The sequence below is a fragment of the Schistosoma haematobium genome (assembly GCF_000699445.3).
Source record: "Schistosoma haematobium chromosome Unknown HiC_scaffold_330, whole genome shotgun sequence".
Classification (NCBI taxonomy): Eukaryota; Metazoa; Platyhelminthes; class Trematoda; order Strigeidida; family Schistosomatidae; genus Schistosoma; species Schistosoma haematobium.
The window spans coordinates 1-55,706 of record NW_026137084.1 but is presented as its reverse complement, the minus strand read 5'-3'; the positions used below and the strand labels follow the sequence as shown (position 1 = coordinate 55,706).

The window sequence follows — 55,706 nt, the reverse complement described above, 5'->3', positions numbered from 1 at the left end:
TCAAACCCCAATCAGTGGACAGAATTCCTACCATTAGTTATGTTGGGAATACGAACATCTGTCAAAACTGACGCACAGTGTTCAGCTGCGGAACTGGTTTTCGGAACAACTCTGAGACTACCAGGTGAATTTATTAACCCCAATACTAACAGTCAAAAACTTAATTTAGGAAACTACGTAGATCAACTACGGGACCATATGTCCAAACTTAAGCCAATTAATACTCGCGAACAATCGCGTGCCGTATATGTACCTAAAGACCTAAGCAATTGCACGCACGTCTGGATAAGATGTGACAAAATAAAAGCACCACTTAGCCCTCCATTTGAAGGTCCTTTCAAAGTCGTCTCAAGAAAATCTAAATATTTCGTGATAGAAAAACATGGAAACATCGACACAGTAAGTATTGATAGGCTAAAGCCGGCTTATCTAGATCATGAACCACCATACGTGTTGTTAGATCGTTTAACTGACAAATCCATTACGGAATCGAAATGCAAAAACGATAAATCTTTACAAATGACTAAAACGGTTCGCTGGGCACATCCGATTAGCCAATCAAGGATGTTGACAGTTTCAGCTACAGGATAAAATCTAACCACGTAGCTAATCAGACCCTGCATCTACTTAAAAATAACTTTTCTCCTCATTCCGCCTCACCTACAACTCCCCAGACCTTTTGCCTTTGATATATAAGTGTTATGTTAATTTTTTTTTAAATACTGGACACATAAGCTAGGTATTCCGAAACGATGGCTGCGGATTTTAATCAAACTCATACAACTAACACTGGCAAATACAACGAATTCAAAAAGCAACTCAGGCGAGTTTTATAATTTCTTTTTCTGGTTAATTAACTATGTTGGCTGTACTTCTTATATATCTATATACATTTTTCATGTAGACTGGCTATACATATATACCATATGAACTAATTCTAAAAGTTTTCGGTCGAAGATGTGTTCAGTAGCTTGATACGCTTAATACTACTATTAATAAGTGGTTTTCTAGACAAAACATTTTGGATTAAACCATGGTCAAATACTTATTAAAGTTCTCATCATTTTTTTCCATGTTTAGGAAACTTACATAATGACTTAACCAGTTTTCCTACAGCATGCTTTTTAGTGTGATCATATAACCCATCATTATTGGCAATATTCAAATTTTTTTTTTTAAATTTCTGACATTTAAGAATCAATAACCGTGAAGATATAGTACAGTGCGTTACTGTAAGGTTACTATGTTAGCCGCATTGATTCCACATACCTAATTTTAAACACAACTTATAAGGGAACTGTTAAGTAATCACAACATTGAACTAATATGAATATCACAGCTATGCTAACGTTAAACCAATTATTATTAGTGGTCCATACAAAATCCTGGAACTTAACACTAGCATTATAAAAAAAACATGTTATGTCAATAACTTATATATATATATACCTTTTTTTTCTCGTTGGTTTAATTATAACGTAAACTGGAAATCTACCACACTTGTAGTTTTTTTTTCTATAGCATTATTATTAATAAAAACAAAGAACTTGTACTATTCTAATACGGCACTTTGACATATCAATCCGTCCTCCTGTTATCTTTCTCTCATATCTGAGCAACATATGGCCAACAAACATCGTATTGAAGGGGGTTTTGGTGAACGAAAACGCTAGCCCCACACGCACTCGAACCTCTGCCCTCCTGGATGCTAGACCGTGTGCCTAGCCATTAGACCACATCAAACCACGGGCGAATGACTGCAATCTTTCCTTTTACCGATTAATCATATATAATACTAATGAGTAATAGGACTTACACATTTCTAAGGTGCAGACAAATTCGTTACTTGGATGAATTGACGAAATATTGCTTCAATATATCATACATACTTAGATCAAACCAGAAAAGAGTATTTGACACAATTGTACTTAATCCTCATAATCTACACAATTTTTTCTCCTCCTTAACCGTATATTCTTTTCCGTTTTGTGGAGTACAACTATGCACCCTTGGTTACGTACCTGGTTATAAAAGGCGGTCGTCGTAGGCCCAAGGTCATACATTTGATCGGGTTTGACAATGAGTCCAACTTCTAGCAAGTTTACACTTTTACATATATGCATTATAAAAAAGTATTTTTTTTGTGTTCATACCTTTTCGTACATAAGATGGCTACACTATGTCTATTTTCTTCCAGAATACCAATCCTTTCTGGAGGCCAATCACTTACATGGAACCGAACAATTATAAATTATATTTTTGTATTTCCATTTTGTATCTTATTATTTTTATGCAGGCAGTGGAGCAGTTCTTCAGGTGTGATTGGTTTTCACCATTACCTTTGAAGTAGATTCTTCTTTACTTTTTACTTGAGGGCGACTAAAGAGGCAGGTGAGTAAACACCTGATAGCCGGTCTGAGCATGGAAAAATCGTACCTCACCAACATGGTGTTGGGTAGCCCGCTCGCGGCACTTCCTCAGATATTCTTATTCCACATTCTCACACTCTTTCTCTTGAAAGCACGCAGTAAACCGTCAGCGATAGTTGTAGAATAGATCACATGCTACAAAATAAGATGACAAGCTAGTAAATGAGGAGACATCCATGGACTATCGTTGACAGCGTTAGTCGTCACTGATTGTAAGTCAAATAGTGAGCGAGTTGATAATTTTCCCTTGGGATGAGAAATAGAACTAAGGTGTTTTCGATAGATAGGTTAATCGAACCGACGTTCCTACGGAAGTCGATTCTAGGGGGAAGCTAATGTAACAGCTCAGGTTGGTTGGTTAAGAGTTGACCCCAAACAACCAAGCTTATGCCAAAACAGTATTGTTCAAGTATTCATTTACTTCCTTATTTTTTATAAGCGTTATATTCCCTATTATCTTGAATGTTGAGAGCCTTTGTTTGTCTGAACAGATAATCCCACGCTCCACTGTGACTGCGCGAAGATCGAAATAAAGACATATTCACTACTTCTCTGGTTTCTTCTATCAATAGCACGAGGGTTACCTTAAGGCACGAAAGAGTCACTCACAGGACTCTGTCACATTAAAAACTAATCGTAAGATACCAGTAGTTAATATACAGGATCTATCGTCACGGCCGAAGGCTGTTAACACAATTTCAAAGGAAGCTAAACCCCTTCCTAGTTTAATTATTTGGAATCTAGAGGAGTCGAAAGATAACGATCCTGCTAGAAGACATACACATGACCTGCAGTTAGTGGAGTCTGTGGTAAGAAATGTGCTACCTGAAGAGGGTACATATTACAAAAGTAATACGACTTGGTAAATGGGTTGGAGGCGAGACCCAACCAAGAAGAATCCTGAAGCTGGTTCTCGGGAGTTTCGAAGAAAGAGACATATTATTGAAAAGCGCACTAAAAACTCGTGCCTCAAATATCCGTATTCGACCAGATTGGCCGCTTGAGGATCGAATCAAGTGGAAGAATGCTCTTACGGAGTTGAGGACTCGCAAATTAAATGGCGAAAATAACCTTACCATTAAGGGTTTTCGGGTAGTCAGGTCTTGGAAGCCAATGCTTCCGAGGCCTGTATGGGTAGAACGATTGATTTCCAAAACACCTTAAGTGTGTGCTACACGAACGCTCGTAGTCTTAGAAATAAAACGTCCGAGCTAAGTCTGATGGTGGAAGAATTATGTCCCGATATAATCGTTGTTACAGAAACTTGGTTCACAGTGAATATAGACTGTTCTCCGTTCATTGCAGGCTATATCTGTATTAGAAGTGACAGAGTTTCAAGTCGCAAAGGGGAGGTATAATATTATACGTTAGGGATCACTTTCGTATACAATCAATAATATCGGAGGCTCGTATCAGTGGCACATGTGAGGTTGCGTGTTGTAAGATTAGATCTAGAAGTGGTTTCATGACTATAGGAGGAATATACCGTAGGCCGTTTTGTCTTGCTGACGACTTCATCCTAAGACACATCTGTTCTTGGAGTATGGCAGAATGTTGTCTCATCATTGGAGGCTTCAACGCACCGTATATCAACTGGATAGAGCTTACAGCTCCAGGTAGTGGTTTCGATAGCGACCTTTTATCTACCGTTATTCAGTGTGCACTTGTACAATGTATCACAAAACCGACACATATTGATTTCAATCATGATCCGTCACTGCTGGACCTCGCCCTCACCCACCACTGTGAGGATGTCTTTGATATTCGGCACCTTCCCCCACTAGTGAACAGTGATGACGTTGTAATTCACTTTAAGTTTAGGACACCTGGTATACAATTCGTATCTGCTCCACCCCGTCCCAATATCTGGCGAGCCAATATTCTGGCAATCAGAAACTGTGCTATCTCGACTGATCGGTCGGTCGACGCGGATGGATTGATCGAAGATGAATGAAATAAGTTTAAGGCTACATTCGAGTCCCGTAACGTCGCCGTTTATCCCATGATCAGCACGTAAGCTAGCACACTGCCCTCCATGGATTAATAGGGAAACCCGTAAGCTGTTAAAGCGTAGGAAACATTTCTGGGACTTATTCTTGTTGACAGGTCATGAACCATTTAAGCGTTTGTACAAAAATTCCGTAATATCTGTAAGAAAACCATAGCCAAATCCCGTACCACTTACGAACGACAGTTACTATATGATAACCGTACTTGTCCGAAACGATTGGTTTCGTATGTTAAACGGCGGACGAAACGTAGTGCTGGTATTCCCCGTTACTGTTACACGAAAATTCAGAATTACTAGCTGAATCAGATCGAGCAAAAGCTGAGACTTTTTCAAACTATTTTAGCGAAGTCTTCTCTACGTTTATTGTAACAAATACTTGTCCCACTCACACCGAGATACCAACCATGGAATCTGTACAGGTGACTGACGAAACTGTCCTTCCGTTGATAACTAACCTCAAACCTGGTAAGGCACCGGGCCCTGATGGGTTACATCCACGGTTGCTGTCATCTCTTGCGGACATTATTTCAAAACCGCTTGCGACACTCTTCAACATGTCCCTTTCACTCGCTCAACTCCCTAAAGATTGGAAGGACGCTATAGTCAGCCCTATATTTAAGGACGGTCAGAGACATATAGTATCTAACTACCGGCCTGTTAGTCTAACTAGCATAGTCGTTAAGTTACTTGAAAAGTTAATTCGGGTTAGGTTGCTAAGTTACATAGATTCACACGATCTGTTAGCTCCTGAGCAACACGGATTTCGTAACAAGCGTTCATGCTTGACAAACTTGCTTATTGCGAGGGAGGATTGAACAGCAGCCCTAGATAACGGTCTGTCGGTCGATGTAATATTCATAGATTTTAGCAAAGCATTTGACAAGGTTCCACACGTAGGTCTCATGCAGAAGCTCACGAGCTTCGGAATAATAGGTACTGTACATGAGTGGATAGGAAATTTCTTATGTGACCGCAGACAGAGAGCGAGGGTCAACGGAACGCTATCCGATTGGAAACCGGTCAAAAGTGGTGTACCCCAAGGCACCATTTTAGGCCCCCTGCTCTTCCTTCTCTACGTTAATGAGTTACTGCTGTTACTTAGGTCGTCGACATTATTGTTTGAGGATGATGTAAAAATCTGGAGAACGATAAAAAGTGCGGCTGATCATGTGGATCTTCATGCTGACTTAGACGATTTAGTTAGATGAGCTCGAGAGTGGGGCTTAGAAATCAATTCTAGGAAGAATGTGCTAATGCACATCGGTCACGGTAATAATTACCGTTACACTATTGAAAGTAAACCTCTTCCATGCGTTCAAGAGCATAAAGACTTAGGAGTAGTATTAAGTCATGATTTAAAAACAACTACGCATTGCAAAACAGACGCTGTCAAAGGTTTTCGTCAGTTATGGTCACTTCGCCGAGCGTTCAAGTCTTTTGACGAGGAAACGTTTCGAATTTTATATCCCACCTATGTAAAACCACACTTAGAGTACTGTACTAAAGCAGCTAGCCCGTGTCTGGTAAAATATACCAACTCCCTTGAGCGTGTCCAGCGTGTGGGAACGAAATTAGTGAAGGGTCTTTCTAGACTCCCTTACGATGAGCGTTTAAAACGCCTAAATCTTTTCCCCTTGTCGTATCGTAGGACACGAGGTAACCTTATACTGGCATTTCGTATCTTTAATTATGATTTGGGTGTTAATATGTCTTATCTTTTTGCTCCCTGCAGCACTAATAATCTCCGAGGTCATAGCAAGAAGGTTCATAAACCACGATCTAATAAACTTAAAGTGGGGTCCCGTTTTTCTCATCGAGTAGTCAATGATTGGAACGCCTTACCCGAACAAGTGGTATCAGCCCCATCAGTGAATACTTTCAAGGAAAAGCTGGACCTTCACTGGAAAGCAGTGGGTCAGGATTAATACAGGTTCATCAACCTATTATCCTTATTACTGAAGACTGAAGACTGATCATGAATATTGAAGGGAGTGTTTCGTTCTCTGTCATTTTTGCTGGCTGATGGGAAAAATGAAAAGTTTTCTATGATGGAAACGCCATTCCATCATGGCAGTGTAGTGCACTCAGCAACGACGGAAGAAAAATACAACATAGAGAATGTCATTCATACAGTCTAAATTATTCGAAAATATCTAGAACCGACAAGCTAAATAAGCGAATAAAATACCGATACTGCTGAATACGATTTATTTTATTTTATTTGAACACACAAAAATTGGTACAAGAGTGCGCCAAATATATATGCGTTACACAAAACAATTAGAATTTAAAGAGAAGGAAAAAGAAAAAAAGGTAAGGAGGGTAAAAAAGAGAACAATAGTGGAGAGATTGATGTAAGGTAGTGTAATAATAATAGTGGTAATAATGGGGGAACGGAAAGGTACAATCAGAAGAAATCTTTCAGGTAAAGGAGACAGAACCACTTTTTATGAAGAAAGTAAAAGAAGGTTACAGCAGGATCGCCACTGGCTTCTATTCTGAGCCATATTTGATAACGTCTCTAGCCACTGTGTAGCACCATCTCTCGGACCCCAACCAGGGAGTCGTGAAGGACCAACACAAGCCAGTCCTTTGCAGCTTTCTTTCATGCCACGACACCATGTCATATACTGACCACACCTCCGCCTCTTCTAACCAGCCCAGAGTCGGCAAATAATGCACGACGTGCAATTCTCTGGGACGACATTCGTAGAACATGTCCAAGCCACCAAAGTCGATGTTTCAAGATGGTGACACCAATTGAATTATCATCTCTGTGCCAGAACACACGATGCCGAACCTCTGCATTACTGACATGATGTTGCCACTGAATGTCAGCAATCCTTCGGAGACAGCGATGATCAAACACAGAGAGTCGTCTAACATCCTCAACTCGGAGAGGCCAGGTTTCACAAGCATGGAGCGAAACTGCTCTCACCGACGCGTTGTAGATCCGATCTTTTACAGCCAGACTAACATCACGAAGGCGTCAAAGATGGCCCAGATTGGCATAAGCCGCTCTGGCTTTCACTATACGTGCATTGATATCATCACTCACACCCCCACCAGCACTTATGCAGCTACCCAGATACACGAACTTCTCAACTACTTCTATCTGCTCACCATCCAGGGTGAGTACAGGATTAGGATCCTGACAGTCTTGTAGAAGTACTTTGCACTTCGAAGGTGCAAAGCACATGCCGTACCTACGGACATTGATTACCAACTGATTAAGTGCGGATTGTATGGCTTGGGCATTATCGCACAGTAAGACAATATCATCTGCATACTCAAGGTCGAGTAGTCTTTCTCCAGGCAACGGATTCACACAGCCATTACTTACATTCATCAGAGCTGTTTCCAGAATGTCATCGATGGCAAAGTTGAAGAGGAATGGTGAGATTGGGCAACCCCGTCTAACCCCACTGCTCGAATGGAACAATGGAGAGAGGTGGTTGTATGCCCTCACTCTGCATGAGGCGTTTTTATATAGGGCTTTTAAGATGTTAATAGACTTCTCAGACACACCCTTCTTCAATAGACCATCCCAGAGAATAGTCCTGTCCAACAAATTGAAGGCAGCCCTGATGTCAAGAAACACTACGATTCTTGGCCTTTGATAAGTATGACAGTGTTCTAACGTTTGGTGGAGGGTGAAGATATGATCAATACATCCTCGACCAGAACGAAAACCAGCCTGCTCCTCGCGAGTCAATCTTTCTCGGGTTTTGAACAACCTACGAAGTATGACGGAAGCCAATAGCTTGGACGCAATCGGAAGTAGACTTATCCCCCGATAGTTGTTACAGGAACGACGTGAACCCTTTTTAAAGATAGGAACAACTATCGACTCATTCCTTTATGTTAGTACACTCTACGATACACTTAGGTAACTCGTAAACGTGAAATTTACTCCCAGCCGTGTGACGAGTGTTGTTACATACACTAGTCAACATTATTATTATTATTATTATTATTATTATTATTCACAAACATCTTATGGGTACATAAGTGTTCCGAAGAAACCATTTCGGGTTTCTTCAAAAAATGCAATAGTACACTATTTTCAATAATGTCAGCATTATACTTGCCATTTAAAAAAATTGGAGCAATAATAGTAGAATATTAATAATAATAAATCGGGTCTGTGTAATTGAGAAGAATATTGAATTGAGTTTAAAGAAGGAAATGGAGAAAATAAGGGAATAGAAATAAAGGAGACGTGAAATACGCAAACAGTTTAATTGGCGTGTTTATGAACATAAAACAAGAACAAACAACTATGTATATACCGTCAAATTAGTAACAAAAAATAATTAGGAAAAAACAACTTATTATTGTAGTAAGATATGACGCTAGAATAAATGTTTGTGCAGTTATAGTTTAGAGTGATGCTATGAAAGTTACAATTAAATGAAAGGATAATAAAATATCAATATGTATGAGTCATATATGCATAGTGAAGATAAAACGGGTCTGAGAATTTAATTTAAGTGTAACACAAGTTATTGTTTTAATTACAAACTTCGTAATCTTAAGAATAATATTTATTTAGGGGAAAGAAGAGAGAAAAGAAGTGGACACTTAGTGAAAAGTTTTGATCCATGATAAGAATAATAATTGTGTAATGAATATCAACCTCACAAGGAAACCATCAATTGAAAAAATAAAATACAAATCCGTTAAAGCACTCGGATGAATACATTTAGATTTATGTAATAGTATACAGAGTGAAACCGGGTATTAGTATAAATATTTGTGCAATAATAATTAAGATTGATGTTATGAAATTCAAAATTGATTTTAAAGGACAATCTGGAGTTAAATATGTTTAGAAGGATAAGAAGATACAAAAAGAATATCTAATGTGTCGGGGAACTAATAATGATATTAATAACGGTAATAATGATAAACATGAACATAAGCAGACTTCATATATTAAGATAAAGAGAAATAAAACAAGATAGATGTGAAAAGATTTAAAGGTTTTATTTTGCTTTTCAAGCAATCAAATGGATGATGGACCTTGTTTGTATAAATCATTATTGAATACATTGATATTCAATAGGTGACATAATCCACTTTCGGAAAGAAAATCTTCAAGCAGACTTCTGAACCGGGTTGTAGTTTCACTGCAACGGAGGTTCACTGGCAGTCTGTTCCACATGGTTGAGTAGCGAATAAGGAAAAAATTCTGACGTAAGTTTGTGTGGGTTCTTGGAATCGCTAGAATATTCTCCTTATTGCGTAGATTGTGGGATGATATCGTAAGGTATGAAGGGGTGGATGCCGAGGAGTAGGAAATACCGTTAATAAGCCGGTAGATAAAGGCAAGATTTAATTTGATACGTCTGATCCAAAGAGGTTCTAAGTTGAGTTGTTGACATCTTTGGTAATAGTCTTTGTTATCGGAATACCCCAGAACAGCTTTGGTGAACTTTCTTTGAACACCTTCAATTCTAATCAGGTCATTATGTCTACAATTACTGTAAACTAAAATACCATATTCGAGAATGGGTAAGATACATTTTCTGTATGGTAACAATCTCGATTAGATATTATTGAAGCTTATCATTATCAATCCGATGAGCTTTCTAGCTTTGGATACTTGAGATATAATGTGTTCAGAAAAGTTCAGACTATTGCTATATCTTAAACCCAGGTCGTGAACAGTGTTGAGAGGTTTGAGTGTATGTGTCTGTACAGTCAGATTTAAGTTAAGACAGCGACCAATGTGAATAAATCCACTTTTGTCAACATTAAGTGGCATATTCCACGAAATAGTCCATTCGTACAACTTTTTATTTCCTCTTGGATTACCGCTGAAATATAGCTTTCTTTCGTGGGAGAAGAGAATTAATAAACTACTTTCAGGTCATCAGCAAAAAGGAAAGGCTTACCATACTGAAAGAGGGAACACACATCATTGATAAAAAGGAGAAAGAGTAATGGACCAACCACACTTCCTTGTATAACCCCACTGGTTACATCCACAGGTTTAGAGTAGCAAGATCCAAAGCGAACGATTTGGCTACGTTCTTCTAAAAAAGCTTTGAGCCAAGATAAAAGGGGATTCTGTATGCCAAATGAAGAGAGTTTTAAAAGAAGAAGTTTGTGTGAGACACTGTCGAAAGCCTTACTGAAATCGAAGTAAAGAACTATCACTGACTGACCAACATCTCTTCTCTGGGTAATTTGATCAAAAAACTCCAGGTGTGATGTGAAACATGAGCGTTTAGTCATAAACCCGTGTTGGGATGGGCTGATCAGACTAGCCGAAAGTAAAAATGGTAGTAGCTGTTTGTGGATGATTTTTTCCATGGTTCTTGAGGGCACGATGTCAAATTAATTGGCCTATAGTTAATAATATCACTACGTGGTCGTGTTTTGAATCTAGGGGTGATAAGGGATGTTTTCCATACAGATGGATAGGTCCCATATTCCATAGATAGATTGAAAAGCTTCAAACAAAATAGTGGAAATTCTCTACTTCCATATTTCACAAATGATGAAGGTATCCCGTCAGGTCCACCATCATAAGACTTTTTCAGGGCAGCTATGGCCTGCTTGATGTTGGAGGGTGTAAAATCAATTTTCGACAGATGTCTGGATGTCAGCATTGGAAATGTAATGATGTAGTTTTCAGTCCCAGTTTTGTAGCACTGCGAGAAGTGCTTGCTGAATTGTTCGCATATAGTATTCGGGTCGTTAACAATGCTTCCGTTAACTATGAAGAATTTAGTCGTACCAAGGGAATTTGACTTTACACGGGATTTAAAAAGTCGAAGTATTGATAGTTCTGGGCTTTTACTACGTAGAGCTTTATTTTCTATATTCATGAAATACTTACGTTTAGATGAAGCATTTCTGTCGATTAATTTAATTATACTTTGAAGTGCATATACATCATTCTGCTCATAGTAGCGGTATTTTAATTTCCTCAGCTTTCTTTTAAAAGTATTTTGGCCCCTATTAGCATTATAAGCCACACGGCCAATAACTGGAGCAGTGCGGTCAAGACAATATATCAGGTTGTGGTATAGATTGGAAAGCGCAATGTCAACATTATTTGCGGTAAAATAAGTTTCCCATGGTAAACATTGAATGAGAGTTTCAGTCCGTTTCCATGTTTGTTGATCAAAATGTCTGCTCTGGTACGTCATTGAAGCTTTAGAGTTCAATTGTATGGCGTTTAAAGAGTGAATAATACTCAATACAATTCTATGGTCACTCATAAAAAACTCATGACTGGTATGCACTGAGATAGAGTCTATGTCGATTGAGTAGAAAACGTAGCTGATCAGTTGCATGCAACCCATATATACTGGTGAAGAAAAATAACACTTGTACTGCTAAAAAAACCCAAAATAAATAGTTATGTGGGTCTTCGACACTGATGCTGACCTCATTAGTTTTACTGGGCACATCTAGCTGAAGGCACTCGGTCACGCGTCTACGCCACATCACAAGTGTGTAGGCCGTACTACTCATCCCTTGTAACTGCTGGTCAGCTTAGACCAGACGCTTTTCGACTTATCGATAGCTCCCCAAATATATATTTGAACTCCTTCATTTCTGACTTCTGATTTACCGGGTTCGTATACTTCAATTTTAAGGGTATAACATGTAAAGGCGATGCCAAACTACGAATACCTGTGGCATCTTTACATTATTTATTGTGTCAAAAGTTTATATAAGCAGTTGTAGTTTGTTCAGATACACCTAAAAGGCTGGTATGTAAAAAACAGAGAGTTTACACAAAGGCAACCATATCTTGCATACTTTGCTCATGAAAAGAGAGAGTTCCAGAACATTACGTGCCACAATTAGGTATACTAACAGTTAACGCAGCAACTAGTTTTCCTAACGAATACGAAATACTGGGAAACATACAAACCTGAAGAAGAAATTCCAGGAAGATAATTTTGTGGCTGGAAATCATGTAATGTTTTTGATATAAATGAAAGTGCATGGAATGGTGTAATAATTAGAACATGCGGTGATCCGTATAAACGAGTAATGATCACACACGTTCCGATTTCATAGTTATGCTTATTGAAATTAAGAGCGTTTTGCGAATACTCAAACAAGTCAACATCAAATGCAACGAATATATGAGGTTGAAGATGGCACAGGTATTCAGTGTTTGTCAACGCTTTTACCAGTAACACCTTCTAATGTAACTCGTACCCACCAAGATAAATCAAAAGACAGAATCGAGGAGATCAGAAGTTGTATTTGACGATTGCCACTATATCGGAATTGTCTGATCTAGTCTGGCTAGCGATTGCAGTAGATGTTGAGCACGGCGTTTCTACACGTGATCTGGTGCGGATGCATGACCGAGCGCCTTCAGCTAGGTGAGTCCACTAAAACTAATCTGGTCAGCATCCAGTGTCGAAAACTTACAGAGCTATTTATTTTGGGGATTTATTTACCGGTACAAGGTAAAAATTTATTGCTCTCGTTAGTATAATCATGTACGCGCCCCGCGATATATCTCGTTTTCCTCTTCTACTATTTAATTCCTCTTTCAAGTGTCAGTTCATCTTATATTTGTTTACAGAACACTAAATGTACTGAAAATGAACATTTGACATTGAAACAGAGTGTTTATGCTCACTTCAGTCAAAAGTCTCGCCTACAATAGAACGTGAGTTCTAATATTCCAAATATTTTATAAGTAACTGCTATGTGGATAAAATATTTAAAACAATTCTTAAGGTCACTGGTATTTTTCGAATTGGTTGTCACGGACGCGGTAACAGGTTCGACGTTTTCACAAATAAAGAGTGGTTTGTTATTAACAAGTCGTATTCAGTGCATTTTTCCTCAGTTTTTCCTCAATTCAAAATTGATGTCAAACAACGAAAACATACCTCGAATAGATCTAGAAAACTTTGAAGATCCCCAGTTTACAGACTCTAAGTATGTCCTAACCAGTCCGAGATCACTAGAAGCTTGTTCACGTTTAAAGATACTCGTAATTTAAGTCATTATATTTGATATTTTTTAGCCTGTGGATCTTTTGCACAAAAGTAGAGCTGAGTTCCTTGAACGTTTTAAAAAACTTCCACCAAGCAAAATTGAGGAATTGTACATAAGAAGTGAAGAAAAGAGAAGAGGTATTCCTATTATATGTTTTATTTTGTTTAGATAAGCTTGTGAAAGCTAGAATAGAGAGGTGGAAGTTAGTACATGCTGACTGTCCAAATGATCGTGACAACCCTCCGTTTGGCGAAACTCATATTATGGGTGGTGAGTCTTAAGTACTTAATCAAATAACTGCGGAAGTTTAGATGAAAATGAAATTTCACACAGTGGAAGGTGAGACGATTCATGGTATACATAGTTGTGTATTGTTCTTTAATGCTTAAGTTTCCTATAACGATTGAAATCGATTCCTGTCCACGCTAAGAGAATACATTGTCTATGACTGAGTAATTTTAAGAAGCATCAAAAGAACCTCAAACCTTTGGTTTTCAAAGAGGAAAAAATTGAAATACCTGGATGCACTACACAACGGATGTTTTCTTGTAACTTTCAAAACAATAACCTAAAAATCTTCATGCTGTAACTCGGGAACTAAAACTTTCATTTTATTCTCTACAACTCCTATTGGAAAATAGTTTATGGTTTTGAGATATATTAGAAATTGGGATGTAAGTTGTGCTATCACATGCGTTAGGATTTTACCGGTCAAAGTAATGGAATTCTCCTTAGTTAATGGTAGCTTACATGATTTCTAATGTTTAAAAAATATTTCTCAGTAATTTTACTGAGGCAGACAATTTTTGACTTTATATTTGGGTCTAGTTTTCGTTTAGAAGAGGCTCCTGAGAGAAGACTGTCCCGAAATAGTCTGCTATAGCCTCTATCTTTTCCTGATCATACTCTATCTGTTGAGGTCCACGTCCTTCCTTAATTAGGTTAGAAATCCTATGCTGCGTCCTTATTCCGTAGAATTTTATGTACGAGAATTGTCTCTTAGGCTGCTTGGTTACAGGTTAGGCCAACTGTTTTTCATATTTTTACTGAGCTCCCTGGATTGTAATTTTACACTTATTTTGTACCGACCTGTAGTGCTCCATCGTACTTGCTGTGCCAAGACTGGTGGAGATGTTCCAACATTTTTTCTTTTGTTTTAGTAAACGTCGAATATCCAGGGATAGCCATACTTCTTCTTTGGGACTATCCAGTGTATAAATGGTTGAGTAACTTGATCGTATAACTGCCGGAAATGAGTCCATGTTTGTTCTACTGTTGCCCCTGAGTTAACTATCCAGTTTTCAGCCGAGGCTGAAGAGTTGATCACCTTGGTGTCTGTCTTTCATATGTTAGGACGGGTTGGTAAAACTGCTTGACAGACCATCTCGGTCACGAACTTGTGTAAGATGGCCGCATGGTCGCTCCTCCCCAAAGGTAGGAGAAGAGTTATTTGACTGATCATCACCGTGTGTGAAGATTAAGTTCAAGAGAGATGAAGAGTTTTGTAGGTCATATCTCGTGGGATCTCTAATGCTCTGGAATATAGCTAGGAGGGTTGTGGTTTCTAACAATTTACGCCCAAATGATACTGTTGATGACCATACTCTTATGTTTCCGCAATTTATAAACTGTGCATTAAAGTCACCTACTATAAGGCTCTCACCCCTGTTACACAAGGATTTAAGTTTGCTTAGGAGGAAGTCATCCACTACACATTCTGGACTGCGGTATACTACAACTAGTTCAACACCATGCCGTTTACATTTTATCCTACAGCGCACCAGTTTACATGTACCTGAGTCGTATGCCACTGCCTTGATACCTCGAATGGCTAAGGTACTTTTCGTGTCCAGAATAACCCCACCATCCCTACAGTTTAGTCCATCAATCCTACTACCATACACTTCTGACGTTAACCATGCCTCTGAGATGGGAATGACATCACGGTATTCTGTATTCATCATAGTTTTGAGCTCTGCAATTACAATATGTAGGCTGAGAGCATTTGTGTAGCACACCTTTAATTCTGTGAAGAGCTTTACGTTGCCGCCCATAGTGGTTTTGGGGTTGTTTTGTTCCAGAATATTACCATATGAAAACGCTTATGCATAAGGTTTTTTCACCGTTTCACTTACTTATTTGCGCTGGCCGCCAGCCAGCACTCTCTAACTCACTCTGTTCTGGGCCTTCCTTTCCCGTTCTATCCGATTTTTCTCCATTATTCTCATGTCCCTCTACGTCTCTCGGCGTAATGTGTTCTTTGGTCTTCCTCTTTTCCTTTGGCCTTGAGGATTCTATGTCAGGGCTTGTCTTAAGACGCAGTTGAGTGCTTTCCTCAATGTGCGTTCTATCCACTTCCAGCACCGCCTCCTGATTTCTTCCTCCACTGGAATCTGGCTTGTTCTCTCTCACACTAGGTTGTTGCTGATAATGTCTGGCCAACGGATCCGAAGTATTTTGCATAAAAAACTGTTAATAAACGCTTGTGTCTTCTGGATGATGGCTTTCGTAGTTCTCCGGGTTTCCGCCCAACACAGTAGAAATACCTTGACTGGTCGTTCTGGTTTACGATAATTTCCAGTGATTTTCATTGTTGTGTTATACAATTGTCTAATGTTTCCTTCTTTTACAGCCTTTTTCACTGTCATTTCTAAGTCCTCCACATATTTACGTTTGTGAGTTCTGATGCTCCTCTTCTTTTGCTTGTTTACTCCTGTGTATCCAGCTTGTGCCTTGGCTTTTTCTGCTCTTGTTCGGTTGGTATTGATTGCTGTCTTCTTGTTCCTCCTCTGTTGAATCTTATCCAGTGTATCAACAATGATGCATTCCTTATGATGGTGATTATTGTGGCCCAGAACCTCATGACATGTCGAAGTTATTGCCCCTTTTATCCCTTTCTAGTTGTTTTCCATAGTAGTTCTCTCTCCATTAAGTAGATGATGAAAGGCCTGGAATCTATTGCTGAGGGTTATCTTGGATTTGTTTAGTTGGTCAGTATCCCGAATAACAGTCATATTAAACTGTCGTGATGTTGTTCGCCCCGTTGTCCAGTACTTCTTAAGTATCAGCTTCATCTTGGCGACCAGCAGATGATGATCTAATGCTATGTCAGCCCCTCTGTTGGCTCTCACATCCTCCACTGTCCTCCTGAACTTTATATTGATGTAGGTATGGTTGATTTGGTTCTGTGTAATGTGACCCGGTAAGTTCATGTGGTTTTGTGTATGCGTTTGTGTGGGAATATAGCGCTGTTTATAACCAGTTTATTAAAGGCACATTTTCGTCCCCTTCTCTAGTCCATGTCGTCCCACCATGTCTTAATATCCGGTGTTGTATATCCCGACTTTGGCATTTAGGTCTACCATCAGTATGGTCAAGTATTTTGTTGGCACTTCTCGACGATTGACTACAACCTATCATAGAATTGATCTTTAGCGTCTTCATTGTTGTTGTTGTTAGGCGCACAACATTGGATGACGCCCATTTTATTGTCCTCTTTCTTTGTTTTGAACGAAGCTTTGATGATTCTCGGCCCATGAAATTCCCATCCTATAAGTGCATTTTGTGCTTGTTTTGATAGCATCAGTGCAACTCCTTGTGTGTGTGGATCATCTTCATTTTCATGGACGGAGTATAACAGCAGCTTTCCTGAAGCTAGTCGTTATTGTCCAACCTGCTTCCACTGTGTTTCTGTAGCAATTTGAATGTTTCTTCCGGTCTCCGACACTGTACGAGCATTCCATGTACCTAAATTAATGGTTGCTCTGATTGTCAGAAAGGGCATCAGCCTCGTAACTTCCGAAGGAACTCGGCTTTCACCATGTGGTATCATAACTCTTCTAAATGAAGACTTTCTAACTCCAAGGGCAGAGTTTAAACTGTTTGAGTTATTTTTTTCTGGTTAGCGTTTATATAGCGAGTTAATTTTCTGCGGGATAGGGTTGCTAGCCGCATGCCCAACCCTCCTCATTTATCCGGGCTCGTGACCGGCAACGCAGAGAGGCTCCAGGTGGAGTTCTCCGTTCCGGTGGCGCTCATTTATTTTTACCTTTGCCGATCGTCTCTTAATATGACCAACCAGGCTCCAATCCTCACGGACATATATTCCGGGTCCAGTCAGTTCTCATCAATTTTTCAGCATTGAGTTTCACCCCTCAGCAGAAGCAAAGGTAACTTTTAAGAGGCGGCTTTTCTGGGTACTTACAGAATCCAATTTTTGTCTTATTCTGTATAGCTCATGGATGTTAACTCCTGCTACTGTTTCTGGAAGTAGTTTGCTTATTAAGGACTTAATGTAGCTGAGGCCGTGTTTACATCTAGCCTTTGGCTGCTTAAGAAAATGACTGACCTGTCAGCGAAGTTCGTGCTAGCAAGTTGTGGAGTTTCATTCCTTAAAATCTGCCCATCCCTGCAGTCCGATTCAGAGTCAGACGCGAATGTCTCGCTCTGAATCCTTCCGTTTTCTTTTCTGGGTGTAACTATAGGCCAATCTTCATCGACTGAGATGGTTGGACCGCGTGTTACCTATGTCTGAACACCGTTTACGACGACGCGCAATGCTAACAGGTGTTGGAGACGGTTGGAAAAAATTGGGGTGGCCAAACAAAAACGTGGCATCAATCTGTAATGTCACTAACTTCTAGTCATAGCCATGTTGGTAGATGCAGACTACTTGGTTGGGGTCCACGTGACTATCGCGACCATTGGTTAAAGACTCTCGGTGATATGGCTCCGAATCAATCACAATGGCGTCGGTATGTACACACTTTGTCTTTACTTAAACCGTAAGATTAAACTTGCTTCTTATCTTTCTTTCTACCAACTATTTCTTTCTTCCTGTACTATATTCTTATACACAATCTTTCTTTTACACATTACTGCTATTGAAGTGACTACTTCTATGAATTTAGTGTTAATGTTTCGTGCTAACTAGGTATGGCAACTTAGAACGATGTATATATGTGACGGACCCTACGTTGTAGCTGACCGACTGACATCATCTACACCACTTAGGCTTTACTCCTCCATAGTCTGTTTTGCGTTGATATGTGAATCCGGAGCTGAAACCGTCGACTCACATATCTTAGGGCTCCCTATAATTTGTTTCTTCTCAGCATGATTTTCCATTTTTCTTGTAACCATTCCCACATCTGTGTTTTTGTTATCCTCTGCGTTATTAGTGTCCACCTTGACGGTTTCATTCAGGTTCATAGCCGGACTCATGATAACGCTCACTGCTCCCTCGAAAACTGTTCATCTGCTGCTGGCTGTTTATCTGAGGGAATCTTTCTAGGTATGTTTAGCAGCTCGATCGCCTCAAGAACTAGCAGAGATTTTGTAGAGCAACATGCTCTGCACAACCAACGTGATGGTGACTAGATTCACCTTTATTTACAGCCAATGTGAGTCCGGTGCACACGTTATGATATCACGCGTCACAGTTGTCACATTGCATTCCATCCTCGACCGGTAAAAAGCATGCAGGTCTACCACAATGATGTTTTACTTGCACCACTAAAACTTTAGTGATCTCACAGAGAGAACAAGAAAAGGAAATCTCCTAAGGCGCAAAGAAAATAAACAAACAGGAAACCTGATCTCTAGAATAAGTGTTTTTAAGGTCTCAAAGGTGATAGACACTGAACGCAAAAAGATGAGACTAATATTTTACTGTAACTGAAAAATCCGACTAGAATAAATACAAAAAACCTTTTCACCTTGGGTTACAATCAATACTAAAAGGTTTATTCAACGAAGAAAAATACTACTATTCCTTCTGTTTCGCGCTCGCAAAAAATTACACAACTTTAGCGAATCGTATTAACTCAGAGTCCAAACGTTTCACAAAAGCTGCTGTTTGATGGTTCACTAGTGATCAAAGCCTCCATATTAAAAGAATTCTGTGAATTTAAAATAGTCTAGAGAGAAGCTACTCATTCTAAATAAGCTATAACTTCGGAGAAACAAACAAAAATTAGATGTAGGCAGAGTGGAGTTATATTGTATGGTTATAATAGATTAAAACACAACATGAAACATTTACTTGTACTGTAAATGTATTAATTATTCATCATACATTACTGCTATTTATCTACCTACAGTCAAAAGGCACAAACATTTCATAACTGTCATTATAGAAGCGTGAATTATTCTGGTTGTATAGTGTACTATTAGTTAGAGCGGATTGGATTATAGCTCTCAAATGTGGTTCTATTCTACTCGATATTTGAACGAGTTTGAATGTTTAGATGTTTATAACTGATTCATACAGTAATGCTAAATTTGAAAATTTGTTTTGTGTTGTTTAGTTCAAGCAGATCTTTTTAATGGCTAGGATAAAATGATTCATATGTTTTTATCTATCACTTTTGTCTAGTCGAATTCAATCTTTAAATAAAAATAACGAAATTTAATTGCACTTCATATTAATTAAAAAGAGCCCATAAATTTGTGACCAGTTAGCTTCAATTGTAAGAAATTGCCACTGGATTGACTAATACCTCATTTAATCTGTGGCGAAAACACCAAGAGGTAGTTTCTGGAAACTTTTATTTCCAAGCATTACTGCATAAGGATTATTTACTTGAGATGTATGCTTTTCTTAGCGATTAACAATAATATTCTTTAGAATTTCAGGTTTGATACGTAGAACTTCGTATTTGGTATTTAACCTTCATCTGACTCCAAGTGACGCGAGTGTGTTGTTGATTAAGAGATTTCTATTTCAACTGATTCCCCTCTAATGGATTGATCCGTTGAAATGGTTTGATAACACATTCCGAAAACTCATCTTAAATGAGTGATTTTATTATCAATGAAAGATTAACCAGAGGAAAACTGTATGGATATGAAATGAAAGTTACTGAAGGGAAACATTCAAAAGCTAAATTGGAAGCTAATGTTTTTAATTTCTGTAGTGAGTAAAATTACAAAGCCCTGTCTTATTTCGAGAATCTTAACAAACACAAATACCTCGTTATTAATTTCAAGATTTTAGATAAGTAATATTCAGTCTTCAGTCTTCAGTAATAAGGATAATAGGTTGATGAACCTGTGTTAATCCTGACCCACTGCTTTCCAGTGAAGGTCCAGCTTTTCCTTGAAAGTATTCACTGATGGGGCTGATACCACTTGTTCGGGTAAGGCGTTCCAATCATTGACTACTCGATGAGAAAACGGGACCCCACTTTAAGTTTATTAGATCGTGGTTTATGAACCTTCTTGCTATGACCTCGGAGATTATTAGTGCTGCAGGGAGCAAAAAGATAAGACATATTAACACCCAAATCATAATTAAAGATACGAAATGCCAGTATAAGGTTACCTCGTGTCCTACGATACGACAAGGGGAAAAGATTTAGGCGTTTTAAACGCTCATCGTAAGGGAGTCTAGAAAGACCCTTCACTAATTTCGTTCCCACACGCTGGACACGCTCAAGGGAGTTAGTATCCTTCACCATATTGATCGGTACAAAGTAGTACTTATCCACAACAATATAACATGAAATAAAATGCATCATGAGGTAGAATTACTTTAGATTAGTTACTACATTAGGACTTGAACATCTGAATTTGAACGATTTGAGTGGTAATTTGATCTTAATTTATGAAAGGATAAATATCTGTTACTAATAATATGCTGATAAATAACTACTGCTCATCTTGAACAATTAAGAAATAAGCAAACTAGTATAGAATTTTTCTGTAAAAGTAAACAGTGAGTGGCAGATACATTGCCTTTATAGACTGTAAGAGTCTCAACATATTGTAACCGTGAAATTGGGAACCTATCATATTCATGTATTTATTTCTATTAAGCATTTTGTCACTTTCGAAGCTACAAGGAAACACATATATTTATTATTTATCCTATCATAAATTTTCAGTTATACTATTATTATTTCAGTATTTCGTTAGATCATTTCGAACTATCTGGAGTTCAATTTTATTTTATTCCATCGATAACATCATTATTTTAAATCGTTTGATATACATCTTAATTATTTCTTTCATCTGTGTTGGTACGATGTTACATTTCTATCTCATACAAATTTGTTCAATTGTCTGTGAATAAATTTAAATATTCAACATATATCTTGGTCAATTATTGTTATTTAAGTTACTTTGAATTATTTACAATATATGTCTGATTATCAAAATATATTCAGACAGAATATTAAAAGGTGATTTGTCGTTTTCTTTGATTTATTGGACTTAATTTTCTTATTTTCAGAAATTCAACTTCTCATTCATCTCCTGGAACTTTTCAAAATTTGGTCAACCTTGAACCAAGTTTATCTAAAAAGTATTCATATCTAATTGAGAAACTACAACCTACGGTAGGTAATGCCATACTAATCAATATTCTATAACGGTTTTTAATAAAAAAAAATAGTTGAGTTGAACATTTATTTAAACAAGCACATACTATGGTTTTGCAAATCACGTAAAACTATATTACTTTAAAATTACAAAATATTTCCCTTAATAGAAATACATTATTTTAAACTAAAAAGTCATGTATTTCTGAAAATGTATTCAGTCAGAATAATATCTAGTTTTAACCGAAATATTCTTACGGTCAATATATCATTGATTGCTTAATGTTTGTCAAGGTAACTTAATAGTTGAATTCATGAATCGATTTAAAACCAAGCCACCATGGAAAACCTGGAAACAGTGGACGACCATTTCATTTTATTGTGGGACTCCTCAGCAGTGCGCATCCACGATCCCGCTCGCGGGATTTGAACCTAGGACCTTCAGTCTCGCGCACGAAAGCTTAATGTCTAGACCACTAAGCTGCCATCCATTGGTGCTAATGTCTAACTTCAACCAATCCACGAAATTGCTCCGCCGTCCAGGTATTGAGGTATTGAGTTTCTCTATGTACATAGTTAAGATTTCATCCTAATTGGAATACTTACTTGAAGCTATAAACAATTTACTTATTGAACTATAAAATTATTGAAGACCAAAGGTCATTGTCCAGTTATATGATTTTACACTGGACGTTCACTACATCATACATTTTGGAGTGATCGTTGCTAAAAAAATATATAACCATCGAATAATTGTTTCCTAAAATCCAAGAAATTTAACAAAAATGGATGAATTTCATGATTACAGAATCTTAATTTTCAGGAAATATTTAATGTCACTTTTCCATCAATTATAATAATCTATACTCAGTCAGTCAGTCAGTAACAATGTAGAGCTTCATACGTATGTACATCAGTTCGAGTTGCTATACCACATTAGCACAGAGATGCAGTTGTCAATTCAAATCCCATAGTGGTAAAGGTGGTAAGAGTATGAGCAGTAATCAGGAAGATTAAGGTTTGAAGATGTTATTCAGGGAGTATAATCCAATGAAATAAATTTGGAAAGAGAAAAAATGGGGACATGAAGAATTCAGAAGATTAGAATTTTGGAGAACACAAAGAGTAGATGCAACTGCCCCATTGCAAACGATTTTGAGCCATTTCATTCAAGGTCTCCAACCATCGGTTGCTATCATCTTGTAGTACAATAATCTATATTCACTCAACTTGATATCAATTAATTGTTCCCCACTTTTGTAACTTGTATATTCATTCTTATCTACATATTCGATTTTATATTGTTATTTGTTTTTCCCAGGAAATTAAACAAATTGAATTAATGCAAAGAAAATATCAGCAGAATAAAATTGATTGTCTATCATCAAGTGGCTCATTATCAAGAAGTCTACAAAACTTGGTTCTTGTTGGTCAGGCAAGTGTTAATTGTTATTTTAATTAGTTTTAACATTATTATTATAAATTCGAATATTTTATTTGGTAAATAGTTCTGCCTAATGGAATTCATCTGTTACATTTTTCTTGTTTTATGGAAACATTTTGTAATACCATTATTATGTCGTTTTTTTTATAAAATTTAACAACTTTTATTCAGATGATTATGAATTCATGCTATTCTGCTAGAATTTTTGTTCATCATTTTTCAAAATGATAAAGGGAACTATGTGTATGTAACCACTTTTGCATTTTAAAAAAGCGTACTCCATCCAATAGGTAAATGAACTAAGATCACAAAGACTTTATCTAAAAAGATTCAGGGGACACTGAGCTTATCTCTTCTAAAGTGCTACTCCTCTGTAGAAATACAGTTGTTCTATCTCCACTTTTATTGTTAAAAATATTCATGTAACCCCTTAAGATGTTAGGCTTTTCGAGTCTTTCTTCGTTTCAAGGTTGTCCGCTTCAGTACTGTACTAGTGTTTCTCTTTATGATTAGTTTGCGTTTTGAAAGCAAAACAAACGAGTGGGTGATTAAGTAAAGTAATTAAACATGAGGATCAAATTACGGCCTACAAACTTGTGGACATTAAAAGCTAATAATCGTAGTAGCTCAGTTCCCATATCTACCAACACAGAGTATAAGAGTACAGCTGTTGTTGATTAGTAACTAAATAAAGACAGATCAACAAATTCAGAGTGACTTCAAGGGGTAAAAGTTTGAGTTCAATACACTTGATAGTTTTTTAAGCTTATACAATAACTCAAAGTCTTAGAAGCTCAGTTTGTGATGAGAGATACGGCGTAAATCTAATTTTTCCTGTTTCTCAATGTAACTAATTCTTGGCTGTAATATAAACTTAGTCATTACTGTCATAATTCTATCACCAATAAACGTCCATTAAACATACTCATTGATATATTCATATGAACTCAAAGTTTCATTTGAACTTCTGGTAATTTGACGGATTTCTTTTTCAGAATTTTAAATGATAAAAAAATATAGAGTACTTGTGAGCAGTTGTTTAACATCTTGTTCCTTTTCTTCTCAGAAATCTTTGAGTAATTGTTACCATTTGACTATTTTTTTAAACCTGAATTTTGTATCCTTAGTACATATTTTTAATTAACCTGAAGCTTTCTACTTAAAGTAATCGCAAAGCTAAACTGAATACTTTGCAGTGATAGTAATGGATAAGACAAATTGATCAGCCTCGAAAAAATTAATCAGAAGAATTCATTCTAATAATTCAAGAATCAATGAATTATTAGCGAATCCTTCAGGTCATAATATACCACCAACAACTCAAGCATTTCTGAATAAGATACAATAACTATCTAATATTTTCATAACCTACTATTGATTTTAATTTTTAATGAAACCTTCCATTTTTAAAATTTACACTACGAACAAAATATAAATGATTGATAAATATTCAGTCAATAATTATATTTGTTACTATATCAACTAACCTTTAAAAAATTGAATGGTTGTTACGTTGTTTAATGTTTTAGGCATCTAGACCACAATCGGCTATTTGCCGAAAATCTCAACATGATAAAATGAGCTCCAATTATTTGAAAAGTACGGAGCAGCGTTTAACAGTAAGTCTTATATGTCCTTTTAAACTTATAGAAATTTATTAAGTAAATTACTTTTCAAGATGTATTGCATTTAAACTTAGTATGTTCTTTGATTGCATCGTGAAATAATAATATTCATAAATGAATTAACTAGAAGGATTATTTGTTTATTTATTTATTATTTATTATAAATATCTTTATTCAATATTATACTTTGGTACAATATAGAATTCTCAGCACAGGGTATTTCAACAAGTTACTTACGCAAAAAAATACAGTAACAAATACAAAAAAGGTTTACAAAAATAAACAACCGAAAAACTGTACAACTTTACAAATTAGCGACATGTTAAGAATGCAGGTTATTGGCTAGGTTAACTCTAACAACCTGTTCGTCACAGAGTATATTTGCTAGGTAAGGTATTATAGAACTTTTATACTTTTGCTTGCATGCATGGATTTTTATGTAATTACGTCTCATTCTACCAGAAGATATACAAGGAGAAAGATAAAAGTGAAGGAGATGGTTAGTATCTGATAAAATAACACCTGGCAGGAGTTTGCATGACTTTAGATGTCTATCCACAACCATATTAATTATAACCTCGAAAGATTCACCACACACCTTGAAAACTGCCTTCAGCACTCTCCGCAATACAGCAAAGTCTTTTCTCAAAAGCCCGGGAAAGAATAATGGAGAACAGTAAAGAATAATAGGTAATATGCAAGGATTGACAAATTGTAAGAGTAAATGACGAGTAATCCCAAGAGCATGCAATCTCTTTATGTAGTAATTCAGACGGAAAACCTTCGATAACAATAAAACTTGAGAAGACCAAGAGAGATTAAAAAAGGTAACACCAAGATAATTGACCTTCGACACTGTGTTTATCAAACAGATTTCAATCGCACAAGCATTATGGAATCCCAATATGGTGTTTAGATTCCGTTCATGTCTCATGCTAAAGTTAACAGATTGACATTTAGACGGATTAAGTATGAGACCATTAACAACAGACCACCATTCAATACGATACAAAGTCTCATTCATTTCTACGGAATGTAAAGAGGTAGAAATCGGCATACATACAGTGAAATCGTCCACATATTTCACAAAAGTGTTTTTGTGGAAGATGGCAGATTATTTAGAAAAGAGACAAAAAGTGGTGAAAGAACAGCTCCTTGTGGTACACCTTCATGAGACAGTAGAGACTCTGAACACTTTCCTCCAAACACAGTGTACTGTTTCTTCCAGAGAGGTAGGAACATAGCCAGTCGGTTATCCAGCTGTCAGTGTTGACGCTGATTAACTTGTTAAGTAAACGTTGTCTTGGTATAGAGTCAAAAACTGAAGTATAGTCCAGAAAAGCACATCGAACATACTTCTTACCCTTTTCTAAGTTGAACACTATATTGTGATGCAGAACAGCAACAGCATCTAAGGTGCTTCTTTTGCATCTGTAAGCAAACTGCTACGGATCAATATGCTTTTTTATCGCAGGCTGAAGTGGAAGTATTAATAATTTTTCGACTGTTTTGAGGAAGTGTGAAGCTATTGCAATAAGTCTAAATTTCACATTCTTATCACCAGATAATTTCTTGGATACAGGGATTATCTTCATCTTTCACCACATTTTCGGTATGATATTAGATGAGAAGGATCTGTTAAAGATAGTCATGAATGGATAACATAAGACGTCAGCACATTTTTTGATTGCTACTGTCTACTATGAATTCAATAATAAATTATTGTCATCTTTCCTTGGCCTTTTGTGTAAACCTTTATTCTTTTACTTTTGAGTTCAACTGTTATTCCTTCTTCTAGTTTCGATTTTAAAATTTATTCTATTTTCACAGATTGAAATCATGAGTCAGTTGAAGCTACTCCTGGAGTTCTGGTGGGAAGCCGTTACCAGTGGAGTTCAACCAGGTCTGTTGTGAGAAATCAGCTCACTGAAGACAATGGTATATGGTGGCGCAACTTCGTGGATTGGTTGAAGTTAGACATTAACACCGTTGGATGCCGGCTCAGTGGTCTAATGGTTAAGTGCTCGCGCGCGGAACCAGTAGGTCCTGGGTCCGAGTCCTGTGGGGTGCGGGATCGTGGATGCGCACTGCTGAGGAGTCCCATACCAGGACGAAACGGTCGTTCAGTGCTTTCAGGTTTTCCATGGTGGTCTAGTTTCAACTGACTTATGATTTCAATCTGTGAAATTTCTAAAATCTCCACAAACCCCTTCTGATAATTATTCTATTTTGACAATCAAGTTATTATTTTCAGATAAATGTTATGTATTGAAACCTATCCAATTAAAGAAATAACAACTTTTTCGTCCAATAATACCTATTACCCATTGGTTTTCAATTATTCTTTAACCTACATCAAACAGACATTTAAAAAATATGTATATATTGGCATGTTGTTGCATAACTCTGAGAATAAATTGATATTACAAAATGTGTACTATTGTATTTGAACCTATTGATCTAAATATCGTGTACTCTGCATAAAAACCTAATGATCCTAAATTCTTTTTTAAAAATCTTTCACGAGGTAACGAACATGCTCTACTGTGAACTGTTATACTAGAATAAAATAGCTATTCAATACACCTTAATTTTTAATAATTCTCTTATATTTATATGTAACAAGAACTTTCAATAAATTAATTTCATTTCTTTTTTTTTTACAAATAGATTTTATTTGTTTTTTTTATTCGATTTTCCTGATGATGTTTATGGTTTTTACAATAGTGGCAAGTGTTTTCAACTGAAATTCCGTTTTATTTATTGTGATAAAGCTTGTAAACCTTTTTTTCAATCAATCTTACTTTCAATATAGTGAAAATTTCCATTTTGACATTTGGTAAATAAAGAAGGAACTAATCGAGCGAAGAGATTTCTTTTCAATTAGTTTTTCATCATGGCTCTACAATAATATATACATTTATATAAAATATACAATTTATTTATTTATTTAAACACATAAACATTGGTACAAGGAGGCACCAAATAGATATGTGCCACATAGATCATTTGAATTGTGTGAGGGCTGGTATACTACCCGGGTGCCCAGACCGAAGCAGGTGGTTATCTTAGGGGCCACTCCCGAGCCTTTGACCTAAAGGTCTAACCCACAAGGCAGTGGAGCATCATGAGGAGATGCAGTCCCATGGTAGCCGGTGACCAACGATTGGTTCATACGCCATTTGTCCCCTCAGGGTACTGGAGCCCATGTGCACCATTGGTTTGGAATCAAGATTTTCCTGCTCCCTGGGTGGGCACAACCCGGTTAAAGCGCCGGAAATTCGCTTTTCGTCCTCTCAATCTCATAAACAACACCCTCTCCACAAGAATGCAGTGAGTAGGACTTCCCTGGCAGAGGCTGTATACGCGTGGCCGTGTGAGGGTATTTCGAGAGGGAGGGAGGGCCCACCTCACTCTTGGCCATACCAGAGCATTTGAGGGCGAGATTTACGTAACGTATCCACTCGATGAGTATTATTTCATTATATATATTAGTGTACAGCCATGATGAAAAACTAATTGAAAAGAAAAATCTCACATTCATTTTGAATTATATAATGGAAGAGAAAATATTTTTGTAAAACTCAAAAAGTATAGTTCCTATTGAACATAGTACTCGATCAATATTGGATACAATCATTTAGTTGGTTTAGTAATGAAAATATCCTCTGTTGTATTATTTGTAAATATAAATTTATTGTCTCAGTAAAAGGTGTTTATTAATTGATGAATATATATTTAAATTATTTATTGTATGTTATATGTTAAATATTCCCTGTTTTCGAAGTATATATTTATTGGTATATTTATTCTTAGCGTAGGGCATCACATTCATCACTTGATAAAGAAAGACAGTTTTGGAAACGGAAACAAACTCAAGAACGAATGCAAAAGTATGATGTTATTTTAAAAAAAAATCGATTTCGAATGTGCAAATTTTTCTAGTCTTTCGGTAGTTAACTGTATCATCTGTTTAAGTGGTTTTTTATTATGGAGATTTTACATGAAACCAAGGAATACTGGTTGTTTAGGTTGCCCTATTTAGAAACTTGTTAATAATATACAGCAAAATACAAGAAATCACTGATGAATATGGATTTAGACTGCTCTTTATCACAAATTATCAAAAGTTTAAAATGTCAACTCTATGCTTTCACGTTGCTGCGTTTTATCTCTGTTGAACTCTTGGCTATAATAGGAATCTAGAAGTACAGTGAAACACTTGTCCAACATTCCTCCGTTCACTAGCTATTATCAACTTGTGAGAAATGTATTTTTTAATAATGATATCTGGTAAAGGGTAAATATTAAAGTTTAGAAAATAATTTGAAGAAAAACGTGGTAGTCTTGCCGTAATAGCTCATTGTGAATACTATTTTATGAAAGTAATTAACATTGTTTTTTTGGTTTCTATGAGCAATACTTTGTGTGTATATATCACCCCGCTTACTAGTAGAATGTTTATACTATAAACACAGGAGTTTAAATCTTTTACAATTACTTTTCTGTTTATCATGTGCACACTAATTTGTGCTCGGTGTAATGATCACATTTCTGTTTAGTTCTTTATTCTCACACAATCATTTATCAAATTTTATGAACGATATGGATTTAAGTACAACTACATAATAACCCTATGGCTCAATAAGAGTAGATGGGTTAATTTTTAATTGAGAGATTGACTTTACAAACAATTATCAACACGTAGGAAACGTTAATTTTTGCATAATATGAAAACAAGACTTATCATATGAACAGTTTTGAAATATGATGGGATGCCTGTTTATTGGAAAATATTTATTCTAGATAACCACTAATAAAAATAACAACAATTTTCTACATGAGTACTGCAACTCAATAATCCTGTACAGATTTATCGAATAAGTTTTATACCATAATAACTGTTAGATAGTATTCACTTCCCTGAACAGAAGTTACTTACTTACGCTTGTTACCCCTTATAGAGGAGCATAGGCCATTCACCAGCATTCGCCATCCAACCGTGTCCTGGACAATCCTTTCCAGCTCCTTCCAGTTGTTATTCATCCTTTCCATATCTGCTTTCATTTCCCGACGTAATGTGTTCTTTGGCCTTCCTCTTTTCCGCCTTCCTTCAGGATTCCAAGTTGTCGCTTGCCTCTTGATGCAGTCTGATGATTTCCCCAATGTATGTCCTATCCACTTCCAACGTCTTTTACTAATTCTCTCTTCAGTTCAAAGCTGGTCTTTTCTCTCCAACAGTTGACTGTTGTTGATGGCATCCGATCAACAGACATTGATTATCTTGCGTAGACAATTGTTTGCAAATATTTGTACTTTTTCGATGATGGTTGTAGTAGTTCTCCAAGTTTCAGCTCCGTACGGTAGAACTGTTTTGACGTTCGTATTAAAGATTATGACTTTAACGTTGGCTTTTTATTTTGAGTTTTATATGTTATACAACTGTAGGAATGCAGACCATGCTTTGCCAATCCTTGCCTTTACGTCTGCATAAGATCCTTCTCGTTCATCGGTGATTCTGTTCAGGTACGTGAAAGACCCCACCTTTTCCAGAGCTTCTCCATCGAGTGTGATTGGGTTGATGTTCTCTGTGTTGTGTTTGAGGATGTTGCTTTTTCATTTGTGTATGTTGATGCCTACTGATGCGAAGGCTGCTGCTACAGTGATTATGTTGACCTGCACTTACTGGTTTGTGTGGGATAGAAGAGCCAGGTTATCTATGGGGTTTAAATCGCCTAGTTGCGTACAAGCTGCTTATTGTATTCCGTGCCCTCCCTCAAATGTGGAGATCTTCATAATCCAGTCAACCTCCAGAAGAAAGAGAAAAGGAGGAGAGTAGGCAGCTTTGCCTGACTCCGGTCCTCATTTAGAATACATCTGTGAGCTACCCTCCATGAATGACTTTGCAGTGTAATCCATCATAAGAGTTCCGTATGATGGTGACAATCTTCTCAGTTACATCATAGCGTCGAAGAGGGTTCTATAAGCTTCTCCTATCCACACTGTTAAGGAAGTTGACATGTAGTGACGAGTTCCATTCGAACGATTGTTTAAAAATGATCCGTAATGTTTCAATTCGGTCTGTACACGATCGATTCTTACGGAATCTGTCCTGTTGATCACAAAGTTGGGCGTCTACTTGATATTTCATCCGGTTCAGCAACACTGCTGAAAACCTTTCCTGGTACTGACAGTAGTGTGATGCCTGTGTCGTTCCCACATTTACTCCAATCTCCTTTCTTTGGCATCTTGATGAGATATCTTTCTTTCCAGACTGTTAGCACTTGTTCGTCCTCCCAAATCGTCCTAAATAGAACGTGGAGCATATTTGCAGTGGCTTCTATATCTGACTTCAATGCTTCAGTCGGTATACTGTTAGGTTCTACTGCTTCCCCACCCTCGATATGTCTGACGGCCATCCTGATTTCTTCCGTCGTTGGTGGAGTGACTTCTATAGGGAGGTCTGTAGGTGCTACTTCAATATCCGGTGGATTCAATGGAAATAGTCTATTTAAGAGTTCCTCGAAGTACTCTACCCATCTGTTCTTCTTTTCTTGAATCTCAATGATTGAATTACCTTCTTTTACGTGACTGGTCTCTCTGGTTTACTATATTTCCCCGTCAATTTCTTCGTTGTGTCATAAAGTTGTTTCATGTTTCCTTCTCTTGAAGCTTCTTTCGCTGTCGTTGCTAGCTCTTCCAAGTATTTCTGCTTGTCAACTCTAATGCTCCGCTTCACTTGTTTGTTTACTCCTGTGTATTCAGCTTGTGCCTTGACTTTCTTTTCTCTTGTTCGGCCGTTGTTAATTTCTGTCTTCTTTTTCTTTCTTTCTTGAATCCTTTTCAGGGTTTCGATAGAAATCCATTGCTTATTATGATGCTCCTTGTGGCCCAGTACTTCCTGACACTTTGAAGTTAGTGCTTATTTGATCCCTTTTCAGTTATCCTCCATAGTAGTTTCTTTTCCTGTGAGTAGATCTTGTTAATCTTGAAATTTGTTCTTGTTCGGCTGTTGTTAATTGCTGTCTTCTTTTCTCGAATCTTTCTCAGAGTTTGGATAGATATCCATTCATTATGATCTGAACCGAAGTAGGTGGCAAAAGTTTTAAAATCATCGGCTTAATATTTAGATATTGCATGTATGAACTACGTGATAATAGAACAATAATGATTATTTTTGCTATTGTAACTGATATAGTGATGAAAGAGAACGTGCACAAAAATGTTATGAAGAGAAGCTAAACAAAGTTGAAAAACACAGAAATCAAATTTTGAAAGAAAAAGAAAGAAATATGATTACGGCCCAGTAAGTTTCATAGATGAGTAAACGTAATTATACGAATATATATGATGGTTTTACAATCAATATTCATTGGAATTTTAAAAAGATACAAAACTCATTATCGCTATTAATGTTAAGTGGTTGAAGGTATTAGGTAGTAATCTTAGACTTCTTACTTCATTCTTGTTAATATTCAATACTTTTAATCTCCAAATTATATATACAGTTCTTTCAAAAATAGTTATGTCTTCTGAAAATTGTTTGGATTTGAACTCGTGGTTCCCGTCCATAATCGAGTAATCAGACTCTTCACCTCAGTCATCCTAGAATATTATCGAATCGGTTGTTTTGTCATGATTCATACTTTTGAAAGAATATACGATTTTTTTGTAAGTCGCTGAGCATTTTTACAATATCGCACGACTAATGTCATGGATTAATTGGAGTCAAATCTGTGCTCCATTGAATCCCGACTCAGTGGTCTAGAAGTTGACCGTGAGACTCAAGATTCTGGGTTTGATCTCCGGTTACGGAGTCGTAAGTACCCATTGCTGAATCCCATACCAGGACAAAGTGGATGCCTAGCGCTTCCAAATTTTCACTGGTTGTTTAATTTGGATCGGTTCACGATCACAATAAAATTCAACATTCTTCATAACCCTATGCTGATAAAACTTGTGCAAGAATAAGGTCTCCTACCAAGTCAATTAGTTACTGAAGAACGATATGATAAAGATAAACAGTCCATAAGTACTGGCCAAATTTACTTGACTACCTAAACATTATTTATGTATTCACTAAAGTATAGTTAGAATTGTAGTTGTATGATCACACTTTCAAATACTTTTCTGTAAAGTATTTGTGCTCTGACTAATTTAAAACCGTAATTAGTAATCATTGTTCCATCAGATGATCAAAGTATAAACTAAGTTGTTTCTAAAGTCCAGATTGGGTCGTTTTCAAGAGGGCCTATATCAGTTACAAACCATTGAAGTTTGACTTCACGTAGACTGATATTGCATACTGCTAAGGAGCCAGAAACGTAACTAAAACATTTTACATCCCTTATTAGAGGTTCAGCAACCTGCCCACTTTATCTCAAGGTAGTATTAGAAATGTTTTTAATTAAACGCACCAGACAGATTGACAGGAAACTTGGTGCTTCTTAACCATAATTGAAAACTTTTTCAGTTATGAACGTGCAAGAAAAGTTCGTCAAGTTCTAGAAAGAAGAAAACAATTAAGGAAAATGATTGAAGAATATAGAAAAGAACTGTACGAAGCTCGAGAACAAGTAAGCCAACATTATCGAAATACTTAACGATATTATTCATATGGGCAACATAAATACGAAATTTCATCGACGTTTTGTCATTTAATAGAATTTAATCATATTTCTAATAACGACCTCTTATCAATAAAATAAAGGTCGGGCAGCCAGTAATATTCAATATGCAGCCTGACATAAATACGTGTTAGCTCAATTTGTCTTTTAAAATCAATAGTAAAGGATGACAGTAAAGTAGTCGAAATAATTATAAAAGAATTGATAATGAGAAAACTTAAAATTAAGAATATAGTTTAAGAAAAAACAGCTGAAAATGATTGAAGAAATACTGAAACTGCATCCGTTATCATTAGGTGTACCATTTTTCTCCCACTTTGCTCAGCTATTTTCCATCCTAATGGGCAGTTGATTGGAGGTCTATATCTTACACTTGTTGGTAGAACATGCTGGCGAAGACACTCATGGAAAAAATATAGTTGTCCTCGAGTGGAAGCCTGCCTTTTGGCGAAATTCTCCCATTTTCTCGTTGTTCGAAAAAAGGATAATAAGTGAATGAATTTACCACAACGTAATTGATTTCGAATCATATCATTCAACGCTTCCACTACCTGATATCACATTTATCATGAGAATAAGACAAAATCTACATAGTAAATAAAATAATATTAAAATAATTCACTTGGTGTTGTCTAATTGTATCTTCTCATTATTATTTAGGACTGCAATTGATCAGTCTCTTGTTGACATATATGCATCCTGTGCAGACTGCCTCGATATTGCCTTAGGTCATAAGCAAAGATGGATAGTGAATAACGTGATGGCATGTGAATCAAACGGTACTGGGTCCGAGTCCCAAAGTGAACATCAACTCTGAGATGCAAATACATCCAACTGACGAGTCACAAATAGGACAATACGCGTGTCCTGAATTCCACTGCTAGCCACTATCCATCTTTGCTTATAAAATATAAAATAATGTTTAATATTTGCTAGGAAATCCATCCAGATTGACAACATATTCTAGACATTTAAAATCCATGTATATGTACTTGATCATCAAATGTAGCGACGAGTAAATCTATCATTCAGTATTCTGGAATTGAGATTATTGACATTAAAATGTATCAATTGAATTTTCGGAAAGATGCCGTGATCAAAAATATTCAGAAGTAAGCTAGCAGTCTATCTTGTTTGTTACGTAATAACTGATGATTATAAAATTTTGTTTGAAATATCTAGTTTGCAGCTTTTAACCTAACAGTGAGTGGATTAGGAAGATTGAAATTTATCTAAATAACAATTAAACTAAACGTCTTTTTACGGTTATTGAAATAACCAATGAAATTAATAGTGAATTTTTAACTTATAATTATATTAATAGGTAAAAATGCTTTAAATTATTTGTACGTACGATTTATCTAATGATTTGAAGTTATAATCAAATCAATTAACTCAGCTACTAATCTAGTTGAAGTCTCTTTGAAAAAATAGCTCTCCCTGTCTCCCACACTGTACGAGCATCCCATGTACCTAAATTAACGATCGCTCTGGTTTTCAGGAGGAGCACCAGCTTCGTGAATTCCAAAGGAACTAGGCTTTCATAATGAGGCGTCATAACTCTTCTAAATGAAGACCTGCTAACTCCCAGGGCAGAGTATAGATGGTTTGAATTATTTTATCTGATTAGCGTTTTTTAGCGAGTTAGTTTTCTATGGGAAGGGGTTGCTAACCCCATACCCAACCCTTCTCCTTTATTCGGGCTTGGGACCGGCAGTAGATCCGGGAGGCTCCTGGCGGAGTTTTGAAAAAATGACAGCATAATTAAAAAATACCTATCCTTGATCATTTATCAAATTAATCCAACGATAGATACGTTTATCGGTTTTCAGTCATTTGGTCGTGATCTGAGTGAAAACGCTCCGATGAACTTCTCAGCCTTCTAATAATACAGAACTTATTATCTAAAACGATTGAAGCGTTTTTATGAAGTATCCTAGTTCGATGAGAATCACTCTGATTTTCTGAGTATTTCAGAATTATTCAGAAGAAATTTTGGAGGTACCGAACGATTGAGTTTTATGTAGTCATAAAACACGTGAATTAAGGAATATATGTACTACCGAAATTTTGTTTGTGAACGTTAAAAACAGTGAAACGCCTATAATTTCAATTCGCTTGGTATTGTTTGGCTTGCATCTTCCTATTGAGGTTTAAGATTGCAATTGACGAGTCTTAAATAAGACGAAACGCGCGTCCTGGATTCCACTGCTAGCCAGTATCCATCATTGCTTACATAAAGTCTAATTTCTCTTTACATTGGATAGATATTTGAAAATATAACTAGTATCTCTGAGTTTGTGCAACCCATCCAACTTATTTTCATTATTTTTGAATGTACAGTCTATACAAAGAGCTATGGAACGTGTATCCTGTAGATTATTAGAAGAACAGAAAAGATTAGCTTCAGAACGAAGACAAAAACAAATGCAAGTTGAAGAAAATACAAAAGAGTTAGTTGAAATATATTGTCATTTAATGAAAGTTGAGTTTTATAACTGATTAACATCAATTGAAAAATCATTAGGTATATCGATAAATATTTGTAAATTATTCTGTGTAGTTTTAGTGAAATGAGCAGCCTATACTCCTTCGTGAGGGGCAACAGGCGTAAGCGAAGTAAGTTTTAATGAAAATTGAATTTGTAAGATAATTTAGTAGAATTCAACGGTATCAATCACTTACTAACGCAGTTAATTTTCATATCAAGAATAAGACTCCGAACTAGCATGGCCCAATGTATGTTTATGTTTTTCTTTTACAAAGAACTATTAGATTGTAAATTCAGCAAGTTATCTGGGCAAGCTACTGATCTGAATGTAGTACTTATTTATTCGAATTTTTATGCTACCTACTACTATTGCTTCAACATTTTTCTCATTAAGTCATGGTGATTATATAAGCGCCAACGGAATTTAGGCGCGACCAAACAAAGACCAATCATCGATACACCTGCTTCTTTGAAAGCATATTTTCAATGTTCTTGGAAGTTAAAAAGAAAATCATCGAAGAATTCATATTTTTATCTCATTTAGATGTCCTTCTCAGTAATATATTAATATTCTCCAATTGACAATGAGTATAGTTGTTCATCAAACATTTACTCTCAAAATCGTAGATATCGAACATATTTTTAGTGTTTTACCTTCATCAGAAGGAAGAAGAAACTACTATGGAGGACAACTGGAAAAGTATCAAAGAAGCATTAACTTCAACGTGTCAAGAAGTTCTGGGTCTAAAGAAGCACCATCATAAGGAATGGATCTCTATAGAAATACTGGACAGGATCAAAGAAAGGAAGAACAAGAAGACAGAAATTAACAACGGCCGAACACGAGCAGAGAAAGTCCAAGCACAAGCTGAATACACAGAAGCAAACAAGCAAGTGAAGAAAAGCATTAGAGCCGACAAGCAGAAATACGTGGAAGAACTAGCAACGACTGCAGAAAATGCTGCAAGGGAAGGAAATATGAAACAACTTTACGAAACAACGAAGAAACTAACAGGGAAATACAGTAAACCAGAGAGACCAGTCAAAGAAAAGAAGGCAAGCCAATCACTGAAATTCAACAACAGCGAAACAGATGGGTAGAATACTTCGAGGAACTCCTGAATAGGCTGGCTCCAATGAATCCACCGGATATCGAAGCAGCGCACACAGACCTTTCTATAGATGTCAATCCACCAACGACGGAAGAAATCAGAATGGCCATCAGACAAATCAAGAGCAGGAAAGCAGCAGGACCCGACAATATACCAGCTGAAGCACTGAAGTCAGACATCGAAGTAACTACAAATATAATTCACCTTCTATTTAAAAATATTTGGGAGGAGGAACAAGTGCCGATGGACTGGAAAGAAGGACACCTCATCAAGATTCCAAAGAAAGGAGACCTGAGCAAATGTGAAAACTACAGAGGCATCACACTACTGTCAGTACCAGGAAAAGTCTTTAACAGAGTTTTGCTGAATCGGATGAAAGACGCAGTAGACACCCAACTTCGAGATCAACAAGCTGGATTCCGTAAGGATCGGTCGTGTACAGACCAAATTGCGACACTACGGATCATCGTTGAACAATCAGTTAAGTGGAACTCGTCACTGTACGTCAACTTCATTGATTATGAAAAGGCATTCGACAGTGTAGATAGGAGAACGTTATGGAAACTTCTTCGACACTTTTTATTTATTTGGACACATGAATATTGGTACAAGAGAGCGCCAACATATATACGCCACACAAAACAATGAAAATTCGAGAGGAATACAAAGAATGAAAAAAAGCTAAGGAGCGCAACAAAAAAGAGAGAACAATAACAAAGAGATTGGTGTAAGGTAATGTGCTAGTAATCAGGGAACGCAAAGGTACAATCGGAAGAAATCTTTCAGGTAAGGGAGACAGAACCACTTTTTATGAAGAAAGTAAAAGAAGGTTACAGCAGGATCGCCACTGGCTTCTATTCTGAGCCATATCTGATAACGTCTCTAGCCACTGTGTAGCACCATCTCTCGGACCCCAACCAGGGAGTCGTGAAGGACCAACACAAGCCAGTCCTTTGCAGCTTTCTTTCATGCCACGACACCATGTCATGCACTGACCACCTCTCCGCTTCTTCCAACCAGTCTCAGCGTCGGCAAATAATGCACGACGTGCAATTCTCTGGGACGACATTCGGAGAACATGTCCAAGCCACCAAAGTCGGTGTTTCAAGATGGTGACACCAATTGAATTATCATCTCTGTGCCCGAATACACGATGCCGAACCTCTGCATTACTGACATGGTGTTGCCACTGAATGTCAGCAATCCTTCGGAGACAGCGATGATCGAACACAGAGAGTCGTCTAACGTCCTCAACTCGGAGAGGCCAGGTTTCACAAGCATAGAGCAAAACTGCTCTCACCGACGCGTTGTAGATCCGATCTTTTACAGCCAGACTAACATCACGAAGGCGTCAAAGATGGCCCAGATTGGCATAAGCCGCTCTGGCTTTCACTATACGTGCATTGATCTCATCACTCACACCCCACCAGCACTTATGCAGCTACCCAGATACACGAACTTCTCAACTACGTCTATCTGCTCACCATCCAGGGTGAGTACAGGATTGGAATCCTGCCAGTCTTGTAGGAGTACTTTGCACTTCGAAGGTGCAAAGCACATACCATACCTACGGACACTGATTGCCAACTGATTAAGTGCGGATTGCATGCCTTGGGCATTATCGCACAGTAAGACAATATCGTCCGCATACTCAAGGTCAAGAAGTCTTTCTCCAGGCAACAGATCCACACCACCATTACTTACATTCATCAGAGCTGTTTCCAGAATGTCATCGATGGCAAAGTTGAAGAGGAATGGTGAGATTGGGCAACCCTGCCTAACCCCACTACTCGAATGGAACAATGGAGAGAGGTGGTTGTATGCCCTCACTCTGTTTAAAGTGTTTGTATATAGGGCTTTTAGGATGTTAATAAACTTCTCAGGCACACCCTTCTTCAATAGACAATCCCAGAGAATAGTCCTGTCCAACGAATCGAAGGCAGCCCTGATGTCAAGATACACTACGATTGTTGGCCTTTGATAAGTATGACGGTGTTCTAACATTTGGTGGAGGGTGAAGATATGATCAATACATCCTCGACCAGAACGAAACCCAGCCTGCTCCTCGCGAGTCAATCTTTCTCGGGTTTTGAACAACCTACGAAGTATGACGGAAGCCAATAGCTTGGACGCAATCGGAAGTAGACTTATCCCCGATAGTTGTTACAGGAACGACGTGAACCCTTTTAAAGATAGGGACAACTATCGACTCATTCCATGACGTTGGCACACTCTCTAGTTCCCAAACCTTTGTAAACAGCGTCGTCAATTCCTTAGTCAAAAAGTCACCACCATCTTTAAAAAGAGCTGGAGGTAAGTCATCTGGGCCAGGTGATTTGTAACGCTTCAAGAGTTGGAGTTCCTTGCGGACTTCCTCCTCGTTTGGTGGATCAGTCGTCACCGGCCATGGAGGGCAGGACAGTCTGACCGATGTTGCCGGAGCAGCAGGCCAGTTGAACTGCCCTTCGAAAAATTCTGCCCACCGTCCAAGACGTCGATGGATGTTAGTGATTGGCATCCCATCATCCTCGCAGATTGTTTCACTCACACCAGACTTCTTGCTGCCAGTGGCTCGGATGAGCTGGAAGAGCTTCCGGTAGTTACCAGATGCAGCTGCTGCTTCCAGCTCATTAGCACGCTTCGACCACCAGGCTTCTCGGTCCTTACGCAAGCTTTGCCCAATTTCCTTACATAACATCCTTCGTTTATGGTCAAACTCACGGTCACCCGGAGTAGGCCGACGGGCTTCAATGAGTTGTAAGGAACCAGAAGAAACCCAGTGCTTAAAAGCGGGACGTTTCGCAAACCCACAACTGACTGTTCCCGCCATTTTCATGGCGTCATGCAATTGCAACCAATGCTCATCTATACTTTTCGGTGGGATGGTAGCTAGCCTAGAGGCTAGCTCGGTTCGATACTTATTTGCAACAGAAGTTGCAATTAGCTTGCTAACATCAATCTTTTGGTGGTGGTCACTTCGTTGGTCACTGAAAAGTAAGGCAAGATTGGCGCAGACCAAGGCATGGTCAGAGTCCAGATAGGTACTCCAAAAGGAGCGGCAGTCTTTTACACAACCACGCCAGCGGTAGCTGATCGCGATGTGATCAATCTGAGTCCAGGCTTGAGATGCAGAGGGAGGACGCCAGGTGGCACATCAGCGATGACTGTGCCGAAAGTTAGTGCTAGCCAGAAACAGGTTGTGGTCTGTGCACAGTTGCAGTAGACGGTCCCCGTTATCTGACCTGCGACCAACAAGTCCCCATCGGCCACCTAAACGACTCTCTTCTGTGCCTAGACGCCCGACCTGAGCATTCAAGTCTCCGGCTAGTACCACAATATCTGTCGAACGCACTTTCTGGAGAAGAACAGATAACTGGTGGTAAAACTCATCCTTGATTGCATCCGGGCTGCAATCTGTCGGGGCATAGGCGGAGATGACGAAAAGACATCGTTTCTCACGCCGATTTCTTCTCACTTTGATGGAACTTTCTAATCTAACAGCACATAACCGACTGTTAATGGGGATCCAATCGACTAGTGCTGCCTCAGCTCTAGCGCTTAGTGCGACACCAACGCCTGCAAGACCAGACGAAGATGCCACAGGGTCCTCGGATAAGCGCATGTAAAACAAGCTTTTTGAAGTGACAGATGTAGAGCGAATTTGTAGTACTTCGCTAGAGTCTTGAATACGGGTCTCGGATAGACAACAAACATCAATATTAAGACTTTCCAAAGACATAGCCAGCCCTATCTGTTGCCCGACCTGCATAAGTGTGCGAACGTTGAAGGCAGCCAGTTTGAATGGCGCACGTGGTTTCAGAAAAACTGCTTCAGTACTCATATTCGATGGTAACATACAACTTTCAACCGGACAGTGACTCGAGAACGTTTAGATACAGTCGGATTTCCACCAAAGACGAGCCGCTGTATAAGTATAAAAGAGGGTGAATAATGTGGGAAATAATAATAATAATAATAATAATAATAATAATAACGACAATAATAGTAATAATAATAGTATTAATAATGACAATAATAGTAATGATAATTATTTGAATCGACTGATTGTTTTTCGGAGCGATAAAAGTAGTTGCCAAAGACATAGAGTTCATCGTTTGTGTGTGGGCTGTGATACTGCCCGGGTGCCCAAACCGAAGCAGGTGGTTTTCTTAGGGGCCACTCCCCGAGCCTTTGACCTAAAGGTCTAACCCACAAGGCAGTGGAGCATCGTAGGGAGATGCAATCCCATGGTAGCCAGTGACCAAAGATTGGTTCATACGCCATTTGTTCCCGCAGGATACTGGAGCCCATGTGCACCATTGGTTTGTGATCCGGTTAAAGCGCCGGACATTCGCTTTTCGTCCTCTCATTTTCGTAAACAACACCCCCGTCACGAGAAGGCAATGAGAAGGACTTCCCTGGCAGAGGCTGTATACGCGCGGCCGTGTGAGAGTATTTCGAGAGGGAGAGCGGACTCACCCCACTCTCGGCCGTACCAGGGCATTCGGGGACCGTACCAGGGCATTCGACACTACGGAGTTCCTGAGGAGATTGTCAATATTATCCGGAACTCATATGACGGACTACAGTGCAAGGTCGTGCATGGAGGACAGCTGACAGATGCATTCCAAGTAAGGACCGGAGTCAGGCAAAGCTGCCTACTCTCCTCCTTTTCTCTTTCTTCTGGAGGTTGACTGGATTATGAAGATCTCCACATTTGAGGGAGGGCACGGAATACAATAAGAAGCTTGTACGCAACTAGGCGATTTAAACCCCATAGATAACCTGGCTCTTCTATCCCACACAAACCAGTAAGTGCAGGTCAACATAATCACTGTAGCAGCAGCCTTCGCATCAGTAGGCCTCAGCATACACAAGGGGAAAACCAAGGTCCTCAAATTCAAGGCGGAAAACAGCAATCCAATCACTCTTGATGGCGAAACTCTGGAAGATGTAGAATCCTTCACATACCTGGGAAGCATAATCGATGAACAAGGAGGATCTGATGCAGACGTAAAGGCGAGGATTGATAAAACAAGGACAGCATTCCTACAGTTGAATAACATATAAAACTCAAAATAAAAAGCCAACGTTAAAGTCATAATCTTTAATACGAACGTCAAAAACAGTTCTACCGTACGGAGCTGAAACTTGGAGAACTACTACAACCATCATCGAAAAAGTACAAATATTTGCAAACAATTGTCTACGCAAGATAATCAATGTCTGTTGATCGGATGCCATCAACAACAGTCAACTGTTGGAGAGAAAAGACCAGCTTTGAACTGAAGAGAGAATTAGTAAAAGACGTTGGAAGTGGATAGGACATACATTGGGGAAATCATCAGACTGCATCAAGAGGCAAGCGACAACTTGGAATCCTGAAGGAAGGCGGAAAAGAGGAAGGCCAAAGAACACATTACGTCGGGAAATAAAAGCAGATATGGAAAGGATGAATAACAACTGGAAGGAGCTGGAAAGGATTGCCCAGGACAGGGTTGGATGGCGAATGCTGGTGAATGGCCTATGTTCCTTCATGAGGAGTAACAGGAGTAATTAAGTTAATCAGAATACATAACGAACATACGCCTTCCCAGTAATGATCATAATTTGTACAGAAAATGCAAGTAACAAACTCATATTATCAAGTGAACGTATTCATGAGTTTGCTAACCATTGCTACTTACAATGTAGAATTTTAAGAGTTTCACCACAGAAATGAGACAATAATAAATTGCATTCTTATTTAAAAACTAAGATATTAGAAAATTTTAAACCCAACCACTTAAAGTCAGAAATTAAGTAAACACAACGCGACTTGACCGGTAGAGTTCGGCTGATGCCAAGGACTAGATAAATAGGATATTGGTAACTGCTCACTACCAAATTTCAGAATAATAGTAAATTACTTAGCAAGTATTTTGCCAGTGAAATTAAGTTTAAACATTAATTAAAATCAAATTAGATTTATCATTTCACGTTTTGGGATACCATATACTACATATAAGAAAGTAATGGTGGTAATCTTAACGTCTTCTGGACTCACCATTTCAGTGAACAAAAACGTTATTTATTCTGTAAATTATGTTTAACCGCAAACTTTGATTATTATTATTATTATTAAAAGAATACAACGCAGAGAACAAGAAGTACGAAAGGCAGCTGAATTAGCTTTACGACAGAAAGATGAACACATACGTCGACTAATTGAAGAAAAAGAAGCTAGGATTCAGCAAGTGAGTATTGTTTTCATTATAATAAATGTAGCCTTTAATTCTACACATTTACCTAACTCCTGGAAGGTATATTAGTACTTCACAATTGATTCGTTAGTTTACACTGGGATAACATTAAACTCTACCTGGTTAGGAGACTTACGAGTTCCTGGACAGTACGGGGATTAGCTAGTTAAATACATGTTTAAAATCTTCACACGATTCCGGATAGATCACATCAAATGATTCTTGCAAGTTGTCTATAACAGACATATCAACCTCGCTATTTTTTACAGTTTGGTTAGACATACCGGCCATGTTACCTTTTTTCAACCCTTGAATTTCCAAGAATAAGTTTCCCAACAGTAACCCCAATAATAATAACCACCAAAAATAAACTAAGATGAAGGGTTGTTTAAAGAATTTTTGATAAAACCCGTTAGTTCTGATCATGCGTTTCACGTCCACCATACTTATACTCATTCGGAAATACTTTAGGAAAGTTAAACAGAACTAATTTTGTTAGACTGGCTCTTAAAATAGTTCAGCATAATGTACTCTGATTATATGCTTTTAATAAGCTATAAACTAGTGACCTAATATTCGTACATAAATTAACTGAGATGTTATACAAAGAACAATGGTCTGATACAACATACTTGTATAAGGAAATAAACACATGGTGCCTGTGCACTAATGATTGACTTTTCTCAAAATGTGTATCTGGGTTAGAAACGCGATTGTATTCCGCAGTCCATAGTTAGATAACATTATAAACCTGTTACCTATGTTTTCAGTTACTGAACCTCAGCAATATCTTAATAAGCAATCACCAATTTAAAATCAACTCTATTTGGTATTCCTTCTATATCAGCGTAAATTAGAATTCTTTTCCATCCGAAAATAGCATCTAAATTAGACAGCTCATTATCAATACCATTAAATACACTATATAATGATCTTGTTTTAAATTATAACGATGTGTTAAAAACACAACTGACAATCATAAAATTTGTATCACTTGCCACACTAATGATTGGTAAGAGTTCTCTTTATTTATTTTTAGCACAAAATAATCAACAATAATAATATCACTAAATTACAAGTTACCATATAAATTGTTACAGTGAATAATAGTTGTTCATTGTTTATTTTTCGTAGTCAAGAAATTTGGCGTTAGCAGCTGAATGTCTACGTGAAGAAATGTTACGTGTTTATAATCTGGATAGTTTTGATAAAAAGTTCAAAAAGTCACATTGATCAATGAAATGGGATTAAATGGAAAACAATAATGATATCATTGTTTTTTTCTGATTGATAACACACAAACATATTACGTATTTCAATTTTACAATAGGATTAATGTACAACAATTTTACTTTTATTTAATATACCTACCTATGTGTATACAACTGTCTATACGTAAACTTATACAGTGTGTTCAAATGTTCTGTGGTGTTTTTTTCTTCAATGTATTTACACTGTTTTCATTTTCAGTTTGTCACAATCCTGGTGATATCAGCAAATATTCGTTAATGTTGATTGCAACAATAATTCTGAGAAACACTACTAACCTAATAATAATTTTATCTATTTCAATAAACTTAATACTTCTGTTTTATCAATACAATAGTTTTTTATTATTTCTAGGATGTTTTGAAAACTATTTACCGTATGATTATTGTGATGAAATTCCCATTTACCTTGTTGAAGAGTGAATTAGCTTTTTCACGTACTGATACTAGCTGAAGAACCTTCAAATAATCAGATAGCAGTTTCTTTGTAGTTTTCGGGAGGGGAGCCTCGTCAGTGCTAATTGTTATCTTCTTAAGATTTACCTTTGTATTTAAAAATATATTCATAAAGTAGTCTTAATGTGTTTTTCCGTACACTTTATTTCACAGAGATACGATTAAAAAGCTGTATCTATAGAGGATTTAAATAGTTAGGAACATTTTCCCTATCGTATAGCAACTGATAAATTGTCTAATTAAGTTAAATGAGTTGGATTAAATAAGGTATGAAAATTAACATAACTGATAAAATTATGAAGATTTAAACTAGACTGCTGATAGTTATAGATAATAAATGAGATTTACGGTAAATTTCTATAGGCAATCTCTGTCAAAACTATCGATAGCGTTAAACCTGATTTAAAAACAACTAGGAATCATTCTGTACATCCAAGGAAATATGTTTTATAGAATTTTAATTCATAATGACTACATCGCCTAGTGAAACTAACCAATGATCCTGATTTAGACGAGTAAGTTATCTGGAACTTGGCACTACATAAAAACACACTTTCTGTCCATCGATTGTGAGTCCTTTTTCCTGAACATCGTCTATGCAATCGGAAACATTTTTACCGACCACCTGTTTTGTTTTTTAGTAAAAATTAATTTGAAGATTTGTTATTGTACAATTTCGGAATTGCATTCACACAATTACCTTAGTCATTTTGGAAGCAATGGCATCCACCAAACGTTTAAATATGTCTTTACCAAACGTTGAGAATGAGTTTAGGCTTATAGTTTCTCGATGTTTATTAGATTCGAAAGTCCTTTCCATCATCGGTCAATAATAAAGGAATACTCACTGAAGATTAGTCCTCAAGAAATTTTCTTACTGATAAACTTATTTGACTTGAAAAGTCTTTTATTTACTAAAAACCAACGGCAGGCACACAATCACGCCGCAAATGTACGATCAATATGATGCCGTGTAATCACTCAAAATGAAATTGAGATATGGTGAGAAGACTGTGATACACATGTGTTGTTTGTATCATTTGGATATATATTCACCTAATTACGAGTATCAAGAAACTAAATGTCAATAAGAGCATGGTGGATACTTCCATGAATCATCTTTACATTATTTAATATGGCGAGGAATCAACTTACGTGTATGGCTTGTGCTTAAACTACTGTTGAGGAACTAGCTGTTCATACGAGACGTGTTAAGAAAACAACTTATCCAAAATCAGCAATTAAGTACCTCTATACGATGACTGTACAACATCGATATCTGTATTCAGTTTGTCTGTATCAATTGAACATACAATCGGTATGACGGTCAAAGGAATCACAAATGACTAATCCATTTGGAATTCAACTCTATGTTAACATAATTCTGTAGCGAATATGCATTGAATGTTTAAGCAGTTGACCGGAAGTGTCTCCACCTAGCGAAAATTGTGAAACCCAAACTCGTCCCCCACGAGATCCGAACCCACTGCTGAGGAGTCCCATACTAGGACGAAACGGTTTCCCAGTGCTTCCAGGTTTTCCATGGTGGTCTAACTTCAATTGGCTCATGATTTCAGCTATTGAAACTTCTGAAATCTCCAAAAACCTCTTCTCATTATATTATTTGGCTAACGACTGACGAAACTAACAAGTGCTTTAGGCCGAAATATGTGCGTATAAATAACATATTTTTTTACTAAATACTATCTTGTTCACATTGTCATTTAATTAGTCGTCAATCAATTTACAAAACATGATCTATTTATGTAAGAAAGTTTCCAAATTGAATGACAAATGTTTTTTACACTATAAATTTACATTAAAAGATGTCAGCTTAATTAAAGCCTAAATGTGTTCTTTTTAAAGTTGTACAATTAAAAAACATGAATTTTTGCTCAATTGAAAAACATGATAAGTATTGCAAACTTTGTCTATAGGTTAAGATTTCTTAAAGAAAAGCATATATTATATTTGCACGAAATCTAAATTGTTACAAACTTGTGACATTTATTCCACTGATTCCTTCATGAACAATGCATATATTGGAAGATAGAAGCGATAATTTAAACAAAATGGCATAATAAAAGACAACTTTATACACAGAAGTTACATGAAAAAAAAGAAATCAATAAGAAAGGAAAATAAATTAATTCGTTCTTACGTATAAGACAGAAAGATATACTGTGAAAGTAGTTTTAAAGCTTTTTAATTTCTTGGAATTTTTAACTGAGTGTTGCGGTATGGATTTATATATATATATATATATAGTTGACCGGAGAGTAAAATTATGCATTTAAGTTTTTCAAATTACATACCAGGAAACATGATAAGTGGTTCACCTTTTGATGATACACATTGGATAAATCCACCTTCCGCATTAGTGGCGGTGCATTCATTTATCTGATTTGAAGGATAATTACTGACAGGGCAACGTGTGTCAACTAATACGGACAAATTAGAAGTTTGACTTAATGCATGAATTATAGAGGCAGATGTGACCATCGAATTACTAGATACATGATTTAGATTATTTGTTTCAATATTTTCATTGGAAACGAAAGTCGGGACAGATGTGGCTAGTGATGAAACTGGAGTTATGTAGGTGAGAGAGGTTTGAAGGGAATCAGAATGATTTCCAAATACATCAATGCTAGAGTCTGGATTAGACTGGGGAGTAACTTCGGGTGTAGAAGATGAAGAAACTAAGGAAGTTAAATCATTTCCACCAATTAGATTTACAGTAGAAGCATCTTTGGGATTAGTTGACATATCAAGCAGATGTTCGCTAGAACTAACTGATTCTTTAGTAATACTTTCAGAATCATCATTAATACTTGATTTAGACAAAGTCAAACCTCGACGACGAAAGACAGAGAGATGACTGCCTCCAGTTACAAGTTGTTTATAAACGGCGCATGATTTTCTGAAATTGAAAAAAAGGATGCGTTATTAACAAAAATAAGAGCATCATGAAATTTTACTTAGACAATATGCAGATAGTTTCTCATTTTCATTTAGACTATGATGCCATCGGAAATTTGGTGCACCAGAGGCGTAAAACACAGACTTACATTTTCATAAATACGAAGTTTGCGTGCTCCAATGGTAATATCCCTCTCGCCGGGGAAATACAACTAATACCTTAACGTAGTGATGGAGCATGGCCAAAAATACCTCTTTCTTTAGTTCTTGCTTTAAACGCTAGGTCAATTGGGAAGCAGAAAGCAGAGGCATCATGGTCTGAGGGCGACCGTTCATTCAGGGATAGATGGTATTAGGGTTTTTCCCTTGGAAAACTCGCATCTCCACGGTTGCTAGCTTCCCACAACAGGAGGAAGAGGAGATCGGAAAAGGTTAATCACATGGATTCTTGTAGGCAGTAAGGTTTGAAAATTACTGACTCAACACACCAAAATCTACACCATAAAAATCCATATGTGGCCGGCTGCAAGCAGATATTCCTTGGACTTTGTGTTCGCGTTGGAAAGTCATAAAGACTCTCTCTAACCCATTTTCACCTTTAGGTTTCTTAAGTATTCTTTAGCTTTGTGGGCTACGAGGAAGTAACAGATTCCCTCATATCTTTAAGAAATATCCGAGGTAAATGTGTCAACAATTGAAACACTTGTTTAGTTTTTTCCTTTTTCTTCGACTTCTCCCACAAGTAACACCAGTTTCGACATTTCGATCACACAAACGTTATCACACGCTCATTGAAACACCGCTTCAAAGTACATAATTGGGTTTTAAATATGTAAACATATATAAAGTCGAATCGGTGAACTTGCGACAGAATTAAGAACTGAAACTGGTGTTAGTCATAATTAACGTCTTCCATTTTCAGTTAACTTCAAAATAGACATTATTTCAGAAATAACTATTTGTTGGCATGCGTCCATAAAAACCCCTTAGCTTTTACCGAATGGTGTAGCTTGTGGCATAGACGAGATGTTTATTTTTCAACGGATGGATAAGTATGCTATACAGCAACCCAACGCATGCCATCGCAATGCCGTGAAACGTAGTTTGGGATGGTAGACCAAATTGAAAGCTATTAGTATTAGACTATAGATGTCTTTAAAGCAGTTTTCTCAAGTCACTGCCTAGCTTGATAAACAATGCTACCCGGCATAAAATTAGGCTGAGAGCTAGAGAAGGGCAAACAAGCAGGTGGCATTAGTCCATGAAGATATTAACTGTTTGACTGAACCATGTAGATAGGTGTAGACCGTTTGGTTGGGGTCGACGCAGTTATCGCAACTAATGGTTAGATGCTTCAGGTGATATAGCTCAAAATTACAAGTGGGTCAGGTGCGTTGTATTTGCCTTCTTTTAGATCTTAAGTTTCTAAATTACCTTACAAAAGGATCCCCTCTTTCCTCCTTATTCCATTAATCCATATTTTCTTTTCGAACCGTATTATCTATGCCTAGTCTCTTTTATTACTTTAATATTGTTACTACTCTAGGATTTACCTTGACAATTTCATCTCGATGTACTAGTTGGATGTGACAAGTGAAGCCGATGAACACGCATTAGGTTATACGTTGGATATAACTGGTTTATTCTGCAATATGTGGTCTTTCAATATCACTGATACTACGATTATTTCGAACTTTTTGTTATGTATCTTGTTTGAGTAATCTCCCTGTATTGACGCAGGTTGGTAACTTGGGCTGACATTTGCTTCAGGCTCCATCTCGATTATAAGTGACTGAAAAATATCTATTGTTAAACGACCTAAATGATTATGACTGATGCAACAAATATTAATAGGTTGGTGGGATAAACTAATCAAAACCGTAAGATACAGAAAGCGAAAATTACGGGTGTGTCACTCATTTTACACCCACCGCTAAGTACAAGTGCAGATATTTGGTTTTGATTAAGACTTAGTGAAAGGGCTAATTATACTGTCCAGCCGACCAAACTGAAGTAGGTGGAACAGGGTCTGAAAGAGGAACACAGCGGTCTTGAATCAATCGACTTAACAACTAGGCCACTGATACACACTATATAGCTGACTGAGGTCACCGAATTCTCATGTGATCGTCGCTGTAATTATTTTTACAACATTAAGGTGCTTTTAGAAGTAATGCAAATGTACATAATTTTGTCGTTAAAATCTGAAACTTACCACGAATTCACATTATTAAGAAAACTTACAAGTAATAAACTCAGGATTTAGAAATTCAAGTACAATATGTTTAAAATAGAACTTACGTGCCCCACTAGTTTAACTTGTCTAATTGGGTTCCTTCGTCGATGGCTTAGTATGTCAGATTCTTAAGTAAGTCATAAAAATTCGGCACAACCTTTTGGACATTGTGAGCAAAAAATTAAGTCCGAAGCCAAACTTAGTATTTAAATAATGAACTAGAACGCAGATTGAATATGAGGAATTTACGCAATTTGTCATTCACAAAATATTATTTCTGTTAGCAACCGGACCGGTACTCATCACTAACCTTATCTCAGGAAGAAATATATATGATATTTATATAAAAATCACAATTATATACAAGCTATTAAAGACACGGAAGGGTGGGTATATTGCTTTCAGTTAGAAGAGTTGATTAATAAAAAACTTAACGGTAATATTGAAATTTGGCGATGCACAAACTGCAGGTGGAATTCATAAAATGACTACAGGATATACGCTATTTCTAAATGTTTTACGTATATCAATGATGTAACAAACGTTCGTTTCACCAAAACTTCTATGGAGAAAGCCATTCTGATAATAATGAGAAACAACAAACACCTTCATTTCAAAAGGCTTTAAGAATGGAACAAACAGCCAGTCCAACTACTCCTTAAAATAACTTATTCAGTTAAAACCTATAACATTGCACTTGGTCACACAAACACATTTTTTATTTGGACAATGAAATGGAAAATACTTTCACTACGAAGACACACTAAATTACATAGAATACTAACCTATGTGCATAGAAATTCGATCTCCATTTACAAACACGGCCACATGGGCAAGTTAATTGCAAAGATTTGGAACAGGAGAAAACATGTTCAGCAAAATACTTTCGTTTGTGATAAGCGTTGCCGCAGTGTGTACATTTATATGGCATTAAACTTCGGTTGACTTGGGATGCTTAAAGAGTAAAAATAATTAAATAGCAAAAAATCTAATGATTACAACTAAGATGAGATCCCCTGGAAAATCGACCACTTTCTGTTCCAACCTAGATAAACAAAAATGAACACGTATTCAACCAACATTAAATGAAAAAACTTACTGAATGAGAACTCATTTCGCCATCATCTTGATTAAGATCGACAAATGCATTTCGTTTGTCACCCATAAACAACGATTTTGCATCATGGAAATTGTAATTTAATCCTAATTGATTGAAGTAATTAATTGAAATAAGAAAAACAAATAATACTAAGAACCTGATGAATAATCGTAAGTTAAATGCTTGGTCAAATTTGGACTGGCATTTTTGATACCATGAAAAGCGAAATAATGTAAGGTTAAATTTTTAACTTCTTTAGCTTTGAATGAACAAAGCAAGCATTCGTACATTGCTTCCCCAGTAAAGATAGGATTTCCTGAATGATTCTGATATATACACTGAATAGACACCTATAATTATATACAAGAATGTTAGTTCATTTAAAATCAACAAACTCACCTCCTTTTCTATATGATTGATTAAAGAATGTTCCGTAAGAACGGGACAAGATGTTGATATTAATTGACAATGACGACACTGATACAAACTAAACAAACAGTTTGCACTTGAGTGGGCAGTCTTGAAGTGATTGATGAGATTTGATAAAAGAAGTGTATTGAATGAGCAATATGAACAGTGCAATACAAGTATACAATTCTGGCTTATCATTGGGCATTGCATTGCAACACCGAATCAAAAAAGGACCTGAAAAGTAAATAAATTTATAATACATTGGTAGTACAGAGGAAATTATTTTTAAATGAAATTTAACAACACCGAAAAAGCTTGTGGATACAGCCAAACACAGTTGAAATCATTGTCACTCAGCTGGTCAAACAAACGTCGCCAGTGATATGAACTTCTCTGATGATCGTACATTTAACCGGACTGTAACCTCTACCATATAATTTTCCCGTTTCCCTGTTCTTGGTTGCACTGCCTCCCTTATTTGTTTCTTCACAATATAATTTCTCTAGCTGTATGGCACATATTACTTCTGATGTCCAACTGTGACAGATTTCATAGGAATTATTTAGATAAGTAAAACCATCACTTTATGAGTCAGTTTTCTATAACAGCCTGATATAATTGGCTTCTTTGTCCAAGAAAACGGGCTACAAAGCTTAGGGATCTATCTCTAAATCTGAATGCGAACTAACTCGTCTTATTTATTAGTATGGGATTGAGGAGAGTAATATTTTTTGACTGAAATCATGAATCGATTTATGTCAGACCACTGAAAACCTGTAAGTACTGAACGGCCGTTTCGTCCTAGTATGGGACTCCTCAGCAGTGCGCATCCACGATCCTGCTCGCGAGACCTATAGACCAGTGAACCGGCATCCAGCAGTGTTAATGTCTAACTTCAATCAATCTACGAAATTACGCAACCATCTTCCATCGTCTGAGATAGATACCTGCCTCCACCTGACGTGTTAACTTAACAATTTCCAAAACTCCATACGGACAACCAACAGGTGCGCACTAGAGACTAGCTTCGTGAGGGGATTCTCGGAGTTTTAGGGGATGTGACGTGGGGCTGTCAGGTAGAGACAGGTATCTACCTCAGACAATGGTTGAGCAATTTCGTGGATTTATTGAAGTTAGACATTAACACTGTTGGATGCCGGCTCACTGGTCTATAGGTCTCGCGCGCGAAACTCAAGGTCTTGGGTTCGTGGATGCGCGCTGCTGAGGAGTCCCATACTAGGACGAAACGGCCGTCCAGTACTTCCAGATTGATTGATCAACTGTGAATACAGTCCTACAGGAGGTCGGTCGCGGCCCGGATAACCCAGTGGTAACGTCTGACTGTGAAGCTGGGTGACACAGGGTCGAATCCGTCCGGGAGCACCAGTTCCCCCAAGATTACAGGTACACCTTGCTGACGAGTGCCAAGTAGCACGAAACCTGAGTCCACGATTTCCTGTCGACTACTTCCAACCACCATCTTATCTCTATCGAAGTTCGGATAAAAGTAGTACACCCGATTGAGTGGTACTTTATGGGTCGCGAATAGATAAGTAACAAATAATCAATATCAACCTACACATTTGATTGGCCTTAGGATCCATTGTCAGACAATGTAAGAACTAGCACGAATGTGTGCTGATTTAAATTTTCATAACCTTACACTAGCAGAACGAAAACTCAACAAGAGAATTAAAAGGAAGATTTATCAACTAAAGCAGACTAGCAGTCGAGTCTAAGGGAATATTTACTACCTTATGAAAACAAATAATAATAAGTTTAGAAGCAAAAATCTTAGTAAAGTGATGTATTTACCAGCCACTGTTGAACACAGGCCAGTAACTAAATGAATACGGTTGTGACGAATTCGAACAACCGTAAACGTATTCATGGTCTGTGATTTATTATTTATTTGAACACATAAATATTGGTACAAAGGCGCACCGAACACATATGTGCCACACAAGTCAATTGATTTGTGTGGGCTGTGATACTGACCGGGTGCCCAGACCGAAGTAGGTTGGTTCCTTAGGAGGCCACGCCCAGAGCTTTCAACCTAAAGATCTGACCCACAAGGTAGTGGAGCAACGTCAGGAGATGCAGTCCCATGTTAGCCAATGACCAATAGTTAGTCCACACGCCATTTGTTCCCTTGGGATACTGGAGCCCATGTGCATCATTGGTCTGAAATCAGGGTCATCCAATTCCCTAGGCGGATCTTCCATATCCACCTACTCGGTTACAGCACCAGACATCCGTATTTCGTCTTCTCAATTTTGTAAACAACCCCCCGTCACGAGAAGGCAGTGAGTAGGACTTTCCTGGCAGTGGCTGTATACGCGTGACCAAGTGAGAGCGTTTCGAGAGGGAGAACTAACTCTTCCCACCCTCAGCCGTACCAAGGCATTGGGGGTCAACATGTTCTACATCTACTATAAAAACATGCATATGTTTGCGTAATAGGCTTAGAGCCACACTTGCTATGAGGGTCGGCAATGGTACTTAGTTACCCAAACCGAAGTAGGTAGGACAGGGTTCAAGAATCCTGAAATATATCTACCCCAGTGCAAATACGAAAGGAGTTAAGTTAGTATCAGAGTTATAAAAACTAGCAGAAAAGGCAATGTTGTGATTTTCACACAGTAAGAAGATAAAAAGATGGTTATTATTAAACTAAGCGTATGCATTTCAGGAACTCGAAATGCATCCGTGGCTATTTATTACTCGTAAAGGTCGCCATAGTGTAAGCCTCGAAGGCGACTATATGTGAAAGATTTCTAAGAACGGGAACGTTCCTTATGTTTAAACAACCGACAAATGATTTTGAGGTTATGAACATAGCAAGTGAAAAAGGGGACATCAAGAGGAATATGAAGGAATTTAGTTCCAAGTCCATTAAGCTTCAAGGCTGTTGATGAGTGGTAAGAACAAAACAGAACAAATGCCACTATTTACCAAAGAGCAAAATAAAATCGATGGAAAGTAAAACAATAAAAGTATTGGTACCGAAACAAAATAATACTTAAAAATTAAGGAATGAAAGGTATAGAATGGTGCTATACCTAACCATATGAGACATAAAGTGAACAAATCTGATCCAATATATATTATTGAAGGATAAAAATTCCTGATTACCAATGTTAGATAGATAGACTCTATCCAATGTACCCAGTTCGAATGACAAAACAAAATAGCTAATGTCACAGCAATCATGTTTAGACTAATGTTTATGGTAACTGGATATGAGGGTAGGAAACCATTTCCAATTTGTGGTTTTACCATAGGCAGTTCTGCAGATCCCTATGATCAAGAAAGCATAACCTACGTATGTTCTCTAATTCTGAATTCACGAAATACTACAGCCTAGAATGCTAAGTGGTACATGTACTTTTCAAAGAGAAGTTATGCATATTTGGAGTCACAAGTAGAGTGAATTAACGAAAATTGAACAAGCAAGTCATCAGACCACTAGGGTTAATGCATCTTCTAAGGTAGGTATGTAGATAGACGTCTGTAGACGCAAAACTCACGGGTTTCAGCACGATATATGATGTAGTCAAAAGGCCAAAAGAAAGGCAACACAGTTTTACAATAAATCAGTAAGGTTGAAAACGAAATAAAAGCCTTAATAAATGGCAAGTGATGGAGTGAAGATGATTGATGTCCAGAAATGTTAGAAATACGAGGGAATGATCTCTTCCTCGTAGCCCACAAAGCTAAAGAATACTTAAGAAACCTAAAGGTGAAAATGGGTTAGAGAGAGTCTTTATGACTTTCCAACGCGAACACAAAGTCCAAGGAATATCTGCTTGCAGCCGGCCACATGGATTTTTATGGTGTAGATTTTGTTGTGTTGAGTCAGTAATTTTCAAACCTTACTGCCTACAAGAATCCATGTGATTAACCTTTTCCGATCTCCTCTTCCTCCTGTTGTGGGAAGCTAGCAACCGTGGAGATGCGAGTTTTCCAAGGGAAAACCCTAATACCATCTATCCCTGAATGAACGGTCGCCCTCAGACCATGA

At 37.3% G+C, this 55,706-nt stretch overlaps 3 protein-coding genes across 3 annotated transcripts; 2 read left to right on the top strand and 1 right to left on the bottom strand.

The window, feature by feature from the left end:
• Positions 1 to 13,297: 13,297 nt before the first annotated feature.
• Positions 13,298 to 13,615, top strand: MS3_00010695 (uncharacterized protein; the record flags this gene model as incomplete). The annotated part of the gene is made up of 3 exons (XM_051219092.1): positions 13,298 to 13,423; positions 13,457 to 13,565; positions 13,602 to 13,615. 3 exons carry the CDS (start codon positions 13,298 to 13,300, stop codon positions 13,613 to 13,615), a joined length of 249 nt encoding a protein of 82 aa, XP_051064010.1.
• A 76-nt stretch (positions 13,616 to 13,691) lies between these two features.
• MS3_00010696 (uncharacterized protein) lies at positions 13,692 to 44,906 on the top strand (the record flags this gene model as incomplete). Its single annotated transcript, XM_051219093.1, has 11 exons — positions 13,692 to 13,698; positions 13,740 to 13,767; positions 21,662 to 21,767; positions 23,071 to 23,184; positions 24,723 to 24,812; positions 28,635 to 28,711; positions 32,017 to 32,124; positions 33,292 to 33,394; positions 35,789 to 35,898; positions 43,176 to 43,284; positions 44,425 to 44,906. The coding sequence occupies 11 exons, from the start codon at positions 13,692 to 13,694 to the stop codon at positions 44,521 to 44,523; spliced, it is 951 nt and encodes a 316-aa protein (XP_051064009.1). The 3' UTR covers positions 44,524 to 44,906.
• A 269-nt stretch (positions 44,907 to 45,175) lies between these two features.
• MS3_00010694 (uncharacterized protein) lies at positions 45,176 to 51,892 on the bottom strand (the record flags this gene model as incomplete). The annotated part of the gene is made up of 7 exons (XM_051219091.1): positions 45,176 to 45,189; positions 47,330 to 47,937; positions 50,958 to 51,126; positions 51,172 to 51,217; positions 51,272 to 51,375; positions 51,429 to 51,621; positions 51,671 to 51,892. The coding sequence occupies 7 exons, from the start codon at positions 51,890 to 51,892 to the stop codon at positions 45,176 to 45,178; spliced, it is 1,356 nt and encodes a 451-aa protein (XP_051064008.1).
• Between the last annotated feature and the right edge of the window lie 3,814 nt (positions 51,893 to 55,706).